This window comes from Colius striatus, chromosome 4, assembly GCF_028858725.1.
Source record: "Colius striatus isolate bColStr4 chromosome 4, bColStr4.1.hap1, whole genome shotgun sequence".
In the NCBI taxonomy this organism is placed as follows: domain Eukaryota; kingdom Metazoa; phylum Chordata; class Aves; order Coliiformes; family Coliidae; genus Colius; species Colius striatus.
In genome coordinates, this window is record NC_084762.1 from 48,085,352 (window position 1) to 48,157,440 (window position 72,089).

General features: G+C 41.1%; 1 long non-coding RNA gene across 2 annotated transcripts; it reads left to right on the forward strand.

Annotated features, from left to right (window-relative positions):
- Nucleotides 1-18,355: 18,355 nt before the first annotated feature.
- LOC133625361 (uncharacterized) lies at nucleotides 18,356-36,420 on the forward strand. 2 transcript variants are annotated; one of them, XR_009818687.1, is made up of 3 exons: nucleotides 18,356-18,506; nucleotides 29,563-29,688; nucleotides 36,210-36,420. It is a non-coding gene; the product is annotated as an uncharacterized LOC133625361 (long non-coding RNA). The 2 variants fall into 2 exon arrangements; XR_009818686.1 differs by lacking the exon at nucleotides 36,210-36,420 and adding an exon at nucleotides 30,786-32,035.
- Nucleotides 36,421-72,089: the final 35,669 nt, after the last annotated feature.

The following is a 72,089-nucleotide window of genomic DNA, read 5'->3' on the forward strand; positions in this document are numbered from 1 at the left end:
CAGAAGCCTCCTATTACAATTTCTTTGCAGAAAATTTGCAGCTAGGTTCATAGACCCGTAAAGCAGGCTTGGCTTAAGGAAAGTGGGGCCTGAGCCTACCACAGCAAGTCTTCTCCTAGCCCTCCCAGTCTGGCTTGAACTGCCCCCCCTCCTTGCTCAGTTCCCCACAGAACCCTCCTTCCCCAGACAGATGATCCCTTCCTGTCACCTCCCTGGGATGGGCTGCTTCATTTTGCCTTAGCCAGCTCCCCTGGACAGACTCTTGGTTTCTCACCGACTTGTGCTGTTGAGGTTTCTTGGCCTGAGTCCCAGGGTTCCTGCCTTAATCCATCCCTTCAAAGAGATTTGGATAAGTCTGGATAAGCTTCCAAGCCTCTGAATGTTTATTGAAAGCACGAGGCTGGGGGAAAGGGGGAGCATCTCTGAAGGAAGCCAGAGGCCAACTATGTACAGTCAAACAACATTTTTTTCCTTCTATATCAGAGATACTTCCCCAAATCCCTCAGCACCTGTGTGTCAAAATCTGCATTTCTGTTAGTAAAAAGACTAACCCCAGCCTGTACATCCTGAAGCAACATGCCTGTACATTCAGACATTCTGATGGGCCAGCATCTCATCAGTATGTCTGTTGTAGAACTGAAAACTGGGATTCCTTCTTTCAGGAGAGCTGGGGTATGTTTACATACTATCTGGTATTTTAGGGGTGACTCACTACAGAAGTCCCATTTTAAACCAAGAAAGATCATAGTTTTGAAATGAAATGCCCTGAAGAGGTGTGAACACAGCAACAGATCACAAAAAAATGTGAGGCTGGATTCTCCAGCCTTTGGAGTCCTGCTGGGCAGCAGCCAGCGGGAGGGAAGTCCTCTGCTTTGGACTGTTGCTGACTCTGGGAATGCAGGAAGGGTGAAGCAGCTGTAGGACCTGGGCTCAGAAGGAAACCTCTTCTGCACCATCCATTCAACTTCTCACTTCTAATGTTGCAGATGGACTGAGAAAATGTTGTTTGGAGCTATTTCTGCACATACTCTGGGTGGGTCTGGTCCTGGTTGGAAGTTGCTGGTACCTGCTGTGAAACTAGGCATTTTCACAATATTTTGACTGCATCTGAATTAGAAGCAGATTTCAGTCCCCCTGGAACCAAAACTAGCATTTGGTCAAACCAGGATTACTCCAATCCTTCTCATTAGGCCCTCAGCATTGTCCATAGTTTAGTTTCCCGCTCCAGACAAGTTCACTTTGGGAAAGCTGATCTTTATTTTCCACCCAAATGAAGCCCAGTTGTGTCCCGTCCACCAAAAGAACAATCTGGCTTAAAGCAGCTGTAAGAAAACCACTATCTGATGTCAGTAAATCTGTCTATGTTATAACAGGAAGCAGTGGGTGTGCTGAAAACAACACATAAAGATAAAGATTTCCAGTGCCAGGAACGTGAATGTATTTTGGAAGAAAACACGAGGGGATTTCTGTGCGGGAAGAGATGAAAACGTGTGTCAGAGCGCAGAGCCTGCCAGTGCCACAGCACACGTGCGCCGGCTGTGTGGAGAAGCCACATCTTCAGAAGGAGAGGAGGAGGCATTAGAGTCCTGTTCCTCTGCACACATGCAGAGCAAGTGGGTGCTGCTATTACTTGTGTCTTGCAGCAGACCGGTTATGTATTCTCATGTCCTCCAGGAGCTGAAGGAACACACCAGGAGGCAGATCTCAACCCCTTCTCTGTTGCAGGAAAGGATGTTGAACAGTTCCTGAAACAGATCTGGCCATGTTGCACTCTTGGACTTTCATGTGGAGCTACCCTTGTACTTTCCTGAGCAGAATGGATGTTTCCACAACCAAGCACTTATATGTTGGTCACCCTTTGACCCTGAAACAACAACATGAAAGCCCTCAAGAAAAAGGGCATCTATCAATCCCATGGGTTGACTTGGTGTCCCTAGAAAATCCATTGTAGCATGTTATGCTGGAATAATTCCACCAAGGCCAAAGATATTTCTGTCCCTTGCCCAGCATGTGTAAGTTAGAAAGAAAGAGAGGTCATTACGCTCTGTTAAATGTATACCTGGTTATCAACTTGTTTCATTGTCTTATTGCTACTTTTCCTTTCACAATGCAGAAAAAAGTAAAAATGAAGGTATATATCCACTTTCTTATTGAAGCACTCTTCTTCTCCAGGAGATATCATCTCTTGGATCCCACGGCATTGCTCTTTGAAAGAGAGTCTGTCCTCTGACCAGTTCCTGGCTTAAAAGGCAAAACGTTTTTGAAACCATGAAGACACACAAGTCAGTAAGTTATCGGTTTACAGAGTCTTTTGACTCAGAATAGTAAGCAAATCACCTGCACCTTTTACTAACAACACTGCTTACATAGTTTCTTTCATCCCACAATATCCCAAAGCAACACACACAGCAATGTGCCAGCAATCTGAGTTTCGCCGTCCATACGTTTTGCCTGCCATTAGCCATCCTCAGACAACTTTTATTCTCTCTTCATGGTTCTTTTGGGATGGAAGCAGAAAGCACACAGAAGGCTGCAGCTCTTCTGTCACCTCTTGCCAGAAGACAAAAGGTAGTGGCAGAGGGACACAAGAAAAGGTACTGCCTCTAGCCTGAGGAGTCTGTCCCCCATATTGTGTCATTGGGAGATTGTGTGGTGTTAGCATGGCTGGGGGCAGAGTGGGATAGACAGCACCTTCTCTTGCTCCAGTGGAACAGATGTCCCAGCAATCTTCCTGGGTCACTCCTTAGGATGTATCCACAGTAAATATATACATCTTAAAATTGAATTATCAGAATAACCATGGGGTTTAGGACATTTGTACGTTCTTACTGTCTCTAACATAGGTTATAGAGGCTTTGGGCAAGAGCCCTGTATTCTTGTCCTTTCCAGACATGCCTGTGAAGCCAGCTGCAGAAAACTATCATGGATTCAGACAGGGCTGTTTTCAGAGCATCACAATGTCCCCAGCAACCCCAGAGAAAAACTCACAAACAAGAAGGCCCTTCTGGGCACATCATCTGCTCTCTGGTTGACTTAAAGTTACCCATTCCTCACTGAACTGAAAATGCTTTTCCAAAACCAGAGGAAACAACCTATACATTTATGGACACTTATGCAACCTAAATGATACAGTATAATTCTAGTGAGCATAGATATGGTAGTGGTTTGCTGCTAGGTATTCAGGCAGCATGTGTAACAAACACAAGAGAGCAGAGCTTGTGAAAGTAAGGGCAAGCGGTATGTTAAGACACAGAAGTTAGCCTGACTAAGTCTTGGTTTTTCCTAAGAGGGCGAGCAAAGTGCTGTCCCCTAGAGCCTTCTAACACTGAAGCTTACAATAATAATGAAATCTCCATGGACCCAAATATGCCTCCCACACACATCTCGGATAGGAACTTACCACACAAGGAGTCTTGCTGAAATTAATGGACTGTGTGTGGATTTCAAGACACTGTTCAGAGCAACTGAGGGTGACCTTGCAGACATTTTCCCATTATTGCTGTTTCCATTGTCCGTTCAGTGTACCTGGCTTTATGAAGGAAATGAAATACAGGGAGGGAGAAAGAGAGAGGGAAAAGTATTTATGTGGGGAAGAGTGCTGTAATGACTGAAATATAAGCCTGGAAGCCTTAGTCTCCAGCCTTGGGTCTCCCACTGACTCCTGCTATGTCGATGCGTTCATTTGGCAGGAGTCATCAGGCTCGGGTCCGTCTCTGCTCCCGCTTTAAACTTCCCCCCAATTTGGGGGTTAGACTAGATCATAGATGATCTCTAACGGTCCCTTCCAACCCCTACCATTCTATGATTCATCTGCCAAATGGAACCTGTGAGTCAGGTGTACCATGAGACTCCATGTCACAATCTGTGCAGCTCTGGCAACACAGGGCTGAAGAGGATCCCCTAGGATTCCACTGCCCATTCATTGTTCTGTGTGGGTACAGAATCTGAAGGTGGTCATGTGGCTGCAAAGGAGGCAACAGCGGTGGCCTTATCCTGTTTACTTTATTCCCAGGGGTTATTTCTGAGCTGGAGGGAGGCCGTAGTGTGATGTCAGTGTGTAAACAGAGAGGTGAGTGTCGTCAGGGCTCAGGGGGTGGAGATGAAGGCACGTCTGGCTCCCCGGAGGGAGGAACAGGAAAAAAAATTCAGCACAGATAAAGAAACATAAGGGAAATGGCAATGGAGACACAGAGGAGGCAATGAGCGGAGAAGGGGAAAAAGGCTGCCGTCCCCATGCAAATCATCTGGGAAAACAGTGCACCACCCTCTGCTAATTCGCCTGATTAAAACCGCATTAGTTTGTAGGTGTCAGGGACAAGCAGCTGTTTTCAAGGAAGCCCTGGCTCCACCAGGTCCTTCCTTGCTGGGCAGCGGCGGCTCTATCTGGAGGTAAATGTCAGCAAGACGTGGAGCCTGCCGACGCTTGTCCTCCTCCTGACAGGCCCTGGCCAATGTCCTGCTGCTGAGGGTCGTGGTAATTTACGTCCCTTCTGTGTACATTAACTTATCTGCAGCAGAGCTGGCGAGGCTCTTTCAGCCAGGCTGTCTCCTCCGCAGGCTGGGAGACTTTTCCTGCCTGTGGGACCCGGAGCGGGGACCGGCTGTGCTCCCCTGCCAAGTTCCTACGCCAGACCAACAACAACAAGCAGCGCCACAGAGCCGGCAGCCGCTCACCCAGCTCCGCCAGCATCGCCTACACCCCCACCAGCCCCAAGTCCCCTCCGGCCCCATGGCCCTGGGGAGAGGGCACTCAGGCTGCCACGAGAAACCAGACACTTGATTGTAAGCCCCCCACCCTGACTTTCCTTTGATTCTGCTGTTGCTGCAACAGCTCAAATTATTATTTATTATCTGCAGCTTCCCCAAGGCTCTTTTTTCCATCTCTTCTCCCTTGCTGCCCATGGAAGGAAGAAGACTTCTCATGCAGAAGTCAGACACTTCTCACTGAGCTGCAAATTTGGGTGGCCTGGCTAGTGTGACTATCCTTTTGCATTGCCTTGGGGGGATGTTAACATATAGATACATTGTTATCGACAGCAAATTCACTCTTAGCCAGAGGAGACAATTATCCATCAGTAGTTACAAGCAGGCAAGGAGGCACCATCTGGGTCTTCCTCTGTGCAATGCATTTTCCCATAAAGCAGGGTATTCCCCTCACATCCATGTAATAAATTTCTCTATCATCCCAATATGCACAACTGAACACATTTAATCACCCAGCAAATCTAAGGAAGTTTTCCTGATTTTGAAATTTTGAGGGCAGTTGCGTTTAGACTCATTTTTTATGTGATTATCCCCTTTTAAATCACCGAGTCCTTATTGGAAATAAGAAAAAAATGAAACAAATTATGCCCACTGTATTTCTTTTCAAATTTGCTACTGTGCCTTACTTGTCTTCAACTAGGTTAGGTAAGATTACCTGTTACCATTGTGAAGCCTGCAGAAATATCAAAAGCAGAAAATATCAGGTGCAAAGACCACGTGGTCCAGTAGCCTGAACACGCTCCAGTTAACCCAGAAAAAGTTGATCTGCCAACATAATTGCTATTAGGAAAGAGGGGAAAGAAAAGCTGATCATTGTAACAATGTCAGAAAATGTGACCCCCCTCAAACAGTCTTTCAAGATTTCCTGAATGACCTCAGTTGGGTGGCTTGCTTTGGTACAGGCAAACAGCCACTGTTGCATCAGGTTATACAAGAAAGCCACCTACAAAGTCTCAAACTGTCACAGGAGTGCTAACAACCAAGGATTATTGGATTTTCAATCTTTGCAAGGATTGAAAACTCTGTCTTCTTAGCTGTCTCTATCTTAGTAGCTATTGGCTTGACTCTGGTATGCTTCACACACACATCTCAGCCTAGTAATGTCTAGTGTAGCTCATAGGTATGATACTGACTGTAAGAAAAATTATGGGTAATTTTGTTATGCTCCCAAAGCTCTTAGTGAGAAATAAATGACTTTTTTTTTTTTTTTAAAAGCAGGGTTGTAGTTACAGGCTGTATATCCCTGCTTTTGTTGTCCAGAAGCTGCATGTCACCCTTTACCAACTTGAACCTATGATGAGATGAACAAACACAAATCAAGCGCAGGACTCACAGCAGTAACTGTGAAATATGTGTATTTCCTGCTTGAACAGTTAAATGCCATGGAGCAGACCTGGGGAGAGAAGCCAGCACACAAGTGCTAGGAGTGTGACTCAGTGCTTGCAAATTGATGCTGAACTCTGTGTTTCCACCTTTGCCACGCTAAGTCATTCAAGGCTCCTCGCCTTCCAGTGGGCTTGATTGAAGATGCAGACAGGAGCATGGTATGTGGGAAACTTTGTCAAGATGGGACAACAGCAGCAGAGCCATCTGCTCTAACCACAGCCTGCTCTGTGACATCTCGAGTGCTCCTCTCCACAGAGAGCTTACACTGGCTGTTTCTATAGCCATCATGAGCAGACTGAGCAATTCAGCTCTATCACGTTGCGTGGTTACCTTGCAGATAAGATGGGTGACTGCACCTATTTGCACATGGGAAAGGAAAATGTCTTGCTGGATTGTTCTTATAGGTTCAGGTTTCAGTAGTTTCAGCTGCCTCCCAAAGAAAAATATGGGCTGTGCAGCAAGGGATATTGCAATGTGTCTGATTGTTAATAGAAAACAGTGAAAATATGCTTATATATCTTTCCCCGGTGTTCAGGGACTATCTGCTGGCCTCAGAACATCACTCCAGTGAGCTCTCATCCTTACAGCCATACCTGAGGTCTAACAATGGCTTCCAGCTAACAGGTTGGCAAGAGATTTCCCATATAAGAGGAATACGGAGATTTCATTTCAGAGATAATGTCTGTGGCTGTTTGCAGGTGAAGACAGTCTTTATGCACTGAGGAATTTTGGGATCATATTTTCAAGCTCCTTTGCATGTTCTATCTAGAAATATCAATTTCATTTTAAAGGAGGCTCTGCAGTTGTGTGAGACCCATCAAGGTAGTTGGTGGCTAAGATCCACTGACTTTTTAGGTATCTTGTTGACCAGGAGGATCTGTAGCCCAAAGCTAAGTGCCTACAGCACCTATAGCATGTAGAGAGTTAAGCACCTCAACTGAGGAGCTACCTCAGCTAGTTCACAGAAATTCCCAGGAAAAGTACTTTGACTTAAGCTCTACATGTTAAGGACTTAGAGACACTAAGCCACAGTTGGAGGAAAGACCCTAGGTTCATCTGAAAGGTGAAACATTTTTTTAAGACATTCCTTTTTTAGAAAGCGTGCTGGCAGTGAAAACAGCAGGAGAACCATTTTTGGACCCTTCACTCTTCATATTTAGGAATTTTTATGTTGAGTATGTTTTGTATCAAGCACTTGTTTTGCTACTTCAAGTCAGTTCTACAACCATTGGGCAAGCACTCCCTTTCTCCCATCATCTCTATACTGCAAAAGTAACTTGATTTTCCTCCTGATTTAGGTCCCTCACTGGTTACACAAGTAAAAAATATCAAAAACTTTACCAGCAGATGCTTCATTAAATATCAAATGAAAGTTTCTCATGTTTCTGTTTCTCCAGCTACCGCTTTTTCTCTCCTGGAAATACTTTTCTTCTGCCTCCCATGATGATTTGGTCTCGGTCTTGTTGGAGTAAACAAGCAACTCAGTTGTTTGCACAGATAGGGAATGATTCCCTTAGATATTCCTGGGAAAAATGCATTACTCCTCAACTTTCGCTTTGGTAACAAATACCCTAAGTATAAATTAGGCTGGAATCCATCCATCTCTGATCTTCATAGGTATAAGCATGAAGAAATTTGAATTTGAAAACTATGTGACCTGCAAAGCCCCACATTCCTAATTGACAGGACTTCTTCACAAAGATTTTCCTTTCAGTGTTGTATTTTAATTTGCAGTGTATGGTAGCACCTGTCCTAGGCACTCGGCTTTCAAATAGGTACCTGCACAGAAGAACAAGCAATTGCCAAGGATATCCCACGTCATTTTACTCTGTAACTTAACAGAATTCCCATGGGGAGTAAAAAAAAAGTCAGGACTGTAGAGGAAGACTTCTATTTCCCAGATCTACTTCATGCTCAGTGAAGATCCTAAGGCTTGATGTGGTATTTGTGTTCACTGTGCTGCAGACAGTGTCATTTGCTCCCTTCTGACTGAAAACTCAATAATATCTTACAAATTCAGGCTTTGCTTACAGACTTTCATTTTAAAATACGGCTCAATCAACACATCAAGGTTAAACCTCCCAAGGATTTTCTACATTTTGTTCTAAAGATGATAACACAAGAGACTGTGATTTTCTGTCCAAAAGCTAGCAACATTTTTTCCGTGTGAAGGACTCTCATTGTAAGTGTTTTCTGCTGGGAATAACACAGACACTTGAGTCATGAAGCCCATCATTTCCTTCTAGAGCTTCTAAGTCATCGTTTGCCAGTGTACATTATGGTGTTTAAATCTGGCTTTATGAGTTTTACAGATGGGCAGGAACAGGAATGGAGGGGGATGGACACCCAGAGCCAGAACAGAAATAGAAGGAAATGATCAGCTTAGAGCCTAAGCAGACAAGAGTAAGTGTTCCTCTCTGGAAACCACTAGATTGCATCAAAGAACAGATTTAATCACATCAGCAGAGTTTGAACAAGGGTCAGTTAGGTGCTCCTGAAACTCCATGAAAGATTTGACAATAGCTCTTTGTTTTCCTCACTGAACATCACACAGTCCTTCTGCCAGTCTTTCTTAAGCTAAAAACCACTGCCAAGTTATAGGCACATGTTCTGCATAGGACATAACTTTACAACTACTTGATGCAAATAATTATCATTAAGAAGGAGCATCAGAAAAGAGCTAACAACTTGACCTGTTTTACATAGCTGTTTCCATGTGTTTAAGTTTTATAATGAGCTTTAGAGTCAGTTGCATAGTTAAAATATAGAAATTAATGTGTCTAGATACCTGTATATTCAAGATAGAGCAAATATAAATGTTACTGAAAATGTACAGTGACAATGCTCTCTATTCTTACAGTTAAAACTCCAATTAGGCTCTTGGTTTAGTTGTTAGAGATGTGCCTCTCAGAATCATGGGATATTATGACAATCTCGACTCTTCCATCCTCATGTTTACAACGGGAATCTTGAAAGTATGTGCCCATGGGCCACTACATCAGAATTCAGGCAACAGGCCCATTCTAACGATACTTCAAAATCTCTTGGCGTTTAAGAGAATGTCACAATTTGAGGTTAGAAATACCATGGCAATTGGCACTGTTTTCTGTTAAATCATGAATGTCCGTGAAAGTTCATCTCCTTATGCTTACAGACAGCTGCAAGGGTATTATCTGAGCAGCCCACACGTTCCCTTCCCATCCTGTCTATGATGCTGGGAGTCATGAATACCCCTTGATCAAGTCACACACAGGATGAGATACTAGAAGACTGATTCTCACCCTTTGATTCCTTGTTTTCATTTTACTGTAAAAGACCCTTATCTTTGTCAGCAAGAGAAGGAGTTCTTCCATCGACACACACACATCAGAGATCTCTTTGTTTCTGACAGAGGCTTGTCAGCTTTGCTCACCTGTTTGTCTTACCCAGATGTATTTGCTGTTGATTTTGTGCATGGTACCAGGTGAAATTTGAAACTTTCCAAAAATCATACAAAGGAAAGAACATTTCTGTCTGAAGTATTTTTATGGCAAGCTTCACAAACCCTTCCAATCGCATTTGTAGTTGAAACACTGGCAGCTGGGGTTTATGTTGTTTTCTTTTCTCTGTCTCTTTCTTCTAGTGACATTGCCAAGCTGTGCTCTAATCTGGTGGGCATTGGGGAAACGAAACAAAAAATAATTGAAGAGCTTCTGGTAAACTTGAATTTCTCCAAGGCAAGGACTTGTGCTGTGAAGCAGTGAGAATTCCAAGAGCTCGCTCTCAGTGCGTGCACTTTGCCATTGAGGGGGCTATGTCATTTCTTTGAAGCAGGCTCTATTTTGATGGGCAAAGCACCAGAGGATGACGTAAACCTCCAAGGATGATTACTTGGGTCCTATGTCCGGCTTATTCTCAAAAAAATGCCTTGAAAATCTTCTGAGCTGCTACTCTTTTGTCTGTCAGCAATGAAAACAAGGGAAATGTTACTAGTCACAGAGCAACTGAATCAAGGGACAGGCATTATGCTAGGGAAAAGCTCCCTACAATGTTTTCTTGTCCTCAATACAATTAGTCTTCTCTTTTTTTCTGTAGAAGTCTTCAGATAGAAGTGCCAGCTTGGTGGACACTACGCAAAATCTAGACAGCATAGTGTACCATTTGTTTGGATCTGACATTGAGTTCAGAGTACTCCCCAAAGTTTCAGTGGTCCTCAGGGCTGTCACCCACATTGAGCTGGCTATCCAGGCTTCTGGCTAGGCTTTGTAGCTGCTAACACACATTAGGAATGGCAGTGTTGCTACATGCTGTCCCCCAGTGCCTCAGGCACCTGGTTCCATACAGACACAGAAAGAAGCCAGTGAGAGTCCATAGTAGCCGTCTGCAAAGGTCCAGGCGTTTTGGCAGTCACATAGTGAAGCTTTTAGTGTTCCTGTCATTTTGATAACGACAAAAAGAAGAAAAAAAACCAAAACTGAAACATGGCTGAGAACCAACATATATCATAAACCTTTAATCTTAATCTCTGTCTTTTCACCCCATGTCTTTGATTCCTCATAATACTCTCCTACGCACACCCACCATTCCCATTCCCAGAACAAAATAACCAAATTCCCAGCACTCTTGTGGAAAAGTACCAAGATCAAACTAATAATCTGAGAATTTTTCCACTTTCCCCAAATTATTCACAATGCAACAATCGCTGTATGTAACAAAACAAGTCATACTCATGCTAAAATGCTTGAGTTATGGTTTATTTCTCTTTTTTGATTCTGCACACACTCCAAAATTACATTTATCGTGGGAGTAGTTAGGCTTCTTGCAGTGAAGCACAGCAAAAAGTGTGAAGGGGAAGGTAACCTAGAAGTAGACACAAATACAGACATGATATGGTAAGTCTCACTGGTACCAACAGTGGAGAGCAGTAAGCTCAGCCCTTGGACAGACCATTAAATTCTCTGTCATTGGTCAAGGCCTGAAAAGTCGCTACTTCCTGTGCAGACAGTTTTTCTGTTCTTATCAAAGGTTGTAGAAGAGAGGACCTTTGACCATAGCTTTCTGAACGCAAGCTTTTTAGATTCAACACTCAGGCCAGGAGAACATGGAGACAGTTAACAAGACCGAAAACTTGATTCAAATCCTAATGAGAGGCCATTCAAAGGAGAGTAGTGGACAAATATGACAAATCTGGAATAGCCTCAGCTGCTGAGAAAACACAGGACCACTTTCTGCACACATTGATTCTCTGAAGGCTTTCTACATAATGCATCGCTGTAGCCTGGCCAGGAAATGGCACAGGCATGAATAACCGGAGCCAGACCACTGACTATTAGAGTGGGAAAAAACATCTTGGCTGGCTCCAGACAGAAGTGGGCATTATTCTTGATAAATCTCTTCAGTAACTCTGAATTCAAGAAAAAAACAAAACAAAGTGGAAACCAAAATACATTACTGAGGATAACTATACAGAGCATCACGTGCCACAGATTGAAAATCAGCAATGTTAAGGCATAGCACAACTTCTAAGGTGTTCAAAATTATAGTGAGATATTCTACTACTATATTGATCCAAACTATTTTATCATTTCCATGTTCACTAAAAGAATTAGCTGTGATTGAATATTGAAAAAATCAATGATCATAAGTCTTTAGTACGCCATTAGTCAAGGGTAAAGTAGGAAATGGCAGATTGTTAACTACTATGCAGTTAGGTATTGTCAAATGGACTTCACCTAATGAAACTCAGTCCAACAAATTTAGAGTCAATCCCACTGATCTGAAAACTTTCAATAGATGGAAGAAGTTGTAGAGTACCAGAAAGGAGCAAATATATTACTTTTTTTTTTCCCATGAATCATAGCTTGTCTTCTTGATCTTTATTTCCAGAAAAACAATAGAGCAATATACTATAGCTAGCCCATCAGATGACCATCAAACTACTTGGGAGATAACGGCTGCAGAGAAACATGACTTTGTAAAACAGACCACATTATTAAGCCCAAACAACTCTGTTAAGCCCAACTTACATTTCTTCTCTAGCAGCATATGAGGTCTTTGTGAGTTTATGTCACAGTATCTGGATACTAACAAGACTTTTGCCCCCATCTTGTATGATAGTTTCCTAAAGGAAATTATAAGAAAGCATGAGCTAGTCAAAACTATAGTAAGGCAGGTAGTCAGCCACAGGTAAAACTCTGCTCAGAAAGTTGATGGAAATAGGTGGAAAGTTTCTTTGACTGCAGTGCCACAGGGGGCCATCTTGTGTCAACATTTTTATTAAGAACTTTGAAAACATCAGAAGGAATTTCTCACTTCTTGGGAGAGGCTGGAAAGATTTTGGGAAATTATGTTCCAACTTAAAAGATCTTTACACATTGAAGAAATAGTATTAAAAATAATGTTCTCAGTAAGGACTAAAGTAAAGTAACATAACTAGAAAGACATTCTCAGGGGTAAAAATGCAAGTGGGGGGAAGAACTGAATTTGCAGTGATTCTTCAGAAAATGAACTAGAGAAGTTGGGGATTGACAATATGAGGGTGAGTCAATTCTATGATGTTAATGCAAAAACAAATCCTCTAAATTATGAGGACATTTAAAAAGAAAGTTTAAATTAAGACCCAAAGAAAACCTTCCACTATTCTCAGCACCTAGAAGGCATCTGCCAAAGAACTGTGTCCATATTGAACAGACATTTCATAAAAGATTTGGACCAACTAAAGAAGGTCAAAAACAAATCATCACTGGCTTTACCTTTCAGCAAACAGCACTAATTTACATGTTTCTCTCATCCAGATAAAGTCATCTTGGTCATATAAGCCAAGCAGGACTATACAGCAAGAAAGCTAATCAGAGCTATCTGCTAAGAGGTCAGGAAGATGCTGAATAGCAGAGGAGAGAGAATTGATCCTTGAGGGACTTGATAAATGCAAGGTCCACCAGCAGAAATATAGCTTTCTACCTCTAGTAGAGGCATCCCTCTGGCATCCCTCTAAGAGGGACCTGGCTATTTAGTACATTACCCTGCCTCCCTGGTAACACTCTCAAGTGAAATAGGAGTATCTTTAGGTCAAGAGTGTAAAATGTTGAAGAAAGTCCCAGGAGGATGAAAATTGATGGCTGTTTTCTATCTATTGACAAGGAGAGGTCATCCGTCAATGCCACTAAAGTGTCTTCAGTTTGGTATCCTGGCCTCAATTCAAATTGTGTCACCTCTCATGCCAATTGATATCCCTGCTACATAAAAATATACAGGCCGTATTTCATCTTCCCATCATTATCAGAGTGAAAGGACATTTTATCTATGTATGCCTACAGAAAATACGTACTCTGTACTTCTTTCTCTATAGTGGATAACTGATTTTTTATACAGTAGATGTGCTAACAGAACTTAATTCAGAAGCTAAATTTCTCACAGTTCCAGAATTAAATAGGAATACCCTGTTAGAATAAAAATACCCAATGAATGAATGCCAAAGCTGAAACTTTTGCAAACACTCTTAGGTAATTCCTTAAAAAAAAGAGAGATCCATTATGCTGTAACCTGCACTTTGTCACCAGTGTTGTTCCACTGTCAAGGTAAAGAACTGAGGAATGTCCACAGACTTGTTATGACATTAATCATATTAAACAAGGCATGTGAACAACAACTGCAATTAAACTGTAGCAATCAAAGACGTAGGAAGCATTTACAATGTGGAAGACCATAAAGTGGAATGTTTTGCTCAAAAGTCACAAAGGTTGTGTCAATCTGTAAGACAGGAACTATATACACATCCTTCCTGAAAAGTAGCCCTATCTCAGGCAGAATTTGCATCTCCAATGAAGAGTCAGAGTTCACAAGGTACTAAAAACTTGATCGTGGTACACATTAATATACTCTCTCCAGGCTCCAATGAAGTATAAATAGCCCACATGGACCTTGTAGCATCCACTCATCACACAGTTACCAGAAAAAGGCCCACCTAATAGCCAAGATAAAGAATTTTAGACTCCCTATGCAGAACCCTAATGCACCCCAAACTGCTGTTTCACCACCAGGAATACCGATGGGCTGATGTGAATCGCTGACTCTAAACACATCTGCACTGAGGAAATGGGCTTTTTTTTTCCCCAAAAGGGTTTCATATTTCTATGTGAGAGGTCTGAGTGGTGAAGTCAAGATTCCTACCCTAATCTGAGGCTTCTTAGGAGCTCCAGAGAACGCATCTTTGTAATTAGGAGCAATCAGAAAATGATACTATGCCACCCCACCTAGACCCTGATGACAATCAAACACTCCCAGACTTCTCAGCCCTTGTCCCTAACAAAAAAATATTGTGAATATAAACCTTCAGTGACTATACACAGCAAAATTTTTGTCAAATTACTGAATCTCTACCCTCCAGCTGCAAAGGTGATCAAGTATGACTAAAAAGTGCTTCACATATTGTCCTTTGCGACATGGTTTCCAGTGATAACACTATGAGAACCAGTTTGTTCATGTATTGTTTTGGAAAACAGGTGAGATCCTTACAAACAAGGCATGGGGAACGAATCATATGCATATGTCTACACTTAGGCATGCATCTGTGCAAGCCACTGCTGAAACTGGAAGAATCACTAACTTTGCTACTGGCATTCATCTGATCTGGAAAGATGCTGCCTGTTGTTTCAGGGTTTGGCAAATTCAGGAGATGGCTGTGTTACTAATTAATCTACAGTGGCCTCCTGTCACTGAAGATTTGTTTTTTCCTTTACTATTCCAAATAACTTTGAATGCACAGATCAGTTACTAGACACATTCCAAAGATGATAATATCTTCCTTGGCTTTCCAGTGCTTAAAAACCATACAAAGCTGCAGATACTGATGTGGTGATTACAGCTGCCTTTGAGCCACAGGTCAGACGGACCTGCTCAGTGGAGTCACTGCTCTCTGTCTCCCCAGCTTCAAGGACACTACTAACAATATTTCTTCTCTGAGGTTAAGCTGGCCTACTGCCACTGTAAACACAAAATCTCACTTACATGGTTGAAAGATTAAATATCTGATTAAAATTTCTGGCCGCTAATTTGTTGAACTTGGCCATAGGGATAAATTTGAACTACATGATATTAAATTCTATTGTTCAAGAGTAGAGGGAGAAGGGGAGAAGGGGGAATGTCATATTTCATGATAGAGCAAGGAAGACACATTTCATCTGAAAATACAGATGGGGGATAGGATCCAGCCATGTCCAGAGGAAAAGGCAAACTGAGTTCGGACAAGTTATCATCCTTGGAGCAGCCTCTGCAGGAGTGGGACTCCATGCAGCCAAACCAGGATGTGAAGTCACTGCAACCCCCTAACACACCCTTTTGAGCTGCAATGCCTGCTTCCAGCAATATGGCTGTAAAACTCTACCAGAGGCAGAGTTTAGCAATGGTCTGCACCTGAGGCTGAACTAAGCAAGAATTGTTAGTGGGTTGGATCAGGAACTTCTCAGTCTCCATGAATAAACTATCATCTGAGCCTTGGTTCATCACACTTAGGAAATCTCACATATGTTCCTGGAGGCAGACTTATCAGTCTCCCTAAACCATTTCTACAGGATTTGTCCTTAGTAAAGAGACCTGGGCAGCCCACTCCCATGGGCAGAGTCTTTAAAGGGGCTGGGGTGTGCTCAGTTGGCATTGCATGCTCAGAAACGCCGAGGCGTTCTACAGGTTATAAGAAAATACAAAGGATGGGTGTGATTTTTCACATTACAGGGTTCAGGCAACTCTAAACTACTTCTTTTAAAGAGACAGCAAGCAGCTCCTTCCTTACAGCATATCTGTTCATTGCCAAATTTCATCATTTGCTTGCTGCAAACTATGTTAAAGTTCTGCAAAAGAAAAATGATTGGAATTTTTTTATAATGGGAAACATTAGGCAACTTTAATATAGGAATTTTTGGTGCTTCTATATTAACTCATACTGTGGCTTAATTTGACACAATGATTTCAGCCTTGTATTATTTCCTTGGAGATGTTCTTATAGGACAGAAGCCTCAGGTAAGCACATTTGCCCACAGATGTTACAATTCACATAGTGAATATTGGGGGAAAAAAACCCCACACTCTACTTTTAGCAAGGACTGCAAGGTTCCCATCACTTCTGCAGCTAAAATTTACTGAAGTGGATAAGTTTAGAAAAAACATAGTTTTGTCCTGACAATCCTGATCTGTTACCCATGCACCTGTGAAGACCTAACAGGGTATATGACTTCCTAAGCATGACTTTTCAGCACTATTTTTAGAGTATTTTTAACAATCATGTTCCTTTCAGACACTCTTTTCACTGCAGTCTTTGTAGGGACTTAATGCTGCAACAAATTACTCATACCAATCACATTGCTTCTTTCTTTTTCTGTGCAGCAGTGATAGAGCTATGTTTTCCCCAAAATGTGGGTAAATCCCAGGAATGTGTTTCATCTCTTCAAAGTCAGATCCTGAAAAATTTTAATTCAGGCTGGGCAATGACCAATTTGTCTTAATTGGTCAGTGAAAGCTCATGGTATTGCTTCTGTTCTTAGCATCAGGTTTCATTCAACAAAGTCAATGAGACGCATTCATGTACTTAAACTTAGTAAGTATGTTTTTTGATTGGGGTCTGGTTGTTCTTCAGAGCAAATATTGACATTTCTCCCCAAACTGGATTTCCATAGCATATTTGTGCCAATAAATGTTATTGCTCAAATACAGCTAAAGCAAATTAATTGAAGCAAATACAGCTAAAGCAGGTACCTCATGGTAACGTTTTGGTCTGCCACCAAAAGGCTGCAGGCAATTAACTGGGAGGGAGCCTGCTGTGCAAGTGAGATGACAAGATAATGTCCAAAAGCTGAGGAGCTGGTAGCCCTGGGGAGCCCTCCACAGCCACTCCATCACCAGCAAGATATGACACCTGGCCTTTCAGGGGTCCAAACACCCAGAAAAAAAAGCAAAGTAGAAACTGTGGGAGACACCTGCAGAAGCAACCAGCATGTCTTTGATGTTTGCCACCTACAGTAAATTCTCTCCTGCGAACAGGATGGTCTTTCTTACAGGTGCATGGTAAATAGGTAGAGGACACCTACACATCCTTGTTTATGCAGCTGGGCCACCAACAGAAAAGTAGGGGAAAATCCCAACAGAGAAAGAGAGGGGCTGAGGTTCTACTGCTGTTGCTGCATAAAACTAGTTAGCATGGACTTCTTGTGGCCTGTACATGCTTTCGCAGTGGAAACCCAACAGGTATTTTCCATTGTGGACATCCTTATAAACTGACAGGCATAGTTTTGCTATGGATGACTCAGCTGAGCATCTAACTGCTTAGGTGATTGTTCAACAGCAAATCTGGGATACTTCCATTCAGAAAGATTTTTTGTTTTTTGGTTGGCCCACATTCTCTTGTAATAGTGTCGTGTCCTGTTATATTTATCTGAGCAGTTGCCATACCCCAGCATGGCTGGACAAGCCTGGTCTTTTCTGTCCCAGAGATGAAAAAGATGTTGGACTTTGCTGCTTACAGCTCTCTGCACAGGGAGGGGGAAACCTGCAGTACAGGGAGAAAGCAGAGAAGCAGACTCAGCACCACATTTCTGTGCAAAATATGCAACTTGATAGTCTGAAAATGTCATTGGCTGGAAGGCAGCCATTTACCTTTAAGAGTATTTAAAGTATGTTAACTACAGACCAAAAGAATACTTTGTAAACACAATATAATAACTCTCTAATAGATGAGAGAGGTTTTTTATTTACCTACCAGAGACATTTGATTATCAAGCAAAATTGCCTCGTGAAAAGCAAAGCACTCCATCACCTTGCAGCCTTGAGTGCCAGCATACCACATATAACTTTAATGTGGTCAATATCTGTTTAGAGGTCACTTAAAAGGTAACTATTTCAAAAAAAATGCATTCATACAAACATAAGTTTTCATGCCTTTTGTGTGAAATGCAAAAGTCAAGTCTTGAATGCTTGTGCTCGTCAAAGATCGTGTAGTATTTTTAGCAAGATTAAGGGGGTTAATCCTGGTCAGATTCCAGTTTGAATACTTACACTCTGCCTACTTTAATTCTCCTGAAATTTCAACTGTACATTGTGTTCTCCTGGGCTTTTGCCCTAACGTGTCAGCCTTACCCAGATATGACCGCATTTCAGTAGCATTTTTGATTGTGGGGCTTTCCACCTCATCCCTCTCCTTGCCACACACCTCTGCTCTGCTCCTTTTCCCTCTTCTGAGAGAATTACTGGGTCCTTGTGGACCACTTCATGGTGACCTGTGAAAAGTCCCTGAACAAAATGGGCTTAGCCAAGCCTGATGCACACCAAGAGAGGACATTTCACCTTCATTTTGTTCACTGTGAAGATACTTGGGAAAGAAAAGTGGCTATGTAAGTAAGAAGGATCATTGCTATTATTATCAACAAGTAATAGTTATATCTAGTGCTTTCCTTTTCACTTAACATTTCTAGTGATTAAAGGATTCTAATTAAAAATATAAACAGGTCTTTCACTTTTCGTTTTATACTTATCTTCCACATGTGCTTGTAATAATCTGCCTTCTTGCCAACACCATCTTGTAAATGAGATCCATATCTCAAGGGTTTATCCTGGTTAAATAAACTGAATTCAATAAAACCCATCTTCAGATATTCCACATGTGAGAGTTATTACTACACTAACATGCTACTGTTGCTTCTGTTACCTAGTGTTACAGATGCATTAACTTCTCCCCTTTGCTTGAGTTATGCTCCACTGTATATCTAAGATAAGAAAATGGAGTGCCTGGAGTCTGTTCAGTGTTATCGTATAACAAACAGTGACTTTTTTATTGAAGGAGCTCCACGAGCGATGCACGTTTTATTGAAACTAATTCAGAGGGGAAAAAAAAATATTTAAAGATAAATGTTGAACTAAACCCAAAGTCAGTCATGATGTTATTTGCCCTCTTTCTCTTTCCTTCCCTTCCCTTTGCCCCCAGCTGGTAAGCCTTGTGATAGTGTTGCACAGGGCTGCACAACGCTTCTTTGCACTCAGAGCTCAAAGGTAACAGTAGAGTCTTAGAGCTGCACCCAGTAAAGTTGGCATTGGTGCTTTCTGCCTCCCGAAATTCATTCATTTATCAGCTTCTTTGCTTTGAGCACCTCTGTGCTGCCTGCAAGATGGATCATAAGCAGCATAAACCTCAGAGCAAAACAAACAATTGTATTTGAGCTCCATGGAGTTTCTTTCTTTTTTTCTTTTTTTTTCTTTACTGGTTTGTTTTTTCTGAATGACTTCTCCTAGTCTAGCTTGAACTTCCTGCCCTGTTACTGCAAAACAATCTGGTCTGGTGTGAGACACTGAGCCCTTGGTGTGTTTTCCTGACGGTATATCTTTCTCAAAAGTACTCTGGTCATACACTCCCTTAAGCAAAGCTAGATACCCATTTTCTCCAGAAGCCTTCTGTTTTTTTGCAAAAGAGTGCACAGGACTCTTTTGGATCTTCTTCCAAAATTAGGCTACAGACTCCTCTTAGAGCCATATCACAGAAGAACAGCACATGGAAAAGATCAACTACCACTGTCCTTCCTGGGTTCCTATGGTCAAACCTCCCTTCATTGGTGTTTCTCCTTTTTTTTGTTGCTTTCCCAGTAAAGAATTTGTTGCATTGCATCACAACCATCAGATGAAAATCTCCAGTTCATTTTGCATGGAGATGGACAGACTAAAGACCCAACCCTGAGATACACAGTTGTTTTGATTGGCAGTGAGAGCTTGATGTCCAAAATTACTCCAAATGATAAATTAGAAATACAGGACCAAGTCTCTTGAGATGGCCACAAGGCAACTCTTGGCCCGTCAAAAAAATAATTAGAACGGCACTGCAAATAGCAAGGCTTCTTTTGCAACATTTATAGCAAGTGGAGGCCTCTCAGGGAAGATTTCCAGGAGCACAGCCAAATTCAGAAATAAAAGCCACAGAAAGGAAGATTTACACCTCCCTTGAGAAGACAGCCAATAAGATTTCAAGGTGAGTTTTGAGAGTTTGGCTGCTGAACTACATTTCTCAGATTTTTCTTTTGGATTTTAATGAGGTGAACTAATGCTTTTGTTTACTTAAATGAATAACAGAAACAAATACCAAAGAAGCATCTTTTCTAAGCATCAAGAACTGATTTCAGGATTCCTGCTCCAACTACCCTCTCCTACTGGTTTTTATTTGCAAAAGCACATCCTGGTGATGGGGTCACGGACGCTCTGTGCTAGGCACCGTTTAAACTGCATAGCATAAAGTCTTTACCCCAGAGAGTTTGCAATGTCTGGTTTGGGTAGGGGAATAAAAAAAGAAAAAAAAAAAAACAACTCTCAACCCAAAAACAGAAAAGAAAGGAGAGAAAACAGTGGAACATTAAAGTCCAGTGTGCCAGTATAAATTATACTTGACACCCAGATTGGCACAGCGTGTAGAAATGCAACTACTGCCACTCTCTCCTGCTTTAGTTCCCTTAGAGAGTTTTTCTTCCAATGAGCTACTTCTTGTCTTTTTCTCCAGGAGTACTACCTCTTCTTTGTCTTTTCTGCACCCTCAGCCAGCTTTTCTTTGCTTGTTGGCTTGGGGCATCCAAACTACACTTTATTTCATTCACTAATCTCATGAGGAAGTGGAAGACTCAATGAATGGGTGAATAAGTCTGTTCAGCAGGCATCTTTTTTCCTCATGGGATTCATGCTTATCTTTAAGTAAATTTTAAATTTGATGTCTGAAAGAAAAGGTTTCACACATCTGAAATAAAAATAAAAAGACATGGCTATATCTTTGGACTTGAGACTTTATTTATTAAACATGAAATTACTTCAGGTCTCTGTTTTTTCACATTTATAACCCTGGTAAATAAATATTAAATTGATCAAAAGTTGTTAATTAGCATGGTAAACAGAAAAAGCTTCCACATATAGTCCATAATTTATTTCTGGAAAAGGTTCAGTAGGTGTTTTGTGAGTCATATTTCTTTGAAGCACTGTATCAAGCCATATCTTTCTGGCAAAGCTTAGAAGTTTTTAAGTGGACATCTTAGGCCACGAATTTTCTTCTAGGCACAATAGCTTGTTGTTAAAGGAGAAGAAGAGACTTAGGAGACATCCCCATGCCATGCCACTGCTGTCCTCTGAGATGCTATGCTGGGTTTCAGGCCAACAAGCTTTCAGAGTAATGACTGGGACTATAGAAACAAGATGATCTGAAGACAATGTACTAAAAAGCACCCTCTTTTATTTGAGACTAGTACTTGTCAGATTCATTGGACTCTAGGTCTCAAGCTGGGAGGGGTAATGCTGTCTCTGGTCCCCCTTGCCCTGTCACCCAGGACTGTGCAGCTCCAGCCCTCCCACAGTGGTTTTGTTTCCAAGCTAAAAAGCCTTGCTCACACGCTCACTGAGTATGTGAAAGCTTTTCCCATCCTTTTAGTCACCTTCATCACTCTTCTTGAAACTTGTTCCTCCTCCACTTGTTCCTCTTCATAGATATGGAGAAAGGATGCAGGCCTGCACACTAGTCCAGGTGCAAGGGAACCATGGGTCTATACAGTGGTGACACCCTGATTATGTTTTCCTTAATACTTCTTTACATCTGATTTGCTTTTTTGGTTGCTATTGAGCACAGGGCTGACTTTTTCATGCAATTATCATAGCCTTAAGATCTTGTTCATTAGTGATAGCAACCTGCTTCTTAAAATTTTGCACAACCTTATATTTCTTTACATAGAATTTCATCTGCCATTTTGCTATCTGGTCACTCAGTCTTGCAAAATCTTCTGCAATTATTCACAGCCAGCAGTCATCTTCCTATCCTGAATAATTTAATAACATCTCCAATGTTATCTCACTATCAAGCCCTTTTCCAAGTCCCATAAAAGTATTTTGACCAAGGCTTTTAGCACAGACCCTCTGTGTTCCAATGACATTGGAATTCCACCAATGACAATCCACCATGAAAAAAGAACGTGTTTTCTACTCTTTGATTCCATTTTCTAAGCAATAACTTATGCACACATGGATCTTCTATCTCATGGTTTTTCAACTTCTCTAAAAGCAGCTTTTGTGATCTTGCAGAAAGACTTTTAAGAATTCAGCAGACTGAATCAGTAGAATATCCCTATGTATTGGCTGACTTCTGCAGAGAAATAGGATTAAACAAAAAATATTTTAAGAGAATTTCAATGCTAGACCTGCCTTTACGAACATCACATTGACTTTTCCACAGTACAGCATATTTATCCATATTTATTAATTATGTTCCTCATTGTTTCTATTGCCTTGCCCAAGTGTAGATGTCAGGATCGTTGGCCTCTAGTCCCCTCAAAATTCCCTTGAACAAAGGTCTTTCTTTTTTGGTTAACACAATATAAAAATGTGTTGTTTTGCCAACTACCAGTCTTCATTTATTGTGCTAGTTCTAAATGTGAGTTTAAACAACGCAGTTCAATTATTTCATCCCTGAATTCCTCCACAGTCATTGGGTAACTACCATCTGGTCCCGATGACTTGGCATCGTCCATCATGCATATGGAGCCCATAACCCCTTCCACCAACACTTCTCTTAGAGACAGGTCCTATGATGAGTCCTTCATAAATCAAGATCCCATTGTGGGAACCTCCCCAGACTTTTCCACATCTTCTTTTTCAGAAGAAGTCTTGCATTCCTGATCTTAAATAATAATATATTACACTTATGTAACACTTTTAAGAACAAAGGGTCCTGAATTTTGTTTAAAAATTTGTGCAACATTAAATTCCATTGTGAGTGAAAAGCAAGAAGGCAGATGAAAAACATTTCCAAAGTCATCTACCTAGCTAAAGAGCTGCTGCTACAGTGAATCTAGATAGGAAAAAAGTTTGGTATGTATAGTGATTTTGTCTTGTACGTGTGTCGTGGACCAAATACTGTCTGTACTGTGTGCAGACTGAGGGATCAGTCAGCCTAGTACACAAGGTTTTCAAGGCTGAAGAAATGACCATGATTTAAAGGCTAGTTTAAGTTTTACTTACATACTTTTATTTGCTCAAGTTACACCCCTCCAACTAAGCTGATACTGTTCCATTAAAATGTCAAGAAAACCCCTCCCTCCAAGGGAAAAATAAAAAAGAAAAAAGAACAGGTTGTCAACTTTCCCAAATAAGTGTAGAAATGATCTGGTTTGGAGCAGTAAAGAAGGCAGTAAGTGTCAGAAAGTTTATGGTCACTTATGCAGAAGTTTCTGAATTGCTCATGATAAGACAGCATGCAAAATGCTTGAATTGTGGAAAAGATCTAACACAGTTTCTTAAAAAAAAAAGCTCTTGATATGTTCTTCATTGTTAAAACATATGAAACTACAGGATGGCTGCTAAGGAAAAAACAAATTTCTACTAAAATGTTGCCGGTTCTCACTGAAGGAAGTGAATTGGCTGTGAACCGTTCATTTTTTTGAGGAATAGTTTATACCGAGGGGTAAATGAGTATTTGTGTACATGCTGTAAGACTTGCACAAAGAGAAATAGTGAAAATAAGATAATATGATTTCCCGAGATTCTCTCAGCACTAAAATCGCATCACTTGGTAGGACAAAAGCTTCCATGTGTTGCCAACACCAAATGCTGCCAATCACATTGCTTTTTTTATAATAATAGAAAATTAAATATTGAGAAAAAGAACAGATTTTAGTTTGTGGCCAGCCACTCCTCCACTGCTGTAATATCAAAACGTTTCAAATACTGTTGCTCACTAAGCAGATGAGAGGGGAATAATCTTGCCTGCTGGACTACTTTCAATGAGGCACTGAGACTGCATTAAAATATTCAATACAAGCAAAAAACTGCTATAATCACTCAGGTCCTTGGCTCTACATCACTCTTTGCACTGATTATGCTTATGATAACTCTGTGAGATACCTCTCTGACTATAAAGTAATGAAAAATGAAAACTATTATCAACTTCCAGAGAAATGGTAAGCTTATGTGCTGCACAATCCAGTAATGTATTGTTCAGATAAGTTAGCATTTGGTCTGGAAAATTGTGAAACACAATATTTCAACACTTTTCCTCTCCTGCCAAGGAATCTTCAGAATCATAGAAGACAGTTTGTTTTGAACATATGGAAAAGATGAGGAATGTCCTCCTAGAGATAACCATCTCTATAACCTGAAGTTGAAAGGATCTTCAGACCTTTTCCAGATATTAGATATTACTTTTGTATATTAGGTGAGCATTTCCCACTTGCACTTTTTTTATGTTTTGGCGGAATGGAGAGATGTTTAAGTGCCTGAATTCATCTTTCACATCTCCTGCAAAACAGGCTTAATGTTTCTATGACAGGTTTAAAATTGGAACAATCTTGATTTTGGACATGCTGAAGTTTATGGCATAAAACTAAAATCACAATGATCGATGGCAAATTACTGGTTCATAAATTTAGCTCTTATCTGGTATCATTGCAATGAAGGAAAAATGGGGAAGAATTTCATTCCAACTAGTGCTTCAGTTATAAAATGACTGACTTTACACTCCACCTTCGCAAAATTCCTCTATCTAGATTTAGACTTGATTCTTTGGAAAGAATGGTGATTTTCAGGAAAATGCGGGCATTGATAAAAGGGTAAGACTTCAAAAGATGCTGAGTGCAGATTAGTTTAATGAGAAATACTTTGTATGCAGACATCCGCATGTATGTGTGTACACATTTTGCATGAAGAACTGGTGCAATGTTCTAATTTCATGTACTACTCTCCATTTCTTAAAACATACAATTTCTTATGCCCATTCCCACTTCAAATGTGGCAGTGGCAAGAATTTTTTTTTCTGTTAACAGACAAGGAGAGACTGCAGAATCCTGTTGAAGTCTGATAGCCTTCTATGAGGGCATAACTGGCTGCCTAGGTGAGGGGAGAGCTCTGGATGTTATATATCCTGACTTCAGCAAGGCTTTTGACACTGTCTCCCACAACATCCTCACCAGAAAGCTCAGGCAGTGTGGCTTGGATGAGTGGACAGTGAGGTGGATCGAGAGCTGGCTGAATGACAGAGCCCAGAGAGTGGTGATCAATGGCACGGAGTCGAGTTGGAGGCCTGTGGCCAGTGGAGTTCCACAGGGATCGGTTCTGGGGCCAATCTTGTTCAACATCTTCATCAATGATCTGGATGAGGGGACAGAGTGTACCCTCAGCAAGTTCACATTCATCAACAAGAGTGTGGCCAGTAGGTTGATGGAGGTTCTCCTCCCCTCCTGTTGAGGCCTCATCTGGAGTCCTGTGTCCAGTTCTGGGCTCCGCAGCTCAAGAGGGACAGGGAATTCTGGAGAGAGTCCACCAAGATGATCGGGGGACTGGAGCATCTTCCTTATGAGGAAAGGCTGTGGGAACTGGGGCTGTTTAGTCTGGAGAAGAGGAGACTGAGGGGGGAATCTCATGAATGTTTACAAACACCTAAATGGTGGATGTCAGGATATTGGGGCATCCCTTTTTTTCTATTGTATCTAGTGATAAGACAAGGGGTAATGAAAAGAAGATGGAACACAAAAGGTTCCATTTAAACATAAAAAAAAATCTTATACTGTGAGGGTGAGGGAGCCCTGGCACAGGCTGCCTAGGGAGGATGTGGAGTCTCCTTCTCGGGATGTCTTCAAAACCCACCTGGATGTGTTTCTTTGCAACCTGATCTAGGTGAACCTGATCTGGTAGTGGGGTTGGACTACATGATCTCTAAAGGTCTCTTCCAACCCTACCATTCTTCGTCATTCTATGATTCTATGAATGTGTTATTTTTAGCCTGAACTTCTGGTTAAAACTAATTACAGCTGTATACATAAATATTGTTTAATTGATTTTTTTTAAGTGATGACTAAGCTACATGAAAAAGTTTAAAAATATGTAAGAGCATTTTAAACAATATATTGCAGCTTTGTGATAATCACATTAAATCACTGATGTGGTGTACCACCCTGATGTTATTTGCCTCAGCTACAAAGATGGGTAGAGTTAACTATAGTTCTGTGGGAACTGTAAAAGCCAACCTGCAAAGGTGAGTAAAGGCAGATTTTCCACCTGGAAGTCAATGACACCGTAACCCGACTGCTAGCAACACCCAAATGAGGTGTCATAAAACTTGTCTGGCAGTACTTGTGTAACCTGGTGCCAGAAATTTACCCTGTACCAAGGCACTCTGCAAAGTCTCCCCAGGGGCTGTGCCCAAGTAGCACAATGGTACTGATGTTTTTCCAGTGAAACATCCTGGTTAGACAGGCCAGGTATGAAAAGTAGAGCATATGGCCACAAAGCACCCAGTGAAGCTAAGCAAGCTATGCCTCTGTGAGCTCCATTGTGCCCATCCTGAGTGGCTGTAAGAGCCAGCCCTTGGCAGTGAATTGCCCCCTGCCATGGTATTTCAGTTTCTTTTTGTTCACAAAGAGCTACAGACCTGTACAATGCTGTATAAATAATATCTATTTTCGCTTGCCAAGGACAAATCAAGTGTTTCAATTATCACTGTAACTTAAGATAAGAAAATAAACATCAGCTGCTGAGGAGTGCAGTAAACTTGCTTGTGAACTGGAGAGGTGAAGGGGAGGAGAGGCAACAACATGTGAAAAACATCCATTCACTGAGAACTGGATAGAAAAGCAATAAAAAGTAACACTGCATATTAAAAGTCTCAGAAACAAGACTGAAAATATCCAGATATCTCTGTACAAACCAGGAACACATCCTGACATGCAAAATGATATTTCCTACTCCTAATCCAAAAAGCTTTTAGACTCCAACTATCAAAATACAATAATGCTGATTCAAACAGAAGAAAAAAACTTCCCTGCCTTTCACTCCATCTTCAGGTTCCCCTAGTAATTGTTTATATTAAGCCTAGTGCTGAGGAGAGATCTGGTTGACAATGCTGTGGCACTGGTAGACATTTAGAAGGAACTGCAGATTTATATGCTCTGACAGGGACTGTGATGCAAGAGCTCTGGCCAAGTCACAACATGTTAGAAAGACATTTATTGCATTGGCAGCATCTTCTATCTTTTTTTGGCAATTCATGAGCACTTTAGAACTCTTCAAGAGAAATAACTTTTTCTTTTCAATCTTGATTCTTCTCAATATTTCAAGGACACAGGGAATCATCTGAGCTCTTCAGCAACCATACCTTTAACACCAACTTCTCTGGTCCACGGGGTCACAGACTGCATCTCAAAGTGAGCAAGCCGATTTGAGGAAGCAGGATACTTAGAATCACAGAACAGTTTGTGTTGGGAGGGACCTTCAGATCTTTCACTAGATTAGGTTGCTCAAAGTCCCATCCATCCTGACTTTGAACACATTGAATGATGATGCAACCACAAGTCCTCTGTACAACCTCCTCCGCTGTCTCATCATTCTCATTGATAAAATTGCTCCGTAATATCTAATCTAAATCAACAGTTTGAAGCTCTTATCCCTTGTCCTATCACTATATGTCCTTGTAAGAAGTCCCTCTCCAGCTTTCTTATCAGCACCCTTTAGGTACTGGAAGGCTACTATAAGGTCTCGCCCAAGACTTCTCCAGGCTGAATAGCCCAAACTCCCTCAGCCTGTCCTCACAGGAGAGCTGTTCCAGCCTTCTGATCATTTCTGTGCCCCTGCTGTGGACCCACTCCAATAGGTCTGTGCTTTTCCTGTGCTGAGGGCCCAGAGCTGGATGCAGGACTCCAGGTGGGGCCTCACCAGAAGTGAGCGGAGGGGCAGAATCACCTCCCTCAAGCTGCTGGACAAACTGCTTTGGATGCAGCCCAGGCTGTGGTTAGCTTTCTGGGCTGTGAGCACATATGGTTGGCTTATGTCCAGCTTCTCATCCATCAGTATCCCCAAGCCCTTCTCCACAGGGCTATTCTGAAATAAATTTTTAATCAATCAATCAATTAATCAATCAACATTTTAATCAATGAATATTTACTGCTACCAAAATCTCTGAACTAAATTCTTGTGTGAGACACCCAGCTGTGGCACTGTATGTGTCATTCCATTTTTGCCTAAAAGCCTCAAGTCAAAGAAAAGATTTATCCCTTGTTTTTCATTCATAGAAGTCAGAAGTAACCATTGTTATTCAGTGGACCCTGAGGCCTAGGACATCAGCAGAGCAGAAGGATCAGCACCATTAACTTCCATCATGTCACCTCCGAGATGGGGTCTCAGAGGTAGACCTGGTGATCTGCCAGCCAATATAGATAACGTTTCTCTGAAAAAGAAGCCTGTTTCACTGTGAGCAGACTAAAAATGAAGGATAATATGGATTGGATCGTTTCAAGACCGTTGTTTTCATCAAACTGAGCAGGCATATAGAGCCTCCATTTTCTTATGCATTTCAGGAGCACAATGGTATGATCTAAAGATCGAGACTTCCATGAGGGCAGGAAGTGATGATGTGTTAACAAATTCTGAGTGCAATTAAAAGCATAAGGATATAAATTCTGTGAGTGCCTTTTCATGACACTGCAGTTTCATGTAATCTTGTCTGTGAGTCTCTGCAGTAGGAGTGCTGTTACAAAGGAGGAACACTCTTTAAAAGCCTCTTCTGAACATTCCTGTCATATAGGGTCCAGAAGAAAACAAGGGCTTGAACTTTTAGGCTTTGCTTTCTTGGAGTAATCCTTCTGAATAAAGCAACAGTTATGTTCCTTGGGGCTGTATTCAATTGTATTATTGTGTCAAGTTTTGTTAGCTCTGATTCCAGGAGATAAGCCATAACACAGTAAGTTTTTACAAGTGGGCCAATTCAACTTGCAATTTGGGAAACAGACGCTCTAAAATATTTTTTTTAACTACACAAAAAATGGCAAAAGTGGAAGGGACTTCTTTGGCTATCTTGCTTTTCAGATTTTGTATGTATTTGTTAACAGTCTCCAGACAAATTAATTAATCTAAAGGATCCAGAAGTCCCATTACAAAAATAAGTAATCACAGGGCTACCTGCCTTGGCCATTGTGTATAAATCATACTTAATAACTGGAGAAGAATGTGTTTTCCTCCTCCTCTATAAAGTGACAGACCAGAAGATGTTCCCAGTATTTTATAGAACCACACATACCCATTCTCCCTAACACTACTTCTAGTTTTCTCATTGCACTCATCTGATATGAACCCTCACCTAAGACTCACAGAAGCTGACCAAGGAAAGCTGGCAAAGGTGAGCATGGCTGGCTGCATTTGCTGCTTGGCAAGTTCCTTAGGACCAGACTGTTTTTTCCCGAGAAAACAGTCAGGACCTCTGATTTAGGACTCATGCAAAAGGCAGCACTGGAGCACCACAGTCTCTCCTGATTGTGTGCTGGACTGGTTACTTGTTCAGCATTGACTCAGAAGAAAGTAAAAAACATCTGTTGAGTAATCAACACCACATCCTGAAGAGTGTATATGTATAAATCCTATGAGTTATCTCAGGAGCCTTTTTTGCTCATTTTTCAGATATGAGGAGATGATGTCCCTACCCGAGGAATGGTACTGAACCAGCAGTGGATGGCCCACAGACAAATGGATGAAGATCAGCAGGAGCACTAGGACTTGGACGCATCCTTCAGCATCAAATTCAGGGTATGACCATCTCTACCATGCTCCCAGCCTGGGCAGCAAATCTCATTGCCTCAGTGGGAGCCCAGCATTGGGTAAGGAAAGGCAGATGGAGGAGCTGAAAACTCCTGATTTACAGACAGAGCTTCAGATGCTTGAAGGAGAACATAAAGTTTTGTTATTCTTTAATAAGTTCTGAGGTATCAGAGCTGAAGGCAGCTGGCATGCTCTGAAGTTAGGATATTTAACCTTGGAAGAGATGAGAGCCAGTTTGACTCTTGGAGAACAGAGTTCTGAGGAGAGACAAGTTACTACAGTGATGGTATAGACTTTTGCATCTTCTTCTCAGGTGGATCACCTTCCTTGTCCTTCCTCCTGTCTTCCTGCCTCTCCAGTCATCTCATCAGTATTAGGATACCTGGCAGCCAGAAAACACTTTTTGATCCACTTTGTAAAATAAAATTGGAGTGGTTTTTTCTTTCCTAGATAAAAAAGGCAGGTGTAACTGTCACATTCGTGTCAAACCACTTCTGCCACTAAAGAAAATGATAGTAAATGGGAGTCTTGTATAACAAACATGTCCTAATTTTTATCTTTCAGAATACAGTTGCTTTTTTTAGTTTTACACAGAAAAATTATAATCTAATGGGAAAAAAGTTAATTAATTAAAGAAACATACTGTAAACTCTTTGTAGCCTGTACCAGCAGTAAGAATTAAAGACTTTACATAAATGAAGACAAGCTCAGTTGTGTAGGATAGAGGATAAACTTCAGCTACACATATGACAAAGACTGCTTGTTATATGGTCTGTAAATTGGTTTTGGAAGATCTTTTATCTCCCAAGAGACTCTACAGTTTCTGTATGAGAATCAAGTGCTATTTTAAGAAATAATTAACTATGAGGCAATCACAAAACTGATGTAGTTCCCTGTTCAGTACATGGATACAGTACATTAAATTCTCAAAATATAAGATGAATTTATTTTCCCATAGGCCTCCTAGATGGTACTTTAATGATTATTATGGTTTTTATTATAATTATTTATAGAGGAATACTTCCTAAGATTGAATCCCTCTCCTGCCACTACTGCTGCTGTACTGATTCTCTGTGTGCTTACAGATGATTGGATGAACCCATTATGGGAGAAACACTGAGGCAGCATGAAGGACATGGGAGGATATCCAAGAAATGCTGCAGTACCTGAAGGGCTGTTCTCCCGGTGGATGACCCACGTTGGGGCAGGGTGTGAGGAGCTACCCATGTGGATGACCCCATGCTGGAGCAGTTCATGAGGAACTGTAGTCTATGGGAAGGACCCACATTGGAGAAGTTCATGGAGGACTGTCTCCCATGGGGAGGGACCTCACACTGTAGCAGTGGGAAGTGTGAGGAGACCCCAACAGTCCATCTGTAATGAACTGACCATAACCCCCATCCCCCATCCCCTATCCCCTACACCATTGGGGGAGAAGGAAGGGGAGACCTGGGAAGAGGGAGGGGTGGGAAGAGGTTTTTTAAGATTTAGGGTTATTTTGCATCTCCCTATTCTGGTGGTTTATTGATAAACCTTTTTCTCCCCAAGTTGAGTCTGTTTTGCGCATGGTGCTAATTGCTGGGTAATCTCCCTTGTCCTTATCTCAACTCAAACCTCTCATTGTATTTTTCTCTCCCCTGTCCAGTTTAGGAGGGGGAGTAATACTATGACTTAGTGGGCATCTGGCACCCAATGAGGGCTAAACCACCACAAATACCTACCCTCGCTGGCCATGAGAGACGTTACTCGGGAGGGTTAGAGATGGTCAGTACATGAGCAGTTCTCTCTCCCTCTAGTATGCTGCTCTGAGGACTCTCCCTCCCGTTTCAGTCTCACTGCCAGCAGTATTTCCATGAGAAAACGCTAGTTCGGCCAACTGCATCCATTCCACCAAAACCGCTGAGAGAGCCCAGGATAGGCAGCCAGCCTCACCAGCACACGGTCTGCCTGCCTCCATCTGCTCCCAGTGCCAGGCTATCTCCTTGACTGCACAGTGCTTTTAAACTTAAATTTCTCTAAAAATTTTGCATTCCTGAGCTAAAATTGAAAATCTACTGCACCATGCCAAAGCAGAAAATTTTCAGCAAAGGACAAAGGAATCTTGCTCTTGCATTTCTATTTCTAACCATTGCATTTGGGGTTCTTAATTACTTAGAAGAGCAAGACCTGAACTGGACAAGTATCAAGATGGCTAGCTACTTTGCAAACAACAGGAATTTCAACATCATCGCAGCAATAAGACCAGTGATAATTCTCTACATCACCAATCAACTATTATATGAAATCCACTGTATCCTAGATACACAACAAGATATATTACAGCTATGTATGAAGAGAAGGCATGATGGTTATCCTAAGAAAAATTAATCTATTCAGGTTTACTGCTTTGAGAATGTTTCATCCATCCTTTGGTTTGTAGATGATTCCTCTGTGAATCTGTTTCCAAATTAGACTTATTAAACTGAAAATCAAGCTGCTTCCCCACTTAGACTCTGTGGATCCTTTTATTTTTCTTAATTCTTTTGGCTGTTATGTTGTAGTCTGAAACAGCATCTCCCAAGTGCCTCACTGAGACTAACTGAATTTATTATATAATCTCATCTCCCGTTCCAAAAAATTCAAGATCAATCTCAAAGAGCAGTCCTCTGAACTTGGCAGACACTCGTGTGGGAAAGTCTTTAAACAAAACCAAATTTGTTTATGTACTGGGAGAAGGAGCTCGGAAAGAAGATAACACGTGCCGTGAGCCAACACTGCCCTCAGCAGCAGAGCTGGGGAGGCTCGCTCAGCACCGCCACTGCTGTAGAGCTGCAGCCCCTCCATCAGCTGCCCTTGTGTTGGGGAAGACATGATTTGAGCATGAAATGGGCAGCAAAAAATGCCTGAATGGTGAAATGGTTCCAAACAAAGTCACTTTGAATTTGGGGACATTGAGTACATTTACTTAGGATTTTTTTTTCCCAAAAATTCAGTATGTTGTGCCATTGGCTTCCCGTGAGAGTTAGTCACAAACTCTGGGAATTTTTTTTTACTTGCAATCTGATCCCAGTTCTGACAGGCTACACAGCCAAATTTTCTAGAAGGTCAAAAAGCGTACACCTACCTGGGGTTAGCCCGAGAGCAATCCCCCAGCCAACTCCCATATAAGCGGTGTTTAAGGACTTTCAAAGTGTCTGTCTGATCCGCTACACTGAATTAGTCAGTCCTGGGGATTTAGACTGTAGCTATTTTCCAAAATGTATGCATTGTTACCTTTCTTGGAGAGAAGGTAACTATCTTTCTCTAAGAGCTGAGTCAGCAAGCTTTGTTTCAGAGACTAAGCTGAAGCTGTGTGAGGAGCCAAACATGGCATGAAGCACAGGGACAATGCATTTGTACACAGGTGGCATGGCTGAGGAAAGATGACCATGTCCTGTGCTAGTGGATGAACTTTTTAATACTGAAACTGTAATCACTGGGTACTTACTGCTGAATTGTAACACAGAGCACCAATACACAAATGATGCACATAACCTAGTCACTGAGGTAGTCTTTCTTGCTTGGATCAGGAGCTTAGGATAAGTAAGAATTCTAAGAATCTAAACCAAAATGATCAAAACAGTCAAAATTTTTATCTCAGGCAATCGCAGCTAAAGATTTTCCAAAAAGCTACATCTTCCTTCATTAGATTCTGCTCCAATCTTGATTGGTCTTCATCCAAGAGAGAAGCTGATGTCCTCAAAGTGCTGTGCTGTCTTGAAGCACAGGTTCACTAGTGAAAGACTTGCATGTGGCTGTGACTTTGAGACTATGTCACTTGATGAGCCTATGTATGTTTTGGTGAGAAAACAGGAACTTTAATGTGAGCGAAGTACAGGTACTCCCCCAAATCTAGCTATTTGGAGAACCATCAAGTATGAAAGTGGAGCTGATGAGCAGTGGAATGTATGGAAGAAGGGGAAGTTCTACTACCATGTCCTTGCTTGGAAGAAAGCAGTGCCCAAGAAACTCCATTTCATCTGTTGTCCATACAACCATACTTAAGTTCAAGTGCTCCGAACATGATATGGAGGAATGACACAGTCAGTCTTCCTTGATAGAAACTCTCAAACTATTCAGAAGTTTTCCAAGCCCTTTTCCATCACTCAGATGGAGAAACACAGATACTCTCCAGATTGCCCCTTCATGAATGCTCCAGAGCCATAATCTCACAAGAAGTCAAGACACGTACCTGCTAGATCCATTGGACAGTGTCACCTGAGGATGGTACCTCTGTAAAGAAGGAGATAGCTTAATTAATGAGTGAATCAAAACCAATGTGTGAGACTGCCACAGAAGAAAGGCCCAGTGACACTTTGTGTAGTCAGTTTACAGAACTTGCACTGTCACATGGAAGCTAAGGGAGCATATAGAAACCTTCAAATCATTGTTCAGGCTATGTGTTTTGTGGGGAGCTGTGCCAGGGGATTTGGCAGGATGGCACCTTTAGCACTATATACTGCCTTCCACCATGAAGCATGTTTGGTTTATGCTCCAGGCAGAATAACATAGAGCCTAGTTTCCTGCTAACTACCATTGCTTACCCTCCCTGTGGTGTTAAGCCCTCGGGCCTGTGGGTTTTGGGGCAGTCATACTCTCTGCATGTTTCATGGGTCTGGGACCAGTATGGAAGGGGCCATGTGCAGCAACAAAGATAGGAGGTGAAAAACCAGTTCCTGTCCTGTGGAGCCAGGGGGAAACCCAGCAGAGGGATTACGAGGGTGTGAGTCACCATGTGCCTTCTGCATGACTCTGGGGACAGGGTGGCCTCTTGTTCCGGGGCTGGGGCAAAGTCACAGCTTCGTCTGTTATTATTGTTAGTCACAACCCCAGCTATACAAAGTCCAGCAAAAACCACACTTGTAAATGCCTCAACCTGAAATGTAAAATAAACACTGAGAAAATAGCTGCTACTTACTTTCTCTAAATATACCCTGGGGCCAGATCTGTTTCCACTGAAGTCAAGTCTAGTTTTGCAATCAGTGGCAGGGGAAGAGCGGTCCATTCCTTTATTTGGAATGATGTTAATAATCAAATTGCAGTTTTAATTTGTCACCAAGACAGGGCTGTGATAAGACATTTTGGTTGCTGCTATAAGTAGCTCTGAGGATTGTCAGGGGTAGTTGTAGGTGCTAAAGACTTTGTGACATCCTGACACAGCGAGGAAGGGACTCTGCAACTCTGGCATATGTCCTTGCTATGGGGAAGTGAAGAAATCCCTCTGGTTCCCCTCCGAACACTGAGGAGGGGCAGAGCTGGTCCTGAGAAACTGCAAGACAGATAGGCATAGAAAAAACAGGAAGGCTGAGAGCTATGGATCAGTTCCATATCAGTGATTTTATCAATATTTTCAGTGACTCATCTATGCTTTTTTCCCCTCTGAGGTTTTTATAACATATTCCCTTTCTTTGTCACCATATAAAGGTTCGGAATTTAAGCACAAAAGGTGGGAAAGTTTTAAGTTAAGGCAGTTTTTAGCTTTAGCAAGGCATGGGGTCTCATCCTCCCAAACTCATGGACTTCCCCAGTGTCATGGTGGTATGTGCTGAATTGTGCTGGCAGAATGGATATCACTTGCTCTAGATGTTCATTTTCAGAAAAGTATGTATGTGTGACAGGCATGCTTCAAATGTACCATGTCATCCACTGTGTGTCTAGCACAGTTTTAGTTGCTGTGGTGTCACAGGTAAAGTTGTTATTGGACCACACCTGGGGAGTCGGGCCAACGTCCTCCACAGAGGAAGAGAAATGAGGGAGAAACAGACTGCTGTGTTTCCAGGTTTCAGCACGATAGGTGCTTGAAACAAACTCTGGGAGGCATCCAGAGGTGAAAGCACAGAGTCTCTCCCAAGAACACAGTTTAGGCACAGCCTGTATATCTTTTAGCACATTTCACATATTGAAAGTGAAGATTGGTCAGCTTTGTGATTGACTCCAGATAGAGTCAACTGAAGTTTAGCCAGACATTAACTCTGATTCAGCCCTGGCTTTGCCAGATACAACCTGCTGTTTGCACAATGCCTTAGGTATTTCTGCACTCCGCTCCAAGAGGGTGTATTAGCTAATGTGCAACCCAAGGTATGTTTGCAACATTGCAACCGCAAGGATAAATTTTGCTGGACCCGGGATATACTTAGGTGTTGCCACACAAGAATTCACTAAAGTTTTGGATTTGATCCTGGAACACTGTGCTTGAGCACACGAGTACAGATGGACCCCCTTGCACAGTGCCAGCAAAGTGTCAGGGCCTCTGTAGCACAGTAAATCCACAACCTGGATAAACGCCTTGTGGATAATTGAGAATTCATTGTACAACCATCTAACACCTCTCTTTTATGAGAGGATAAACACTTCTTTATAATAGTACTTGTAACGTGAATTCTACCATCACAATCTCATTTTGTATACATTTCTTGATGTTTGTTTTTTGGTTGGTTTTGTTGGGTTTTTTAAATTGTGACATGATTCATGCCTTTTACTGCATTCTACAGGGCAAACTCCAAACACTGCAGGAACAGAAGCATTTGACCAGAAGAGCTGAGTTTGCAGAGCAGGACTGGTCACACCCAGACAAGTAAGCAGAGGGATACAAATCGCAGCTCTTCAAAATCTCATCAAGGGGAAGCGACTCTAGTTAATCAAAGGCTTAATTTTCTGCCCTCAGACACTGTCCTCCCAATCTCCCCTGTCATTTAGCTGTCAGATCCTCCTGTTGGTACCCGGACAGTTGCATGTGACGTCACCTTCTGTGACTGTGCACTGAGAAACAATATATTGTATCTAAAAATATAAAATTAACAGCCTCAGAGGTAAAGGCTCTCCTCCTTCATCCATCAAGTGGCTTTGAACTAAACTCAGTGTTGGAATTGTTCCAGTATATCAACTCTGGAAAATAAAGTGCACAGTTTGAAACCTTCCGTGTTCATCTGTTGAGCCAATGGAGTAGATCCTGCAGTCCCTGGTTTTCTGTGACTCAATACTTCCAGAATCAGTGGCCTTGACTCCTTAGCTTGCCACTACAACAGTTGTGATTTCTAATTACTGTCCATGCAAGGACCAAAAAGGACCACTCAACCTACTTTCCAAGTCCAGAAAAGATGACAGTATTCAGCCCATTGTGGCCGGGTGACCAAATGTCCCACAATACAAGGTACTAGGTCACAGTAACACAGTCATAGGCCCTCTTGCCCTCCTCCCTTACAACTGTGAGACTTCAGTAATTTCTGTAAGGACCAGGAATTTCCAACTGTGGTGATGATGTTGCATGAGTGACTTCTTCGATGTGCATTTTATTATAACCTTTGTAGTCAGTATCAACCTGATTGAGGTTTGTTTGCTCATAGGTCAAATACACACCCCTTAAGGCTGAAAAAAGACACTATGGTTCCTGGCTAGCAGGTTGAACTGAGAACAAAGCATCAGTTACAGGAACATGTCATAAAAACATAGTTAAAGGTAAAATAAAGTTTCAATAAAGTTGTGAAGACATCCATGGCTGTATCCCTTGACACAGATGTGAAAGGGGCGACAAACAGAAAAGGACAGGGGGCAAGAAGTGGTCTTAGGCAGTCAATAACATTTAAGTGATTATTCTCAGTCTCTGCAATTTTCTGGTTTTTTCTTCTTCTTCTTCTTTCTGTAAAGATTTTCTTATATATCCATTGCTTCTTGCAGTGAAAAAAAGGTAACTGGAGGAGACAATCCAGCTCTCCTTCAGTACAAATTATTACGAAAAGCTCAGAAAGAAATCAGCAGTGGTGACAGCCAAGGGCATGCCACCACCTGTTTGCAGCAAGATGGTAGTTTTAGTTCCTTCTGTTTACTCTCACCGCTGTTCCCATCCCCATAGAAAAAGTAAAATAAATGCCTTTGTTATTTACAGTCTGTACAGAGGGTAGTCATCAAGGCTGATTGTGGGTTTATGGTTGCCAGCCAGCCTCCCTGCTCCAGCAGGTGCCAGGCACCCTGAATTACTCCCATCACGCCCTGCTCGGTGGGGCAGGGAGCAAGCTGATGATTTCTGCTTGTTTCGTCTGGGAGGCAACTGCTTCCCCCTCTCCACAAGGAACATCCCACGTACAATAAAGGTTTATAGTCAACCAGAGCAAGACTTCAAACTCATTCCTTCCAGATTCATTCATGACAAGGGTGGGGATGCTAGACAGCTCAGCAATGTTTAACTCCACAAATACTAAAATCTCCAGAGCAATGGCCCTTTATCACCCCTGCTTTCCTTAGATACAGAATCAAAGAGCTAGTAACCATGTCCTGTCAGTTTACAGTTACCAGAACTGAAACTGGATGCTAGGTACTCAGTAAAACCCATGCTAGAAAAAAAATACTGTCTATTTAAGAGAATTAACCTGGCCACCTAACAAGCTTTAGGAACTAATGGTCAGGCCAATCACAGCAAAGTCCAAGCTCTGTAATACATAAAGAGAACTGTAGCCTAAAAGATACAGGAAGTGCTTGCCAGGCGTATGTCGAGCTTTGAGTGTTTACACTTACATAAAAACGTGGAATGATTCTGGAGTCTTCAGGAACAAGAATGGTCAGTGATCCTGAAAACATGGAGCAGTGAAGGAAATTTGTGTGAACTGAGTGGGAAAAAAAAAAAAAGACCAGGGAAGAGAGAAAAAAAGGCAACAATCTTCAAATACATGCATCAAAAAGAAGCTGCAAAGTGGAAGGGAATATTACAGTATGTTATTATGTACAAGTAATGGACTTAAATTGCCATCAAGAAGATTCAAACTGGAGGTGAAGTAGGATAGTGACAATGAGAATAGACAGTTACTGGGAAGTCTATAAGGTTTCAAGTCATTAGAGATCGCTCAAGTTAAACAACATTTACCAGCAAACTTCACAACTCTGCAAAAGAGACGCAGTGTACCATCAGTCAAGCATTCAGATGACAATCTTAGGTTTCAATTGAAATAAAATAGCACACAGTAGAGCTACTGCAAGATCCTGGCAGGGACAGGGTGATGGAATGGCACAGAGAGCAGCAAAGCAACAATTAGCAGATTCTCTCAACTGCTCCCGCCTCACAATTGAGAGCAAGACAGCCTTTACCCCAAAAGTTTAGTTCTGTACCATATAGTACTTACTTCACCCATAAGAATAGCCTGACATGTTCCACCCTTCGGGGTGAGGAGTCATCCAGGGACATGTTGCTTTAATAAATCATACTCAAGCATAAGTATCTTGCAGATCTGAACACTTAAGCCCTAGTAAGAGCCATTATTGCCTTTTACTGTCTGTGGCTAAAAAGGACTATTTCAAACCAGACAGCAGGTTAGACTGTCTTATAGCATCTCAGCAAGACCAAGGACTCTCAATCACAAAGAATCGTTTCCCATGTCCTGCAAGGAGGACTGGCATCACCTTAATGTCAGTGCAAGCAATCAAACAAACCTTTGTGATATCCCGGCTCACACAGCTGGCATCTGCATTGTGTTTAATTTCCTCAAGTGTGATTTCAGAGATCACAGGCAGCAGCAGGACAGGTTAGAGAGAAGTGAAACACCTGTGTTAACGTCCGAAGGTCTGGATGGAAAAAGACTGTACAGAACTGCAACAAAACTTTTTGTAAGTGTTTTCAAAATTTCCTACTTTTGACTGCTCACAGAAATACTAGACAGCAAGAAGTGGCATGGGTCCCTCTGGCATGTACTCTCCAGGATTTTGTAAGCTGGAAAGTCCCACTAGATGAATAGGGATTCAACAACCCACATTAAAGAAAATTGGAGGAGGGGGATTGTCTTGTACTATTTTACATGTTTCAACTGGAAAACTGATTCACAGCTTCTAAGAATAAGTCTTCAGGGGAATTGTTGACAACTTTGTTTTTCAGCCCAGAAATAAAACTTGACCTTTCTTTCCTCCTGAAACACTTCTGTGCTTTTGATTAAAAATAAAAAAAGAATCGTGAATAACATCATGGTTTGGGCTAACACACTGCAAGGCCCCAGAACATTTTCCATTTCAATACTTATTAATGATACACATTAGGCATAACTGAAAAACACTAATTTAATTTTATGATTAATTCTGAAGCTCTGAAATTTCTTCTTCTGGCAAGGAATACAAGGAGTGCTTTGAAGACGTGCCAAGAGACAGTTACCTACCCAAAACTGCCAACAATGAAGGCAACTGGTCTGGGATGTGGGAGAGAACCATATTCCAAAAGCCTTATCTGCACCAGGTTTCTCAAGGTCTTAAACCTGTTTCTGTCAGCTCCTAGGAGAGAGCCCTAAGGAAGACATGAGATGTATCCTTGACAAAAAAGTTATTGAAATGGACATATGTTTGCAAAATACTTCAGACTATCTGAATCAAGACCTTATTTTCTAAGGGGAAAGGTGTCACTAAAATATGAACTTGGTTCCAGTGGAAATCTCTTCACTACAAAAAGACAGGCAAACCAAATCACCTGACAAGTTCATAAAATGGGAAAATATCACTTGACAGCTAGTGGAAATCCTTCAAAACAATTCCCTTAACGTAAGCTGGATTTGAATCAAGCGCTCTGGTGTGTTCCTGAAGGGCCACGTAAGAAAGGGTCAGGCAAGAATGACAAATTTGCTGACAGATTTGGGGAGCTTTGTACCAGGAGCAGTAGGATGTGGTACCAGGTCCCTAAATGACAAACCTGCTCAGCACCTTGCAGGCTTGCAAGATGAAAGATTGTCTTAGGTACTTTCTCATTTATTTCAGTGCTTTCAATTGCTTTTAACTTTACAGTGTATTTTAAAATTGTCGTTTACAGCTAATGGAAAGAAAAAAAAATCATTTATTTGGAAATTGGCAGCTGTGCAAGAAAGAGAAAGCATCACCCACCTCACTTTGTGTTGCTTCGTACCTGGCTCTGGGAAGAGCCTGGCTCATTCCAAAGGAAAGAGTCAGCAAGCAAGCACAGCCATACCCAGCTGACGACGGAGCAACCCAGGGTGAGGCTGGGAGAGCAGCACTGCCCCACATGGACCTCTAAAGCAAGAAAAGAAATGCTGATGCTCTTTTCTTTCTTTCTTTTTTTTTTTTTTCCTCAAGACAACCCCAGAGTTTGTTCGTTTTCATTTGCAGAGCATCAGGAAACAGTTTCTGCCAAACTAATCAGCAGCTATCACCCGATGTTGAGGGATACCTCTAGACTCCTTTGGACTTGGCACCCTTCAGACTGGTTTGTCAGATCCCATAAATTTAAAAGATTTTTTTTTAAAAAAAAAAAGAAAATAAAATAATGCCCTGCTGAACTTTTCTGTTTTGCTGTTCTTGTAACATATATGAAACAGATCTGACAGGAGAGTTTCCTTCAGCTCATATCTCAGCAGTAAGTAAGGGTATGAGCTTTTTACTTTCTGTTTTTTCAACAAGCTTTACTAAAAATAACTCCTTTTAGACTGTGGAAGGAGATTTCCAGCCATGTAAGTTCAGATGTGCCTGTGTTCATTCAGAAGGTTGATCTGGATTTAATATGCACAGCCCTGTCAATACCGTGTTAAGCCCTCTGGCACCAGAGGGTCCGGGCAGTCTCTCTGTATTGTGTCCCAACCCCGAGCATGAAGAGGGATGTAATCCATCACATCAGCTCTTGAACCAAAACTGCTGCAATTATATGTTCTCAAAATGGGCCCATTAACCTATCAAAAATCATTCGAGAAGGGGTGTAATGCTGTCAGTTACTGTTCACAGGGGAGGAGTGAAGATAATTCTTATCTTGCAAACAGATTCATGCAAAACCAATTGCAGTTTGTCTTGCTCTAATTGATTTCCCCCATTTTCTATCTATGAGAATTCCAGGGCAGGGTGTTCACACATACACACGCACAAAGGGTAATGCCATTTCCCAACAGTGAACTAGGGGGAGAGCCTGTACCTGGACCTCACCAGAGGCACAGAACCAAGTTAGCCATGAGGAGCAGAGCACATTCCCTGGAAGGGCAAGAAACACCAGAAAAGATGGAAAAAGTGGCAAAGGAGGTGTTGTCTGTTCCTAAAAGCAAGAGATATGGTAGTGTTAGCATTCACATTTCACTCAGGTGCTTCCATGCATCAACAGCTAGGTGGAGGCACCTTGAGCTAAACTGCATCCAATGGCACATTTTGTTTTGACTAAGTGAGGCCGAAGAGTCCAATAACCTCCAATAACCTAGTCATCCTCTTAGCAAACAGGATTACTCTCAACTCCATGGCACTCAAAACAATAGTCCATTGGGAAATAATTGCTACAAGCAAGAATAATAGTTTGCCAGGATTTACTGAATCCTTGAGAGATGGAGTGTCCATATAACAACTCCCCAATGTGATGAGATAGGGAAGCTTAGGAGAAAAGCCCTCCTTAGTCAGGAACAGCACTCCTGCTAAATTAGCCACCCAAATGAAGTTCCTGCAGTTAAGCAAAGTGAATACCTGTCATCTGCACCTTCCCAGGTAAGACAAGGCTCTCTGAAGTTTTGCCAGTGCTGGCTCTGGGACAACCAGAGCACCAACAGGCCTGGGCCACTCTTCCCCAAGAGGCATGGGAGAAGAACTGTCCTGCATGTTCCTGAGGGATCATACAACCATTTCCATGTCCCCTAAGCTGTAGAGAGATCTTGGGAGAGCTCTGCCCCCTCACCAACACCATCCTGAACTGTACTCAGACCCTCATCCACTCTATTTCCTGCAGCAAAAAACTCTGCTCCACCAGGTCTCTTTGAGCACTGCAGAGAAACACCTTGGAAGTGGCACATTCAAGTCTCTGTGGCTTTCTCTCCATTGACTCACCATACTGCACAATCTGTTCTCAGGTGACAACCCAGCCTCTGCTATGACCAGCTAACAGAAGAGATGCAGGACACAGCTTACACTCTCAAAAATAAGGTCCTGTCCCTTCATGTTACTCTCACCAAATCAATTCTCTGGGTGACTCATATTTTTTCACTGCTGAAAATATTCATTGCTGGATTAATTCTGCTCTGATGACTTCCACCCTTCAGAGATGATGCTACTCCAAAAATAATAAGACAGATTCCTCCTCTAATATTTTCAGTCCTGCAAGCCATTTCCTCAGTTTAAACCGTAAAAATGTGTTCATCTTAAACTTTCCTCCAAAGCAGCTTGTACTGACCACTGCTGGAGACTTCCTGGGCTGCTGGAGGGCAGATCACACCTACCAGGGCAAGACTTCTCTCCATCTCTCTATCACCATGTACTTTCTTGCCCATGTTGCAGCTACGGAGGACTGAATTAGAATTTTATTTCTTTTTTTAACTCTGTAAAAAATAAAAACCTTCTCTAAGATATTTTCATTTGCAGTAGAAAAGAGCTAGATATACACACATTTGGAAAATGAAAGCTGGGAATCTATTTAGATTCACAGTTCTCTTGATGAGCAGGGCCGGTGGCTGCAGACTGCATGGAGCCTAAAGGCCAGCTCTGTACAAAAGGGCAGAGGCAGTTCCTGTACGCACTCCATAATAGCATGACACATGGCAGGGCTTTTGGACAAAGAGATGTGTTTTTTATGTGGAATTGTTCATTAGCTGTATATTTCTTTGTCATCTCCCCATGGGAATAATGATATCAGGCCAAGAATGAAAGAATCCTTTAAATTTCTCCATGCAGATAGATTTGCTGTTAGTATTTCTTCCTGACTAGAGAGGCTGACAGGTTGAAGCAATGCTAAAACCTCCACTGTAATGAAGAAGGGTACCTGAGATCCAAACGCTCTTAAACACACTCAAATACACACTGTACTGAGAGTCACTCTTTCCAAAACAGGGGGAGTTGCAGGTAAAATATACTTCAGTAATTCCTCCCTGTCGTATAAACGAAAACGATAAGGTTTAAGCTAACATTTCATCTTGACAATACTAATACATGTGTGTGAGCATTCGGTTTACTCTTTCAATACAGTCTGTCAGATTAGATCTATATACCTGCTACTGAATAACAAGGGTACTATTGATTTTTTGTTATTTTCAAGTATTTGTTTTCTTCAGTTGAGCACATTCTATTTATTTTGGCACAGGTAACAGAGAAAGCAAGGCAAGTGACTTAACCTCTTTTCAGAAAGTTTTAAGACTTGACAGGCATCGAGGCTTTGTCAAACTGTTTGTTCCCATGGTGGTCTGTTACAGAGCATCATCCTACTTATTAATTTACTCACTGTTCATTCACTTAATTTTATATCTAAATCTGCAGTGCACAGTAAATGCAGAAGTAGTGTGCACGGTATGCAGCAATAGCTTTCTTCCAGAAAGGCTTGCAAAGTATGTGAAACACAAACGTCTTTTGACTCTGTGGCTCAGTGTACCAAAGCTTGGCCAGGTACTCACCAAGCATCCTTCATCCCAAGTGGCATCCTGCTTTATGGTACAAACACACCTACAGTAAAGTGCAGAAGCAATTTATAAAGTTATTTATACTCTTCAGGAATTTACCTATTACCAGGTGTATTTTTAAAAGCAAAAGATTCCAGACTCGTTTATTTTTTCCTGATAAAACTCACAATTTGACAATTAAATATGCTTTCAGGTAGACAGGGTCATTTTGGGCTTGCAGTTCCTGAGGCAGTGGTGACCAACCGAAGACTACAGCAGCGTGGTGTCCTGCAGCATCTAAGCATTTAATAGCAATATTATCCAAGGGTATGCCTTTAGCCACTACTAGTGACCCCATGTGTATTGTATATTTAGAATGAAGTGCAAATTGAGAACACTACACACAGATTTGACACATACATATACTAAATGTCTTAAGTTCACTACCTGTTTTCTCGCTCCTAGTTTCATAGGTGCAGTGGTGTGCTCCTATACTGGCACCTAGTGGGGAGTACACGGCAGATGGGCAAATGAAGAGGGGAGGCTGCACTGACGCTCATACTCATCCCACTAAACATCTGGGATGCTTTTTTTTCCTGGTTCTTTGAAAGTCCTTTTGGATAAGTACAAGTTTAGCAGGCTTTGTGCTCATTGCTGCTCTCCCAGCCTTTCTCCTCTGTTGGGCAAGAGCTGCTGCTGAGGCTCATACCGTGCTTGTTGAAAAGCCTTGGCCACAGCAAGCCCTCTGCTCCCTGCTCATGCAGTCATCCTTCAGGACTGCACCCTCCACCTTATGAGTTGAGATTCCTACCTGAGCTGGGATGCCTACTTGTGATCCCCTCCTCCTGCATTTTCCTGCTGGATCTCCCCATAGAAAACCATCTGCGCTTCCTCCTCCGAGTTGCCCTGCCTTGACCTGGGCCTGACAGGTCTCTCAGGAAAGCAGGCGACCACTGGTGTTGCTTCCTGCCTCGTAGCTTGTGCTCCAGCTTTGCCCTCGGAGGAAAGGGCTGCCTCTTACCCAGCGAAGGACTTCCTCTACCAATTCCCATCACCCTCAGGAATCTCAAGTCCCACAATTGTCCTGTTTTAGCTGAAACAGCAAAAGACTCAACCTACCACTTCTCCCAAGGTCCACCCTATGTCATTACAGCATCTGAAAGGAAGCACTGAAAAGACATGACGTTCTTGCCAAAAAGCATTTATCTTCTTCTTCTTAACATCTATACAAAAAGGACCTCTCTCCCAATGAGTCTCCAAGGTTGATCTCAAATACTACAATGCAAATTAGTCTTCCTGGGCATCCCAGTGATACCAGTACAATTTTATGGATTTCATATAGATAAATTACAGCTGCAGTTTTTTAATCTTGCTCTAGTCCTCCTGGCTTATATCACAGTAGTTAAGGCAAATATTTTCAAGCATTTAAAGCAGCAAGGCAGTATTTTCAAGCTCAGCTGCTTCCAGGGAGGAACTGGACAATGGGTGGTCAAGGTGAACCGCCAGTCCTACGGGAGAGATGATCATCAGATAGTTGTGCTTCCTGTGTATGGCATTACACACTGGAGTTTCACTTCTAAATTCAACACAGCAAAACAGAAACACATGCCAGATCCCTAGGGTTGTATCATATCCCACCAAGGCTTTCCTAAACTTCTCTCATTCGAACTACAAGTCTGATGAGAAGGTACAGCCTCCCCTTTGGTTTACCCATTCATTTGCAACTGTGGATGAAGTCTTTGCTTCCATTTTGAAGGAAACTCATTGTTGTTGCCATTGTTAAATAGCCCTCCGTAGCACATGGCCTGTAACTGTGATATACCGCCGGTTTCTAGCTGCATCATGATTCAGCTGACTTCTCTATTGAGCAGTTGACGTGAACGCTGAACCTATTCAAGGGTAGCAGCATTTCTGTGGTTCATTCAACTTGAGGAAACACTGGAAATTTATTAGGATGTTTTTACAGTCCCGGAAATTGCTATGAGACTCTGTCACCAACAAAAGAACAGAAGTGGCTCACAATTTTATTGCGCTTTTTCATGTGCCTGAAGTAATGAAGGCCTTTGTCGTTTGTTCAATTTTTAAGCCAAACCCTGTCCTGAGATGAGACTCTGTGATACTTCCTGATCTTGCAATTTGATTACATGCTTCACCAATATTTGGTGCTTTCCTTAAAGTTTCAGCTCTTGGAGTCCCTTGATTTGGCTACCTGAGAACCTCAGCTTTATGAAGAAACCAATAAACAACTCCGTCTCTTGCAACCATGAAAAGCAGACACAAAACATTATAAAGCTGCTCACATGCCAGATGGCAAATAAAAGCTAGATGATGTGTTTAAGTATCAGGATGTTTTTACACCAGAGATTTTGGCTTATGATTTCTGAATCTCCAAGCGCTGTTTGGGATGGTTAACTGGAAGAAAGGGGAGGGTGATAAGAAGCCATTTACAGGTCTTTGTCCCTCTGCAATAGCTTCAAGCCACCTTAAGACATCAGCTGAAATCAGGCAGTGGTCAGCAAGTTGACCTAATTTTTTTCCCTTCAGACTCCAGCTTCCAGAGGCAGGTGTCATCAGCACCAGTTACTCTGCCTTCACCACAATGCCTAACACAAGACTTGTCTCCATAGATGGTTGCCAGAGCAGCCACAGCTAAGTGCCAATTAGACTTGGGATTAAGGTAGAATTTTTCTTTCATAGTTTGGAAAGGAGGAGCCTTAATGATTTATGCAGATGGCTGCACCCAAGCCACAGAGAGTACTGTGCTCCCAGGGCAGCACCCGGAACTTGACCACATGGACTTTTGTCCTTATTTCTGTGTCTACCCCCACACAGGATGTCAACTACACTAGTGCAAAAGACTCCTGACACTCAAGGACAGATGTAGAGAGCTGTGAACAGTGGCCACACTGCAGGCAATCAGATACAGCCCCAGGCCTGCTCCACCAAATGTCCCAGCAAGGAGGATACCCTTGTATTTAGCCAGCAAAGGAGAGGATCCCAGCTTTCCCTTCTCCACCCTCAGCAAGACCTGGCCAACAATGGGGAATTCCTGCCTAAGGCTATGCAGGCTGTGCTTTCCCTGTACATACATGGTGAGTGCACTGTCCCACCTCACCAGGAATTTGCACTCTGTACAACGTGGTTCTGTTAAAAACTGGAAGCAGCTAGCAAGGAGAACACCACACAATCTTAACAGCCACAGTGGGGAATTATGTCGTTTACAACACTGAGTCAATCAAGTGATCAGAGGAAAGGTGGAAACCATGTCAGTTCTAGGGAGGGCATTCTCTCTGTGACTGGTCTCCTTCCAAAACACGCATAGCAGTGACATAAAAACCAGTAGTGCTTTTGTTAAAACTAACAAAAAAAAAATCTCTAGAGTGGTGCAGAGTAGGACACAGCTTTGGCCCAAAGCACTTGCTGCAATTTAATGTTAGCTGTAACAAATTCATGTTACTACACAAACAGAGGGAGCAACAGAAATAACAGGATCACACTTTGGATAGTTATCTCCTGAGCTTCATGGCTGTGAATCCTTCAGGCTGGGATTTTCAAATGGCCTTAGGTAGCTGGACTTAAGAAAAGAGTGGACTAAAAAGAAAAGATATTACCCTGTTTTTCCTTTAGCATTTGTACAGTATCCATAACCTTCTGAACCCTTTACTCACATATGTGAGTGCTTACTCCAACAGGGAGTTACATCCTGCAAAAAGAAGCCTGCTTGTTTTTAAGATGTGTGGTTTCATTTCAAAATAGCAGAAAATCTTCTCAGTTGTTGATAGAGAGAGGTCATAGTCAAACAAGAAGATGGATGGATTGGAGCTCAAAGAAAAAACAGCCTTTAGGGATACCAAACATAATTGTTCACACAGTGTTCAGTTATGAAGACTTTAATATGTACCAATATAAGTTTATACATACCAAATGTTCTTGAGTCATCAACACAAGCAGGACTGTCTTGTTCCAGTTTTTTTTCTACCCTTATGATGGATTTTTTGGAATAGAGAACCATCAATAACCATGAAAGGGTTCCCTCAGTGGATGGACATCCCAGCATGCCATGAAGTTGTTTCTCCTAAGAAACATTTCCACAGGCTTGAGGGGAATCATAAACTACTTAGGAGGAATTACATTCATACAGCTCTCCCAGACATCTGCATTGCTGCTTGTGAGCAGGTCCTGGACAACAATCCAAAAGCCCAGCAAGGAAAATCAACAGCAGAGCATTTTGTACAGTTCTGAACAGATGAGAGAGAGAAAGGAGGAATAAAAAAATAAAGGGGCACAGTGAGGAAGTCAAAACTCACGCTTATGCTCTCTAAACACTGGCTTTGGGAGTGCACCCTGTGTACATATATTGCTCACAGTATAACAATGGTTGTATCCAAGGCTTTCAGGGGCAATCACCAAGTTGAAGGAAATTTAAAGAAAAAAAAACCAAAACCAACCTACAGCCCTGAAGAGCCTTTTCTGGGCAGCTGCACCAGTTGAGAGTGATTAACGCCTCTTACCACTACTGCTATACTGTGTTAATGATTGCACCCTATCATCACCAGTGGTACACACCAAAAGCTGGCCAAGAGCTTGAGAAGGGGTTACAACACAAGAACTAATTAGACTGGGGCAGTCACAACTTTTAAGACAGACCAGTCTACCTCTCTGATTTTGGAAGTAGAGATGGCTTGTTTATATCTACATCTACATCTATGTGTACATATATGTGTACATATATCTGTATAAATAGTCCAGAATTGTTTTGTGCCTGGGGAGAAGATTGTGCTCACACCAACAATTACTTGGCCAAGGGGAAGCCAGCAGAGACAAGTCTCAAAAGAAGAGAGGAGCTGTGCCTCTATACAGACTAAAATTACAGTGAAAACAGGCAGCTCTGAACCACAAAGCCTGACTCATCACATACAACAGTCATTTTAGGTAGAGAACGATTCTTGTAGCAGTCCCCTTCCTTCCGTTGCCTCCACACTTTGCCCCATCAGGGTTCCCCACCGTTCCTGTGGGTAAGTGTCTGTGCCCACCTCTCCCCACATCTGATCTCTCTCCTCTCACTTAAGCAACATCATCTCACTGGTAGATAATCAAACCAAAAAAGTTGTATTATGAGGCAGCTTACTAATTTTTTTTAAAGAGAGACACTGAGTTATGCACATAACTAGCATCCAACAAGCAGCCTTCTTTTCAAGAACTAAGTACTGCACATATATCCTGCATATATCCAGTATATATGTGTGTGTGTGTGTGTGGTGTGTGCGTGCGTGCGTGTGTGTGTGTGTGTGTGTGTGTGTATGCGTGTATACATTAGCTTGTTTCATTTCAGAGGAGCTGAAGGTTGCTCCTCACTTTTGTAAATGAGGTCTTTGGGTACCTAGGAATATATGGGAAACTAATCTCTTTTTTTTCCTTTTTTTTAAATCTTGGCCATAAATTCTACCACTTATGAGTCAAAATCCCATCTGCTCTAAATTTGCACTTGATTTCATGCACAAATAAGGTTCACACAAGTAAGTCCTGTCATTTGTGCACTCCCAGAGGCAGTGCATAAATTATCTGTACACAAAACAAGAGGTCGGTCAGCTTTACCTTGTGCACTGCGAGTAAGTGCACATCAAAGGGCATTTTGTGTTCCTGAACAAGAATGAGGAGTCCTGGCATGGGTCACTCCCTCCATACAGAAATGCTGCTTCACTTAGGCACAAAGAAAACTCCCAGCAACTTTAAAAAAAAACAAAACAAAACAAACAAATGCCAGAATGAATCAGTCAGTGGAAGGTTCATAAGGAGTCAACACTAGCAACTAACACAGCAGATTTCAGAAAGATATTTGAAACCTGATTTTGGTATTAGAATAGACAGCAGTAGGTCTTCATTAAAAGTTATGCCCATTTTACAACATGTCTGTGAGAAGCACTTACTAATTACGCTGTTAAAATACTTCTATATAATCAGTATAAATGGAGATAAGACACAGTCAAAACTAGTCAGATGGAGACTATCAAACTGCAGAAATCACAGGGTTAACTCAGATCAGCCAACGTGAGGTGAGGTTAAATACAGAGTGCTCCTGCAAAAGTGCGTTCAGCAGCACGTTGTTTGACATGATTTCTTGAGTCCCTTTTCTAGGTGAATTTTTGGTAGAAGACAAGTGCTTCAAAAAAGTGGGTATCTCACTTTGACTGCTTTTTACTGTGGTTGTAATCTGGTTGTACAAAAAGCAGGATCCCAGTGAGAAGTGAGGGAGGAAAGACACTGACTCTGAGTGGATCTTTCCCAGATAAATAAATTATAAACATAGTAACACACAATGACTGCCACAGCTTGTAAATTAAGGGAGTAACTGGTGCACAGTGAGGCACTGATGTATAGCCTGGAGGAGGAACAACTCCATCTGAACCACAAACCATTTAAAAAAAATACTTTGAAGAAAAAAAATTGTCTCCAGACCAGCTTGTGAATAAAGCATACCAAAAGGCAACACTGATACTCCATTAGCAGCATGAAAATGCAACTGTCCTCCAAGTCTAGCACAGAAATTAAATTACTTTCTAAAAAAATGTAGCTGCTTTGACATCTCAAGTTAACCCCCAAGCTGACCATCTTAGTGTTGCTCGAACAAGCATGGCTTGGAACAGCATGCTACCCTGCATCAAAAAATACAGTGCCCTGCACAGGCATCTGAAATTGCTGTAAATGCAGTTCAGGTCATTGCCTGCTCTGAGCCCCTTGGTACAAGCAGACGGTGTCAGCCACATCACACTTCTGCTGCAGGAGTTAAGCAATCCTGGCCACCAGCTAGCATCTCAGTGGGGTATATCTCCAACAGGAGACACCTCAGCTCTGTTAGGGCCACCTCATTATCTCTGAGCAGTGATGCCATGTGAGATGCATGTTTGCATAGAGGTCTTATCCTCTGGCCACTTGGACCACGGAAGAAGGAAAGAATTCTCTTTGTCTTAATTTTGTCCATCTTTCTGTTCCTGATGCCAAAACCAAAGCCATCACTATTAAGCCAATCTAGCAAGAACCTTCTGGCGACCCCATGGAGATGTGAGTCGTGGCTTCAGCAAGCAACAGCATACACTAAGTGTGAAGACAACAGAGATACTGAGAAATTAGTCCAGCATCTCTCCATCTGAATTGGCCATAACAATTTGGGTTAAAGGAATAGTGAGATTCCTGCAGTGGTCATGGGAGGCTAGGCCTAGTCCTGAAGACCTCAGTTTCTGGATGTTTTTTCTGGAAGCAATAGTTTATCTCCTAACTTCACAAATATTCCTTTCTTCCAAAATCTTGGGAGGTTGGGGGGGGGGGGGGGGGATGTTGGGGAGGTTTTTTTCCACAGGAATAACAAGCAGTCCTATTTGCAGTTTCCTGCTACATTTTATATTTGTTACTTTTAAAGATAGGGCTAAACTGTACTTCAAGCCTTACTCAACATATGGACAAAGTTTCAACTGCTTTCAGAAAGTAGGTTTTGGCCTAAATTTACTCCACATTAAGAGTCAAACTGGTGATTATTCAACCTTAAATCTCGTTTCCTTTTGGATGGTCAAAATTTTATGTGAATTGGTTTAATGTCCAAGTGGGTACAAGTATGAAAGCCCTTTGTGATAGATTTTACAGGAATAAGCTCTGAGAATATGTGTCCAGAGAGATCTGTCAGATGGTCAAGAGATGCACACATACAAGTGCAGTATGCAGCTACGTGGTATAGCCATAACCTAAACCTCTGAAAGCTCAGTCTTCAAATTAAAAATAAAAATCAGTGTTTAATAGTCAGTATATAATGGCCCAATTTCTTCTGGAGTTCAAATAAGACAGACATTCATCAAAGAATGCTTTAGTAAAGATAAGCTTTAAGATTTTTTTTCCCCTACTTCTTCAGTTGAAATACCAATAGCATATAATTTTTTAAATCATTTCTCTGGCTTTATAATACATTGTTAACTTATACTCTCCCTGTGTTGGGAGCTTCATGTAGAAAACTGAATCCTCAGTCATTAAGAAAACATGCAGTACCAGCATTAGCTTGTAACTTTCAAAATCTTGGCAGAGCTTGCATTAAACTTCTCAGCTTCCACTCAACTTTCTTGTCTTGTTTTTAAGTTTGTTTCTTTTAAGTGCAACTAAAGGAATTTGCTCTCCCTCTACTCCTCCCCTCCTCAAAACCAGACATTTGCATCAATCAGTCTCACTGGCACCTTCACCACTAGGCTTCATACATTTCTGTGCTGTGACTTCAGACAAGTTCTTTAAAACAAAAACTTTAAAAAAATCTAAATTTAACAGTATCTGAAGGTTAAATATTGTGCAAAGTGAGAGAAAAGAAGACAGTGACAGGAGAATACTCAATCACCATACAGTTTCTCATCCCAATGAAAGCATCCTTTGAGAATCTGCCTAGGTGTTGTCTAGCTTACATGATACAGCACAGTGTCCATCAGCACTTCTGTTTGGAAGCCTGCTTCTTAGAAATCACCAGCGAGCTTATTACTTATAAATCAGAAGAAGGCTTTCAACCGAGCCTGGGAATCTGGAGACACTGCATGAAGAGACAGTTCTGTCTGCTCTGCGGGTTTCAGACTGAAGAGGGGCTTGGCTTGGTTTCCTATCCTTGTGCATTCAATCAAGTGAATTGCACAACCATGCTGCTTTGCTCTATTTAATGTAACGTTTCCTGAAATGTCATTAGTGAGTAGTACAAGTTACAATTGCTGGAGGGGGTGAGGGAGATCCACAGTCTAACAATGTAAAACAAGTTGAGGGATAAAGGAAGACAGGAAGGTGTTCTTTCCATTGGATCCATTTTTAAAACGTCTGTGTATTCAAAATATACTTAAATCTCACTGAAACTGAAACATAGCCAAGATAGGAAAACTTGAAGAGAGATATCTTGTCCTCACAGGCTCTGGAAATGTCTCATCCTGTCTCCTTCAGCAGGACACATTGAATAAAAGAGATTGCTTGGGATTCACTTTTTTATATGATTTGAAAATCAGGAATTTCTGCAGATGGAGAAGACAACATTAGTAAATCCCTTCACAGGATCAGGACTTTAGACTCTAAAGCTGTCTTTCCAAAAAGAAAGGTCAAGGTAAATGTATATTGATCTATTTTGGAAATGTAGGTGTTGGGAGAAAAGATATAAGATTGAAGTCAATCACATCCCCAAGTCAATTTATGTGTGGCCTCTGTATTTCAGCCATACAAGAGAGTGCAAAAACCTGCTGAGGCCAATAAGAATTTTCCACTGACATCAGTGCACTTTAGAGCGAGGTGCTCACCTAAGGACCAACAAGTAAGAAGCTTGCTTGCCCTTCCCTTATCTGCTGAAGAAGACAGGGTCCATTTCAATGCTAGTGTAAACAGAGATGTATGTGGTAGAGGGAGGAGCATCAATAATTTTAAACATCATGTAACTGATTCCCACCTGGGAGAATAATTATTTGAAATGCAGTACTGATGTCTCCAACCTCTCTTCCTATGGAAATGCTGAATAAGTAAAGAGTAGTAAGTTCAGTAATAGATATCCCAGACAAAAAAATTCATTCAAATCCATTAATTGTGTTAAGAAAGGAGAAGATGATTCATTCCAACTCTTCTCTACTTCACTAAAAAGCAGTTAGGTTTTAATCATCAGGGATGGTTCTATCCCTGAAATAGAGATTGTTAGCTGGATTATCATCAAAATCTGCCAATTAATTAACTGAGCTCCATATAGCCAAAAATAATAGCACTTAAAAGCAGCTTGTCTTATGTCTTTTGAGAATGGACATCTGTCTGCTCTGCTAACTATGAAGAACTAAATCCTCAAGGACAAAAAATGTAATACATTGACTGATATCTGTGCACTTTGAAAGGTTCACTGGCTGTACATCATATTCTTCACATGCCTAGTTTCTCTGCCTTTCAGTCTGTACTTCTATAAGACCTTCACCCAGATTTTGATGCAGTAAACTACAACATCGAGCTACAGTTACTGTCAGCAAACAGCTGTTGAGGCAAATCCATTTCTACTTAAAAATAGCACAAAAAGCACTGTAGTAAAATTGTGGGAATTACTACTAGTCAGTCAAAGTGGAAAATAATTGGATATCACAATATTCTTTGTGAATGTTCAAGTCATCTCCCAGAGATCCAAAATCATCTCCTAGCAAAGTGTGTATCAATGGCTTATTTCATGTTATCTTTAACATGGAAAGTATAGAAAAGGTACCTTCTGGTCAACTGAGCTCTTTCTAATTATCACCCAGCCATACAGCTGTACAGTAGACAATGTAAATGTGTGGTTTTCTTCCCAACACTTGCCATCACCATAGCACTACCATCACAGCTTGCAAAATCTGTAAGAACAAGAAGACAACCTGCGTACTGTACACATGATTGATAAGGCAAAGCAGTATTCTCAGAGGATGACAAAGGTAAAGCTGAGTATTTGACTGCTCATCAGATGCACCTCTAGAGTAATTTTAAGCCTATGTGGCCAGTAATATACCTTGTTCCAAAGCCACCTACTGTTCTCTAGGAAAGCAGGGATATTAGTAACTATTTTTTTCTGCAGGTTCTACAGAATTGAGACTACAACTTCCTATTTGTTGACTTAGAACTAAATGCTTTGACTCTGACTCTTTCTGACACTAATGACACTAATAATGACACTACAGGCAAGTCAGGCAAGTTTTAGTTAATGGTATATCTAGACGTCTAAAAAGAGGCAAAGATTTGTGTTCTTCCTTGCATATCTTCTCTGTGTAGCTATTTCCATTGGTAGGCTTTTATTTATTCTCTCACATGGCTTCTTCATCTCTGAAATTTCCTCTGAATGCATATCGGTGAGAGAATGAATGTCACTCCCTACAGCAAATTCCATTCATGTCTACAAGAGATACTCAAACAATGAACTCAAAATTATCTACCTTCATTACTGCTGCTAGGAGTTCTCAGATATGTTACTTGGATCAAAAAGAGGTCTGCATTGGATGTTTTTAATGGAAAAAGGTTACAATAATTTGGATGCCAGATGAAGGGAATAATTGCTGACCTGGTCCACTAGATTGTCTTCTGTTTATGAAAGACAATGCCAGGGTAAGAGACAGAGTAAACATTGCTAGCCAGTGCCTTTCTGACCAGGATATGTATAGAGTATATGCTGCCTTCAGTTTGCTTTAAAAGCAGAGTCCTGGTCACATCTAGGCTGCGGATTTCTTGAACCACAGTATGTTCACTGGACCTAAGTGATTTTTTTTTCCTTCGATTTCAGCCATTTGATTCATAGAGTGTATTTAAACCCCTTCCTTCTTGTTTGTTGGATGAAAACAGACCTGACAAACAATATGAGAAAGTGGTTTCATCAGTGACTCAGTAATATTATAGAAACTAAAATGTCTGTGTGAGAGTGAGAGTGAGAAAAATCACTCTCATCTATGTCCTGTTGAGCAAGCTGATGGTGAGATAGGAGGAGACCCAGTTCCTCCAGGGAGTTTATTTAAACTGTGATACAAAAGTTATTCTGCAAAGACGGAGTGACTCTGTGACAGCACACAGCTGCTTTATTGACTGCTGATGACTTGAACTCTCAGACCAAAGGGTGGTCTAAAGAAAGAAACTGAGCTTCTTTGGGTGATGCTAGAAATTATGGAAGGATTTGGGGTGAAAGCAGCTGCAGCTGACATGAATTCCTTTTGTCTTCTCCAAAAGGAATAAGCAGGTTACTTCTGTGCTGTCTAATGGTTAAGCCTGGTGCAGGAGAAATGCAGGTGCAAAAGAAATGCAAAGCCAAAAGGAAGCTTAGCTGCAAGTTTGTGGATTGTCCGCCCACTGTAGGTTATAAGAGATTTTTACTGGGTATCCAACACCCTAAGACTTTGTCTTTACTTGTTAATAAAGTAAGTTCACAGCTGTTATCTGGACTGGGCTTTCAGTCAAAATGTCTTTGCTCCTAACACTTGCATCCGAGTTCAGGAAAGTGTGGCCTTGCCCACAACATCCCTGATGGGAATAGTCTTGGCCCATGCCCCTGAAGGAGGTCTGCATGTTCCCTTAACAGCCATCACGGCCAAAATCTCACAGGGACTATGGTACAAGCTGGACTCTACAGGCAACGATACGCCAGTGCCATACTTCTGCTCACTCTGTTTAGTTTACTAACCTAGATGTAACCTAACAGACACTACACAGGAAGACTGATGGACAAGATGCATGAGGAAAGTGACCCCGAATAAGCAGTTTAGCCTCATTTCCAAGAGAAGTTCACATGCTCTCTACATAGCCTGTATCCCTTCCACATAAACTGTGAATCCATTGACCAGCAAGATTACCAATGACTGACACTTCCAGTTCCCAGAAGCTTCACGTCAGGGAGGAGAGTGAGGAGGGGCAATGCAAACAGACAAATTATGCTTCTCACTGAGATGGAGAACCATACACTTGTCCTGCTGTTTCAGCACAAACCCCAGCCTTCACCCAACTGGTGTAATCATTCCACAATGAAAATGAGCAGACACTATGCTTATTTAATCCCAGTTCTTGTACTAATCTTCACTAATTCTTCTCTTCTTCCCTTCATCCTTTCTGTGCAGTTTTTATAATCTTTCTGTGACTCCTTATATACAGGCTCATTTGGATCATTACTTCACCAAGTCTTTTCAATCATGGAGATAGGAGGGTGGAATAAGAGGAACTAGAAGCAAGTTGTCCTTGTGAGCACAGACTGCGGAACATTAGCCTCCATTTTCACTGAGAGACAAGAGGAAATACCAGGGAAAAGCAGCTAAAGGTCACAGAATGGCACATTTTTAGTGTAGTTTACCAGAAGTATGTGAGAACAGCTGTAGAGAGAATGGATAAATTATGTTTTAACTTTGGATTGAGCTCAGGATTTTGAACAAAAACAAAATCTACCTACTCTATTTATAGCTAGTTCTGTCACAATATTGTATGCTATTGCAAATTTATTAGCTGGCAATGGTTTTCAATAAATCAGTGTGTAAGGCATCCTTGCAATAAAGAAGTTATAATGAGACCCAAAACAAGATTTTTCCCTTGAATTCTTTGTCCTTTCTTTCCTTGGGACTCTTTATCTCCTATCCTATCAGGAAATGTCTAAGTTTATATGCCTATATGCTGGGAGAACGTCATACCAACATGTCAATGGAAAGTTTCTGTTCATGTGGACAATGTTACAGTGCTGGTGGCCTCTGAAGAAGATAGGGTCATATTTTTTGGCATACCACCAGCAGAGCATGAAACAATATAGAAGCATCGTATCTTATGCATGGCAAAGCAGCTTTTAGCCAGGCACAGACTTAATCACATGAAAATGTAGCTTAGAAGCAGTTTTGCATTCATTCATGTACCAGTAATATTTGAGAGAAAATAAAATGTTACTAAAATGCATTTTAATTGTAAACACAATGCATTTGTAATAAAAAAAGCTTATAAATGTATACATCTACAAATCTGGGCACTCTGCTTTGTGAATATGAATTGCCATTAATATTAAAATACTTAAAAAACATGATCATATTCAGAATGAAATCACTTTGCCCTTCAACGCAAATATTTAAAGAACGTTAAGAACATGAAAATGCAAATCAGTGAGTTCTACTCCCTTAGTTCAAACCATTCTGTGAACTCTTAGAAACTAATTACGAGAATGGTCTCTGAAAAATGTTGATGTTTGATGAATCTAAAGTCAAATTTCATTCAAATATTTGTATAGCTACGTGTAGCATTTCATTTGTAATAATCCTACTGGGTTGTTTCTCCTTTTCTGAACACTATGAAAAACAAGTATTAAATTTGAACATACTGCTAGCAAACAACAGGCATGGACTGTTAGCTAAAATTAGTGGTTCAAAAGCCATCCTCTGTCTCATGGTTTTGTATTCCTTTTACCAGTTTGACTTAGACAATTAACTGCACTGATTGTGTGCAGATTTCCGTTATAAAATATGGAGCATTCATTTTTTGCAAGCTACCTATTAAGCAGGCAGTTCCATGAAGTTCAACAGTTTCAAATGATGGAAAAAAGCATCCTCAACCTTTTCACAAATATTTCCTAGCAGGGAAGTATCTGTCTTAACAAACGGATTTTCTCAAATGATTTGCTCAGATACATAGAGGAGATTTCAGATTATTAAAACTGAGTACGATGATTCCCATGTCAGGTTTCTTATTGCCTTCTTCTCCTTTGTTTATTAAGATGACAGAGCTTTCCACCACAAAAAATACGGTGGCTGATGGAATCCAACAAGACACAGTCTTGCTGTACAAGATGTAAAAGACATCAAGCTTCTCACAGCAAGATCTTGACTTCAGTTCCCATTCACTTCAGGAAAAAGGGTTTTATTTCACTTCATTGTAGGAGTATCAGTATGTTTAGCTTATTTATTTCTCATGGATTGTCAATTCAACAAAATCCCATCTGTGTATAGAACTGGATCCGTTTAACTAAAAATTCATAGCATGCATCAAAGAATGGCAAGTAACTATAAAATGCAGTAAATTTCAAAGTAATAATTACATGCACTAAACACAGATCTCCACCAGCACAGCTCCATTGGTGACACTACAGATTTACAGCTGTGTGGAATCAGAACCAGACCTGCACTGGTTTAATTCTGCAGAGTGTCATACAGTCAATAAGTGGGTAACCATGGGCAAGAGGTGAGTTACACAGCTAAGGAGGCCAGGTCAGTTCCTTGGGAAGATAGGAACAATGAATATCTTCAACTGAGGTGGTGAAAGGGTTAATATATCCCTGCCCAAATATCAACAATTTTATTAACTTGTTCTCATTCCCTTTTTCTTTGTTTGTTTTCATTCCCTTCTAATGCTGTTGTTCATTTTCAGATTCCATTTTTAATATTTTTAATTCAGTTTTAATATCCTCCACAGGAATTTTAAAACATTCTACTCTTTAAAATGGAACTGTAGCATTTGTTATTCCATAAAAACATATTTTACATTTTCATATCCAATTTTGTGAAGTAATTGGATAATAAATGAATAATGAGAACAACAAGGCTCTTATTAACTTTTTAGTCGTTAAACTGAATTAACATTTTTGAAAGGCCAATAACTTTTCCAATAATGTTCCAGAACAGTGATTATAAATATAGTGCACCAAAACAAACGTATGAAATGATGCTGAAATTCTTGGATGGTAGGATGGAAACTTGTAATTATTTACATTTTTCTTGAGCAGCAAAAATTGCCAGTATTTCTCTCTGAGAGGGAACCTTGCCCCCTCACACTGTAAGGAACACAAACAGTCATCTAAGCATTAATAAGGATGATCACTCAGCAGCACTGCCAGTCCCCCTGCAATGAACCTCAGTACAACCAGTACTCTTGGTGTCTACTCTGACTTCAGCTTGTGACACAACAGATAAAACCAAATCCTTTACCCATTTCAGTGTCTGGAAGAAGGCCTCATAAAAGCTCAGGAAATACCACCAGCTCGGCTATCAGCAGTACTTCAGCAACATACCCGTACCAAGAACAGAAAGCAGCCTTTCCCCAGTTTCCCTGATGCCAGCCCAGGGCAAAAGATGATGCTGGAAGTGCTGTAGGGAATCTGCCTCCTCTACCATCCTCCTTCTAACAAAGATCCCCCATGCAGGTGGTTGTCCTGAGCCAGTGTGAGAGCCATGGCACAACAGGGCTCAGTGCCTAGGGGAGGTCATCCAGCTGATACCATGGGACACCTGCGCTACATCCCAGGCATATATGTTAGCAGAGTGATCCTCCACTCTTGCAACTTCTCACACCAATTAATACATCTTATCTTAAGGGTTGTAGTCCTGGCTGGGGCCAGGAGAGCCTCAACTGGTGCAGATCAGAGCAGTTGTGCCTGAGAGTGGCTGATGCCACTTCATGTACCTGCAGAATTGTCCATAGGTGGGACCTGGGAATGTACTGCTGTGTGATTAACTTTAGCTCTTAATACTGTCCAAATTACTACTTTGGTACCTCACACCACTTTACAATTTATTCAAGCCTTTCAGTTCATCATCCCAATCACCTAATGCTCTCTCTTCAAAAATCTCCAAGTGTAATCTGAATAGTGAAAGACTTAAGCAGCACTGTGGAGCCCCTGAATTACATGTAACATCTTACAATGAAATCATAAAGCATTGACTAAACTTTTCCTGTCACCTAATCATCTGAAAATCTATCAGTGCAAAATATCTTCTCTCTCAGTAAGAGCCCTTTTTCAGCTCCCTCAAGCAGCCCAAAAGGATTGGGCTTCAGTCTGGTTTCTCATCACAGTTCTCATCTCTCACAATGCCAATGCAGTTCAAGGAGGAGACTTTAAATGTGTGCTAATCCTTAATCATGCCAGCAAGGCCTTTGAAGTCATGGGGGACTTCATTTTAAATACTTCTCTCCCACAGTTCTAAAACAGCCACTGATATAATAAGCAATGAATGACCATGGGGTTTCTCTCAAGCAGCATGGCATACATTGGTTGAGTGTCAGCAATGCAAACTTTGGCGGACAAGTTTGATTTCAATGGAAGAGCAAGCATAGGCCTGACTGCATGGACCAGGACTTTACATGAAATAATGAAATCTATCTTTTTTTTTTTCTTTTTGTAAAAGAAGCAGTTGCCCATAGGCTTTCCTATTCAGTCTTAGGTGTAGTTGAAAACCAGGAGACAAAAAAGGACAGGTGACAACAATCTCGGCCCAGGACTATTGTGTTTGGCCCAGCCCCGCTGCCCCAGCCACAACACTTGGAGGAAGTGCCATACAAACAGAGGAAGCAGGATTGGGGCTGAGAAGGATTTAGTAACTGCATTACTACCCTCTCAGCACTGATGCCTGCAAAAGATAAAACCTGGGAAAAGACCTCGGGTTCCTACTCTTTATTGTTGCTGCCTGGGATTTAACTTGTATGTCTGAACTATGTACATATTTCACTGATTTAGGTGGGGCGCCATGAACATATTTATACGGGCTGAGACAGTGACAGGACTGCTGATGTTTACAGTAACAGGTTAGAGAGACTTTGCCAAAGCATTCTTAGTTTTTAAAATGATTGGTTTGACCCAGCCCCCTTCCCCCTCTCCATTGTTATTTTGTCTGCTGGATTTACGGAAGAAGGAAATGGTAAATTACAAGAAAAAAATAGCATTTATCTTGCCAGGACGTGTTGCTTTGAACTTGGATGATATTAACATATCAATCAGATTCAGTGATATGCTAAACAAGGTTGTCCCTGTTTTATGGTTTACTGAAGCTGGGAAGTGAACGGTGGCTTTGTCTACATGTTGGGCAGGGAGCTTAACTCCACCAGTCTAAGTCCTTCACATAGACACGTAGCACTGACATTGAGCACAGGCTGTCATTTATTTAATCTGAGTCACATTAACCCAAAATATTGTTTAGTTCAGATGAAGCCATTTCAATGCAGTGACCATGGCTGAAACCCTTGAAGGAGGAAAGCACAGAGCAGGGAATATAACAACAGACTACAAACACTCTTTTTAGAGTAGTCCTGTAAGATGGAATATTTTTTGATATTTCCAGTTCCAGATCAAAGCTTGACCAATTAAATGGAAACTTAATTTAGAAAGGAAACATTAATTAGATTTTAATAAAGAAGCTACTTCCAAAATTTCATGAGCCTTCAAAGATTTGCCTGCTCTACTCTGCCATTCCCTGATTACCGAATATTCATTATTTCACAATAACTTTGAGCTGGAGACAATTTAGCTACATTGCTTCCTTTGGGGATGACTAGGAACCTGCTATTTAAGTGTTAAATAGCAATGAGGAATTGGAGAGTCGTTTGAACTCAACTGAATTGGACTTACCATACAAGGAAGCATGCTGTGCACCAACCTCCTGGCTACAAGAAATTAAAAAAAAAAAAAAAAAGAAAAGAAACAGCAAATTGAGTAGTTCCCACAAGTAGTAGCTTGGTAAGAAGTCTTACTCTTCTCCTTCTTGTCTCTTTTAGGAAATAATACAGACACCAAAATGAAGAAATATACGCAAATAATATATAATCTCATTTGTTTCTACTTTCAAAATTACACTTTTAATCCCATATGTAAGTCAAGAGTAAAAACACACCTCGCTAAATAACCAAATATTATATAAATATTACTAAATAACAAAGAATTTGATTTAATAAACAAAAACAATGCCTCAAAGTAAAATAATCCTCAGGATTTTGAACAGATATTGAAAATTTACTTCAAACATAACTTTTTCTCAAGGAATTTTATCTCTTGATGGCAGCATTGCCATAGCATCTACTATAAATAAGTAGCACACACATTGTTTTCTTGAAAAATAAAATCAATCCTTGGAAAAGTACTTTTACTTATTATTTTAAAACATAGTAAAACTCTGCAGCTAATCAGCTGCTCAACTTCACAAATACATTTTCAATACTCTGAGTTACTATCCACATTCTGCATAATTATCTTTTACATTGATGGGATATTGCAAACCAATAGAAAGGGAGATACAGTTAAAAAATAAAGACACTGTAAGTTCAAAGCCCAGGATCACAGCACAGTAATAATTCTCTGAAAGTGAAGAGAGTGGAAAACCCCAAACATTCTGATTTAAGAAAACAAGTAGCTACAGAAAACAAAGTCCAGTTTCCTGTGGCTTTATGTCTTGTGGTTGAATTACCTTGTGTCTAATAAGATGCAAAATCTGATTGAAGCTTTTTCTGTGGTTGAGGCGTCTATCAGTTCCTTTTGTCTCCCATGCAGGTTTTTGTATATCCACTAATAATGTTTTGCTCATAATGAAGTCTTTCTCTCATCAAGCCCCTCAACTCTGCTCGACTACTGATTTTCACTAAACACAGAAGAAATTAATGTCAAGTTTCCTTCATCAAATAGACTGAAACTAGTCAGCAAATTTTAAAGTTATGGAGGATTGAAAGATAGGCGCACAGACAGTATGATATGCATTTCTGTAGGAAAGCTAATTAAAAGTGCGACTATCTTAGGTGCACTTGCTTTTTTCTCAGACAAAGTTATCCCTCATACGTAGATTTGTGTACACACATAGACCAGTTGTGTGTTCTTTTTATAAGAAAAATTGTAGTGATAATGTAGGAATAGAATCCAGCACAGGAATCTATTGGAATGGAGAGTAAAAGACCTGAGAAACTGCTACTCAGTGCAGGTAATTCTAGTTAAGCAGATGGTTTTTTATAAGATATACTGATGTGCTTTACTGGTAGGAGGAAATCGTTGCTCCGAGAAGAGTAGAGGAGTACGGGGTTGATGGTTTATGCACAATATGAAAAGCTTTTGCTTTCCCTGTATGAACACAGAGGCCTATTTCTCAGACAACCAAGTTTCTACCCTCTTATGCACTGAATTTCCTGGGATGACTTACATCAGCAAAAACAAGGGCTAAAATAAATAAATCTTAGTTCCACACACTTCAGGGGCTCTGTTTAAGTGGAGAACAGGGTTTCTAGAGTAATGTCAAAAAGGATAAAGGAGGACAGATCTTCTGCTCCAGCCTTTCCTTATGTCTATATTCAAGCAGACAGTCACTACTTCAGCGTTTTTGTCTAGGAAAAAAATTCTCCTTGCTCAGCTTTTGCCTTAAATCTAGTCATATTCACTGTCAAGAGCATGCAAAAATACAAAAGGCTATGTTTGCTTCTAAAAGTGGTTTAGTAAAACATCCCTACAGCAGGGGTAAAAGCCAAATTGTACAGCCAAATTTTGCCAGTAGCTCCTCTGCTATTCCAGGGCAATAGTGGCACTGCCCCTCTTGCACTCCTCTCTGCCAGATTACCCTGAGGATGAATATGAATTTACTGTTGAATGTGGATGAGGCCTCAAAGACCTTCCATGACAAGACAAAGCAACACCAGTGTCTTAGTTGCCTTCTCAAACAATAATTTAGCATATGCTTTAAAAATCAAAGTAATGTGATGAATTTAAAGATATATTTCATCTGGTCAGACAAACTTTTACAATGGGGAAGGATTAGCAAGCCCATAACAAAATCTATTTGCCACAAAATGTTCCACAGTTAACTGAATCTAACAGACTTTGGTTACGTTCCCCAGCAAAAGTACTAGAGGTCATGCATATTGCAACCTCAGCCAGTTGATTTACCTCAGCCAGTAAAATCAATTATTCTTCACAATCCTCTCTTCATTTTTTCCTAGGGAGATAATTTCATCTTAGACTGTTGGCTCACAGTATCTGTCTGGGAACTAGGGATGTATCTGAAAGTCCTTATCATGAATCCTAATATCAAAATTATCTTACACAGAAATGAAGAAGTAACCCAGCAGGAAAAAAAAGAAAAAGCCCTAGTCATCAGCTCAAATCTGTTGACAACAATTTTCTGTCCTGCATTCTTGAGAAGAAGAAATTGAATGAGTTAAAGAAAGTCTGCCATGACAAGTTTGAAACCCAATATTCCAAAGCTGGACTGTCTTCTCAAGTATGAGTAGTTGTTTCATTTAGGTATGCAAATCCATGCAGTCTCTCCAAGGAATCTCAGGTGGCACTTGGGTCTCAATTCAGGAACCTCTGCAGTATGTCTGTTACAGCATTTGATCCTTCATCTAGTATCTCCAACAGGGAAGAACAAATGAGATCTTTTGAATATCACCTATTTAAACCTACTTGACCCCTCTGACCCAGAAAGGTCATGAATAAAAATTAAACCGTTCACATAGTTCCCATTGAAGTGTTGGAAATGCGCACCTGAAGGTCTCTGCTTTTCATGTGCTGTCTGCAAAGAACCAGCAAGTGTAAGTGCTAACCTCCATAGGCTTTGATGGTTCTCATCTGAGTGAAAACCTCTACCTCTTCTCTTCTTCATGATCCACTTGGACTACTCAAGCCATGAGAGGAATCAGTTAGTACAAATTTTCCATATCATTTACCCAAGATTTTAATAACCAGTCAAATCAAACAGCAGAGGGTTCAGGCAACACACAATCCACTTAGGAACTCACCATCTGCCTGGTTCAAAAAGCATAAGTGAAACCGCATTGGTTTATAGGTTTCAAAAAGAAAAGGAAGATGAAAAATTGTAGGCATTTGATTGCTTTTTCTTCTAGCGTATATTAATTTCTCTTGGAGTTGGATTTTACCGGAACTATTATAGCAAACTGCAACCTTCCAGTGACTCGGAGTGGGGCTTTGGGTCCACCCTCTGCATTTTCCCAGAGATGAAGCTGGCAGAAACTTGATTTGCTCTGATACTACAGTCCATTCTATACAGTTAAGGACCCTGTGGGAAAAAATCGTGTAAATGTCATGAACAGAGAACAAAGAGACAAATTACTGTAACACAGACAATCTTTTTCTAATATTTTGTTACTTCATAGTGCTTGATTTGCAAACTAAATAATGTAGTTTTTACACACAATTCTATTTTTTTTTTTTTTTAAAGTGAGGGAGAGAGTACTGGAAAACTTCATGAGTAGTCATCAGGCCCCCAAAACAGATCCACATCACAGCCTATGATTGCCCTAATCTGCTTGTGCTTTTGGTGACACAGTAGAAGACTATTGTCTATACCGAGCCAAGGGAGGGTAATGAGACAGATCTTTACTGAGTACACTTCAAAGTTGTTTGTTGGACAGCAAATGAAAGATGAACATTGGGAAAGCACAGTTCAATCACAGAAGAATAATGTTTTTTCTTTTTGAAAAACTTTGCTGTTCTTGTTCTCCCTGGCTTTTCTCTCCATCCTCACATCTGTTCCCACTTACTCTGCCCCCATTTTCTCACTGGGAAGCATGAGACAATCTTTACTGCAGGCACAAGTATCTGTTCCAAGTGTCTTCGAGGGAATACATTCTTAGTCATGCTTGTACTCTACTGGGTGTCCTTGCCTTACATGCAAGTCCAGGTCCACATGTGTCCCACCCCTCAACTCAGCAAAATACTTCACCAGAGACCTCACTGTATCGAAGTGATAAAACCTCCAATTCTCTAACATGCATTTAATTTTGAGAACTCATTCCACTGAAACTAGCAGAAGTCCAGTGTTTGTCACTGTCTTCTTCTAAACTGAGGTCTGAGACCTGCATATGGCACTTACTTTTGACAGAGATGGCTAAAAACCACATTTTAGTTATATAGGAAATAAAACATTTTTGTAAGCGGGTTTTTGTGTTTTGTTGTTTTGTTTTGTTTATTTAATGTGGCAGTAGGAAAGATAGATATTTTCTCCATGCTTTTTCAAGGTGAACTAATTAGGAATTTTCTTCCTCATTTTGTTATATACACAAAACTCAGAGCAAGACATTACTCAAGCTGGCTCATGACACTCCTGACTGATCTCTATGTGTCCCTTTGAAGCAGGGAGAAACAGTGAACCCCTGGGGCACTCATGCTCGACAGAAAAAACTCTCTCACTCCTTCACTGATCTTCCCCAGGGGAAGGCTCCTTACCTTCAGCCTTCTAGGTGGCTCAGCTGTCCTTTATAGACAAGGCACACCACAACCACTCTGACTGAGGGGAAAAAACTCCTAAAAACATGACAACACTCGTGTTTGCCTATTGCTTGCGGGTAAATGATTGTGATCCATGGAAGGAACAGAGAACTGGAATGGATGAGAACAACATCATAAGACCAACAGGTTGCTATGCAAAATGATGACTTAATAAGCAATGCCTGTAAGCATTTGTTGTGTAAATTAATTTCTATTAACCAGTTTCAACTACTAGGGAGATTTTCATCCAGTTAGAAATGGCAAGTGTTAGGTGTGCAATGAAGCAGCTAAGTGTAGAAAATCATTGCTCAGAAAATCATAGCTCTGCAAGAGAATAACATTGCTGTTGGCTCTTCTTTTTCAGCAGAAAAGGAGCTGACATAACAGGACAGAACATTTCCCTCTCAGAAAACATGCATGCTCAGGCAAGCTGGAGGAGTGTGTCAAGGAGGCAGCTGTGGAGAGATGAGTAAGTTCCATCCATTCAGAGATAAAACAACCTTTTTTTTTTTTTCTTTTTCTTTTTACATTGGATAGTCTAATGTGGAAACTGCCAATCCTTCTCCTCTCACTACTTCTTTGATGTTCATTTGCTTTAATTTTTTTCCCCTGTGATGAACAACAGAGATTGCCAGCAAGTATTTGCAAGCTCAGCAGCAAAGCAGAAGGAACTGAGGATTTGTTGCTCAAAATGAATCCTTGAAAATTACTGTCTACAGTCATTCCCTTCTATTTGCTTCACTGTTATGTATAAAGGGAAGCAAACAAAGTATGATGGCAACAGCTATAATAATTCATTTGTGTTTGTGAAACTCCTATTGGAGGCTTTTTAAGTCTGCAAAGTGTCACTCTGAAAGGGCTACTGAAGAAAACATATTTATTTTCTCTTACTACTGACATGATTTTCAACATTGTCAAAATTACCATGAGAATAATCAAAAGTGCACCTAAAACAGTACCCTATTGAAGGTATGGTGAAGGTGGGATGCTTTGGGAGGAGTGCAAAAACAGAGTAAGAATATTGCAGGACGCTAATATTCCGTCCAGACACATTCCCCAGCACAGCATAACCTGCTCCTTCGGAGGCCAACTATCCTGGGGGTGCTCGGCGAGGAAGCCAGCGGGTGCCGGCACTAGGTGGCACTGGAAGCCCTGCAGTTTGGGCGGTTTTACAGTTATTTTGGGCTTTCAGTGCCATCTGGTGGCACGATCGACTTGTTAGTGACAAGTCCGCTTAAGTGACCACGGCAAGAGCAATGCCGCTTGTCATGTTTTCCAAAGAGTATAGGTAACTCCTTCTCAAAAGATAATGCCGTCGAGGTTTTCTAAACTGACTTGGTTTTCCTCTCCTTTCTCATTATTCTTTTGGAAAGGAATTCAATATGCAACGTTCTTATCAATTCTGATTTTTGGACAAAAATGTTTAAGCGGAGAAAGTTTGGCTTAAACACATGCAAGTGCTGCCAAATGCAATCCTGCCGCTGGACGTAAGAGTATTTCAAAGTTCTTTCCTACATATTTCTATAGCTTCCCTTCCTCTGTGCTTCCTCTCAGCAAATAGGTCAGACAGAGAGAGACTGCCATGGGAGAGAGACTGCCATGGGAGACAAGAGCACAAAGAAGATCAAACAAAACTATACATTGACATAGCCTTTCACTCCTCTCTTCCCCCCTAAAAAAACAGCAAAGGGCTGGCATTTTGCAATGTGCCTCAAAGTCAGGAAAGTATCTATTCATCCTTGAAGAAGCTGCAAAAGAATACCAACCACCTAGTAAGGGGTTTCCTCCATGGAAGTTTGTTGCAAACCTGCCTGCTCCTGACTCCATTTGTTTGGCCTGAAATGTCTGAGTAACAAATAACACCTTATTTTATATCCATTGACTATTTCTCCCATATAGAAGAGTGTCTTATTTGTGTATGTAAAATTCTAGATTCTGCTTTGCCATTTCCTGGACAGTATCCATTGCTGGGTAGAAGGCAGTTAGACCTTGAGCTTCTCAAAAACAGGCCCCTGCTTCACATTTTGAAAGAGTTTTGCATTACTGGAAGGGGGTAGGCTGGGAGTTGACCTGCTGGAGACCAACTCTATGGAGAAGAGCCTGGGACTTCTGGTTGATGGCAAATTAAACATGAGCTGGCAATGTACTCTCATTGCCAAGAAGGCCAATGGCATTCTGGGATGCATCAAGAAGAGTGTGGCCAATAGGTCAAAGAAGGTTCTCCTCCCCCTCTCTACTCTGCCCTGGTGAGTCCTCATCTGGAGTCCTGTGTCCAGTTCTGGGCTCCTCAGCTAAAGAGAGATAGAGAACTACTGGAGAGAGTCCAGTGCAGGGCCACCAAGATGATTAGGGGAATGGAACGTGTCTCTTACAAGGAAAGACTGAGACCTGGACTGTTCAGCCTGGAGAAGAATGAGAGGGGACCTTATCGAAGCTTATAAATACCTAAAGGGTGGGTGTCCAGAGGATGGACCAGTCTTTTTTCTGTAGTACTCAGTGACAGGACAAGGGGTAATAAGCATAAGCTGGAACACAGGAAATTCCACTTGAAGAGAAATTCTTTGCTGTCAGAGTAAGGGAGCCCTGGCACAGGCTCACCCAAGAGGCTGTGGAATCCCCTCTGGAGGCTTTCACAACCTGCCTGGATGAGTTTCTGTACAACCTGATCGAGGTGAGCCTGCTTTAGTAGGAGGTTGAACTGGATCATCTTTAGAGGTCCCTTCCAAAATCTACTATTCTGGGACTGTGATTCTGTGATTTCAGTCTTGCTCCTCTTGAAGCTGACAGAGAAAATTTCCTTTCACTTCTTTAGGAGCACATATTAGATTATGTCTGTTGCTTCTACCTTGTAAACTGATGCTGAAACAAGAAATTGCCAAAGCAGTGTGACAAGGAAGGGAAATTCTGGCCCTGGGAGCTGGTAGGTGACAGGTGGTGGGATTGCAGCTAACAAAACCACTCCACTGTTCCATCTTCAAAGGCAGAATGACTAACTTGTTCTTCCTAGGATTACTGACAGTGACACACCAAAGCCAAAACTCAGACTGCCCTTGTATAATTTGACAAAAATTCATTTACACTGTTATCATTGCACTACACACCAGGTGGGGGTAAAGATGGAGGAGGTGGCAGGGATAGACCAGGACACAGGGTAAGCAGTTCTGCAAACTGCCAGACCAAGTAGGCTAGTCAGGGGAATTCAGAAAGGAGTGTGAAAGGGTTGACCTACCTAAAAATGAATCTGCTCATATACATGATGAAGACAGAATTTGCATTAGAAATCCATACAGCTGTTTGGAAAGAGGAACTTTGCCCTCAGGGACAAATCCACTCCCTAACACCCAGCCCTAGCAGCTCCCTCATGCCTGGCCAAGATCCTCCTCCTCATGAGGAAGAATCCTCCCCCCGAGGCGCCTAAGCAACAGTGGAGCAATCGCAAGGAGGCTGCTTTATTAAACTAAATGTCCTCGTGGGAGGATGCAATTCAGGGGTTTTTTTTTCCTTTTTTTTTTTCTTTTTTTTAATTTCTTTTTTTTTGCAGATGAAGCTCCCTTTTCAGAGAATAAAAAAGACTGCTACTTTTGTATGGCAGAATATAAACTGAAATTTGTTTCTTTGTTCTTTTTTAAAGTTGAGTACCCATAATACAGAACAGTTTTCCAAAATCAAGTTGTCTCTACCTTCAGATCTGATTACTCACTCCAAGTTCATCATTAGGATAGCTTAATGTGTAGCCATGTTTTAAACAGGACTCCCCTGTGGAAGCAATAAAAAGCATTCTGCCTAAATTAATACCACAACATGTCCCATAGAAAAATAAATGAAAGATAAATCAAGCCAAATGAAATTCATTTAGGCCAAATGTAGGAGTTTTGCCTTGAAGTAAAAACACAGGAATTTGGTCTTGTTCTCTTTTAAAATAAAAGAATTTTTAAAATATATCATAAATAATCAAGACAGGCAAACGTTTTCCATGTAAGTAATCAGGACTACATCCCCAAAATATAGATGAGGATTCTTTGCAACTCTAATATCAGGTTTTCTACACAAAACACTCAGCAGAAATTCTCAAATCAAATATTCTTCCTTACTTTTTATAGTCAGATTTTAATATTTTTTTTTACTTTAGTCGGTGTAAGCCCCTTAACAACACACTCCTTTTGCCTGTACTATTCTTTGTGTGCTGACAAGAAATACAAAACATCTCTGTAGAAACCCCTTAGAAGGTCCGTATTTTTGTAGGGCAAGTAAGTGCTTTACTTGGTGGATCTGCCAAATGCTTAAATATTGTTATGTTCACTGGCCAGTTGCAAACATCATACATTTATGGTCTGAAAAATTAATCTAAAGATAGTAATACGAAGCTTGTTGTTTTTGATTACTTAATCATTTATGTGACTTAATAACAAATATTACTGGCTTAAGTTTTCTTTAAAAGCTGTTTTCTCACCTCATGTAATACACAGTCAATATAGGACACAAAGACGAAGCCATATTATCCCAGTGTTTTACCAATGACACCATAAATAAACCAAAGCAGAAGGTCACATCATGAGGCCCCTATGAAGCTTCAGTAATGGGGCATTGCAGTGTAAACTGCTTGGGTATGGACACCATCATGGTTACTTCTAGACTGCATTTCAAGCTTTAATTCCAGCACAGACTTAAGCTCAAATTCATTTCACGTCCAAATAATTTGAGTGGACTAGATGATCTCACGAGGTCCCTTCCAACCCTTAAGATTCTGTAATTCCGTGAGTGCTAACATCCAAAATACAGGAGCTTCAAACAAGCAGAGATTTGGAGACACATCTTTCCTTAGCATTCAAGCATCTGCCAACCCATAGGCTACATTAACATAGCAAATTATCTGCTCTCATCACCATGCAGCAAAATTACATGGTCAATACAATGCAGACGAGTCAGCCTAGAAGCCTTCTAAAAAGGCTGATGGCTGCAGCAAGACCGTATAGAAAATGTAGGCTGCTGAACTGTACTTTAAAGTCAGAACTGCAGACATATAAATAAGAAAATACACTTTGTTTCAGGCAGTTTTTTGTTTTGTGCTCCACCAAGAAAGGAAGATGCAGCCTATCTGGCCCAGAATTTCCTGATTCTTCATAGAGGAAATACCATCTCCATCTGTGTCTCTGTCTTAAGTTACAAACAGCAAAAACTGTAATTCAGTCAGAAAACTGATGTATAAATGTTCCCAATTGTGACACAAGGAGCAGATTTGTTAAATAAGTTCAATTTTTACTAAATGGCTAATTTCACCTCTGCAAGACAGTCTCCATTCTAAGATCATGAGATCATCTAAGATGATAATTTTCATAAGACAGAAAAGTTAGTCAGGATGTTAGATGGGCTTTCCAGTCTGCTTTTGTTCATTATTTCTTTGCAGCTCTTGAAGAGGCTGAGCAAAATTGCAAAACTTGTTCTAAGAAGGGAGAGTGCATCAACAACAGAGAGTGTGAACTCTTCCTACCAATCAGTACTCACTATTTCTCTGCTGTACCATCTTGCAGTTATATTGTTCAGACATTTACTGTTACCAAGGGTTGTTTTAATCTAATTATCTTCAAGGTTCTCTGTAT